At 46.9% G+C, this 71,318-nt stretch overlaps 3 protein-coding genes across 4 annotated transcripts; 1 reads left to right on the plus strand and 2 right to left on the minus strand.

Annotated features, from left to right (window-relative positions):
* Positions 1–14,995: 14,995 nt before the first annotated feature.
* On the minus strand, positions 14,996–39,310 carry GATC (glutamyl-tRNA amidotransferase subunit C). The gene is made up of 6 exons (XM_038762751.1): positions 39,263–39,310; positions 38,665–38,790; positions 38,217–38,530; positions 31,438–31,541; positions 27,508–27,636; positions 14,996–15,035 (listed from the first exon to the last, which is right to left on the minus strand). Exons 1-5 carry the CDS (start codon positions 39,308–39,310, stop codon positions 27,611–27,613), a joined length of 618 nt encoding a protein of 205 aa, XP_038618679.1. The 3' UTR covers positions 14,996–15,035; positions 27,508–27,610.
* Positions 39,311–41,788: 2,478 nt separating this feature from the next.
* On the plus strand, positions 41,789–49,557 carry TRIAP1 (TP53 regulated inhibitor of apoptosis 1). Of its 2 annotated transcripts, XR_005455350.1 has the most exons (3): positions 41,789–41,970; positions 45,773–45,935; positions 49,200–49,557. XR_005455350.1 is itself a non-coding variant. In XM_038762999.1 (2 exons), exons 1-2 carry the CDS (start codon positions 41,824–41,826, stop codon positions 45,860–45,862), a joined length of 237 nt encoding a protein of 78 aa, XP_038618927.1. In that variant the 5' UTR covers positions 41,789–41,823; the 3' UTR covers positions 45,863–49,557. The 2 variants fall into 2 exon arrangements, 1 of the variants encoding a protein (XP_038618927.1); XM_038762999.1 differs by having other exon boundaries at positions 45,773–49,557.
* A 2,221-nt stretch (positions 49,558–51,778) lies between these two features.
* On the minus strand, positions 51,779–58,356 carry LOC119942584 (cytochrome c oxidase subunit 6A1, mitochondrial). Its single transcript, XM_038763428.1, has 3 exons — positions 58,239–58,356; positions 54,987–55,129; positions 51,779–52,011 (listed from the first exon to the last, which is right to left on the minus strand). The coding sequence occupies exons 1-3, from the start codon at positions 58,339–58,341 to the stop codon at positions 51,928–51,930; spliced, it is 330 nt and encodes a 109-aa protein (XP_038619356.1). The 5' UTR covers positions 58,342–58,356; the 3' UTR covers positions 51,779–51,927.
* Positions 58,357–71,318: the final 12,962 nt, after the last annotated feature.

The raw sequence follows: 71,318 nt of genomic DNA on the forward strand, positions 1-71,318 counted from the left end.
CCCACTGCTACCCGCTCTGCTTCCAAAGGACCCATGGTCTCCCTCAGGAGGAGGACTGGACTGGCCTCTTAATAATAATGATGGCATTTATTAAGCGCTTACTATGTGCAAAGCACTGTTCTAAGCGCTGGGGAGGTTACAAGGTGATCAGGTTGTCCCACGGGGGGCTCACAGTCTTCATCCCCATTTAACAGATGAGGTCACTGAGGGCCAGAGAATAATAATAATAATAATAATAATAATAATAATAATAATAATAATGATAATAATAATAATGGCACTTATTAAGCGCTTACTATGTGCCAAGCACTGTTCTAAGCACCGGGGAGGTTACAAGGTGATCAGGTTGTCCCATGGGGGGCTCACAGTCTTCATCCCCATTTTACAGATGAGGTCACTGGGGGCCAGAGAACAACAACAATAATAATAATAATAATAATAATAATAATAATAATAATAATAATAATAATGGCATTTATTAAGCACTTACTATGTGCAAAGCACTGTTCTAAGCACTGGGGAGGCTACAAGGTGATCAGGTTGTCCCATGGGGGCTCACAGTCTTCACCCCCATTTTACAGTTGAGGTCACTGAGGGCCAGAGAATAATAATAATAATAATAATGATGGCATTTATTAAGCGCTTACTATGTGCAAAGCACTGTTCTAAGCGCTGAGGAGGTTACAAGGTGATCAGGTTGTCCCACGGGGGGCTCACAGTCTTCATCCGTATTTTACAGATGAGGTCACTGAGGGCCAGAGAATAATAATAATAATAATGATGGCATTTATTAAGCACTTACTATGTGCAAAGCACTGTTCTAAGCGCTGGGGAGGTTACAAGGTGATCAGGTTGTCCCACGGGGGGCTCACAGTCTTCATCCCCATTTTACAGATGAGGTCACTGAGGGCCAGAGAATAATAATAATAATAATAATGATGGCATTTATTAAGCGCTTACTACGTGCAAAGCGCTGTTCTAAGTGCTGGGGAGGTGACAAGGTGATCAGGTTTTCCCACGGGGGGCTCACAGTCTTCATCCCCATTTTACAGATGAGGTCACTGAGGGCCAGAGAATAATAATAATAATAATAATAATAATAATAATAATAATAATAATAATAATAATAATAATATTTATTAAGTGCTTACTATGTGCAAAGCACTGTTCTAAGCGCTAGGGAGGTTACAAGGTGATCAGGTTGTCCCATGGGGGGGCTCACAATCTTCATCCCCATTTTACAGATGAGGCCACTGAGGGCCAGAGAATAATAATAATAATGATGATGGCATTTACTAAGCGCTTACTATGTGCAAAGCACTGTTCTAAGCGCTGGGGAGGTTACAAGGTGATCAGGTTGTCCCATGGGGGGCTCACAGTCTTCATCCCCATTTTACAGATGAGGGAACTGAGGCACAGAGAAGTGAAGTGACTTTCCCAAAGTCACACAGCTGACAATTGGCGGAGCCGGGATTTGAACCCATGACCTCGGACTCTAAATCTCGCGCTCTTTCCATGGAGCCACACTGCTTCTCAATGTTGTTCTTGAGAAAACATTTCAGCTGAGCCCCCAGAGGAAACTGATGTCACAGGGAAAGTGAGAGAGCCAGAAAAGCTGGTCCGTCGGCTGTTATTCCCCTGGCTTGAATAATTTTATTTTTATTGGATCCGATCCTCTCCGGGAATCAGGAGGAAACGGGATCCCTTTGGCCAGGGATTAATCAATTCCAGCGGGCTTATCGATGGGTGGAATTTATTGAGCGCTTACTGTGTGCAGAGCACTGTGCTGAGCTCTTGGGAGAGGACAATACAGTCGAGTTGGTAAGCAGGATCCTGGTCCTCAAGAAGCTTCCAATCGACACTGTGGGATCCAGTTAATAATAATAATAATAATAATGATGGCATTTATTAAGCGCTTACTATGTGCAAAGCACTGTTCTAAGCGCCGGGGAGGTGACGAGGTGATCAGGTTGTCCCACGGGGGGCTCACAGTCTTCATCCCCATTTTCCAGATGAGGGAACTGAGGCCCAGAGAAGTGAAGTGACTTGCCCGACGTCACCCAGCTGACCATTGGAGGAGCCAGGATTTGAACCCATGACCTCTGACTCCAAAGCCTGGGCTCTTTCCACTGAGCCACGCTGATCCTCTCCAGGAATCAGGAGGAAATAGGCTCTCTTTTGCCAGGGATGAATCAATTCCGGCAGGCTTATCGATCGGTGGAATTTATTGAGCGCTTACTGTGTGCAGAGCACTGTGCTGAGCTCTTGGGAGAGGACAATACAGTAGAGTTGGTAAGCAGGATCCTGGTCCTCAAGAAGCTTCCAATCGTCACTGAGGGGTTCAGTTAATAATAATAATAATGGCATTTATTAAGCGCTTACTATGTGCAAAGCACTGTTCTAAGCGCTGGGCGGGGGATACAAGGTGATCAGATTGTCCCACATGGGGCTCCCAGTCTTCATCCCCATTTTATAGATGAGGGAACTGAGGCCCAGAGAAGTGAAGTGACTTGCCCAAAGTCATTCATTCATTCATTCATTCAATCGTATTTATTGAGCGCTGACTGTGTGCAGAGCACTGGACTAAGCGCTTGGGAAGTCCAAGTTGGCAACATAGAGAGACGGTCCCTACCCAACAGTGGGCTCAAGTCACACAAGTGACAGTTGGCGGAGCAGGGATTTGAACCCATGACCTCTGAGTCCCAAGCCCGGGCTCTTGCCACTAAGTCATGCTGCTTCTCTAATAATAATATTAATTATTAATAGTATAATAATATTAATTATTAACAGTATAATAATTATTATATCATAACAATGGTGCTAACAACAACAATAATAACCACTACAGTACGGTGTTTAGCCCATTGTTGGGTAGGGATTGTCTCTGTTGCTGAATTGTACTTTGCAAGCGCTTAGTACAGCACTCTGCACGCAGTAAGCACCCAATAAATACGATTGAATGAATGAATGAATAGTACAGTGCTCTGCACACAGCGCTCAATAAATACGAGTGAATGAATCATTTGTATTTAAAATGGTGCTTCTGATGCCTCTTTGCTTGTTTTCCTGTCTCCCCGCCTTCTAGACCGTGAGCCCATTGTGGGCAGGGATGATCTCTCTCTCTTGCCTAATTATACTTTCCAAGCGCTTAGTACAGTGCTCTGCACACAGTAAGCGCTCAATAAATAGGATCGAATGAATCATTTGTATTTAAAATGGTGCTTCTGATGCCTGTTGGCTTGTTTTCCTGTCTGTCTCCCCCTCTTCTAGACCGTGAGCCCGTCGTGGGCAGGGATGGTCTCTCTCTCTTGCCGAATTGTACTTTCCAAGCGCTTAGTACAGTGCTCTGCACACAGTAAGTGCTCAATAAATAGGATCGAATGAGTAGTGCTTGGCACGTAATAAGCGTTCAACAAATACCATCATCATTATTATTATTATTGCACTATAGCAGAGCTGGTAGACTTGTTCCTGCCCATAATGAGCGTACTGTCTAGAGCCTATAAAATCTACCTGACATAATAATAATAATGGCATTTATTAAGCGCTTACTATGTGCAAAGCACTGTTCTAAGCGCTGGGGAGGTTACAAGGTGATCAAGTTGCCCCACGGAGAGCTCACGGTCTTAATCCCCATTTTCCAGATGAGGTCACTGAGGCCCAGAGAAGTGAAGTGACTTGGCCAAAGTCACACAGCTGACAACTGGCAGAGCCGGGATTTGAACCCATGACCTCTGACACCAAAGCCCGGGCTCTTTCCACTAAGCCTAGAACAGTGCTCCAGCGCTTAGAACAGTGCTTTGCACATAGTAAGCGCTTAACAAATACCATTATTATTATTATTATTATTATTATAAGCCACGCTGCTTCTCCCTATAGAAAAACTCCCTATATATCCATGAAGCTATTGTGATTGAAAAGACTATTTACCACCAACTGTCCTTTTCACACTGGGCATCCATAAAGATTACTCCTTCCTTCCTCTCCCCCTTGTCCCCCTCTCCATCCCCCCCATCTTACCTCCTTCCCTTCCCCACAGCACCTGTATATGTTTGTACATATTTATTACTCTATTGATTTATTTATTTTATTTGTACATATCTATTCTATTTATTTTATTTTGTTAGTATGTTTGGTTCTGTTCTCTGTCTCCCCCTTCTAGACTGTGAGCCCACTGTTGGGTAGGGACCGTCTCTATATGTTGCCAACTTGGACTTCCAAGCGCTTAGTCCAGTGCTCTGCACACAGTAAGCACTCAATAAATACGATTGATTGATTACTCTGTACTGGACCATTTGGGATCCCTGCTGCTGTCCTCAAAATCTCCTGATTTCTGCGCTTCTAACACCTTGAACTGGTAGGGTGCTCTCATTTTGTCCAAAGTGCTTTGACATCAATCATCGCATTTTAATCCTCCCAAGGTAAGGAGAGGCGGGTATTATCATCCCCATTTTACCGATGAAGAAATTGAATCACAGAAAGGTTAAGTGACTTGCCTGAGGTCACCCAGCAGGTCAGGGAGGGGCAGAAGGGGTACTTAGGATGGCCAGTCATCAGGTTTTAAACCGGACAGGCTGGTTTTCATCCAGTCCATCCCTGTCTGGATCTGGCGTAATACCAGAAATATTGCTCTCCAGTTTTATTTCTTTTAATTTTCAGCCCTGAGCCTCCCTCTGCCACAGATTTTGCCACAGTGTCGTCACCCGGAAGACGTGCCGACCTCACACCGACGTGGGAGGGGGGCATAAAAGCTCTGGAGCAAGTCGGGGCTCAGGGGTTCCCCTTCGAGAAACGCTGTAGGATCACGCAAAATCAGCAGAGTTGGATAAAATGGCAGCTTTCAATCAATCAATCAATCAATCAATCAATCAATCAATTGTATTTATTGAGCGCTTACTGTGTGCAGAGCACTGGACTAAGCGCTTGGGAAATACAAGTTGGCAACATATAGAGACAGTCCCTACCCAACACAGTCTAAAAGGGGGAGGCAAAGAACCAAACCAAACATACTAACAAAATAAAATAAACAGGATAGATATGTACAAGTAAAATAAATAGAGTAATAAATATGTGCAAACATATATACATATATATATATACATTTCATGTCATTACATGGCTTTCATGTCCTGTATATATGTATATATGTTTGTACAGATTTATTACTCTATTTATTTATTTAGTTTACTTGTACATCTCTATTCTGTTTATTTTATTTTGTTAGTATGTTTGGTTTTGTTCTCTGTCTCCCCCTTTTAGACTGTGAGCCCACTGTTGGGTAGGGACCGTCTCTAGATGTTGCCAACTTGGACTTCCCAAGCGCTTAGTACAGTGCTCTGCACACAGTAAGCGCTCAATAAATACGATTGATGATGATGATATCTATTCTATTTTGTTAATATAATCATAATTGGCATTTGTTAAGCGCTTACTATGTGCAAAGCACTGTTCTAAGCGCTGGGGAGGATACAGGGTGATCAGGTTGTCCCATGTGGGGCTCACAGTCTTCATCCCCATTTTACAGATGAGGTCACTGAAGCCCAGAGAAGTTAAGTGACTTACCCAAGATCACACAGCAGACATGTGGTGGAGTTGGCATTCGAACCCATGACCTCTGACTCTAAAGCCCGGGCTCTTTCCACCGAGCCACGCTGCTTCTCAATATGTTTGGTTTTGTCCTCTGTCTCCCCCTTCTAGACTGTGAGCCCACTGTTGGGTAGGGACTGTCTCTAGATGTTGCCAACTTGGACTTCCCAAGCGCTTAGTCCAGTGCTCTGCACACAGGAAGCGCTCAATAAATACGATTGATTGATTGATTGATTGATTACACGGTACCGCCTGTCCGGAGTAATACATAATAACGATGGCATTTATTGCTCTTACTTTGTGCAAAGCACACTGGGGAGGCTACAAGGTGATCAGGTTGTCCCACAGGGGGCTCACAGTCTTCATCCCCATTTTACAGATGAGGGAACTGAGGCCCAGAGAAGTTAAGTGACTTGCCCAAAGTCACCCACCTGACAATTGGCGGAGCCGTGATTTGAACCCATGACCTCTGACTCCAAAGCCCAGTCTCTTTCCACTAAGCCACATAATAATAATAATAATAATACTGGCATTTATTAAGTGCTTACTATGTGCAAAGCACTGTTCTAAGCTCTGGGGAGGTTACAAGGTGATCAGCTTGTCCCACGGGCGGCTCACAGTCTTCATCCCCATTTTACAGATGAGGTCACTGAGGCCCGGAGAAGTGAAGTGACTTGCCCAAAGTCACCCAGCTGACAATTGGCGGAGCTGGGATTTGAACCCATGACCTCTGACTCCAAAGCCCAGTCTCTTTCCACTGAGCCACATAATAATAGTAATAATAATAATGGCATTTAATAAGCACTTACTATGTGCAAAGCACTGTTCTAAGCGCTGGGGAGGTTACAAGGTGATCAGCTTGTCCCACAGGCAGCTCACAGTCTTCATCCCCATTTTACAGATGAGGTCACTGAGGCCCGGAGAAGTGAAGTGACTTGCCCAAAGTCACCCAGCTGACAATTGGCGGAGCTGGGATTTGAACCCATGACCTCTGACTCCAAAGCCCAGTCTCTTTCCACTGAGCCACATAATAATAGTAATAATAATGATGGCATTTATTAAGCGCTTACTATGTGCAAAGCACTGTTCTAAGCGCTGGGGAGGTTACAAGGTGATCAGCTTGTCCCACGGGGGGCTCACAGTCTTCATCCCCATGTAGCAGATGAGGGAACTGAGGCCCAGAGAAGTGAAGTGACCTGCCCGAAGTCACACAGCTGACAATTGGCGGAGCCGGGATTTGAACCCATGACCTCTGATTCCATGGCCTGGGCTCTTTCCATTCATTCATTCATTCATTCATTCAATCGTATTTATTGAGCGCTTACTGTGTGCAGAGCACTGGACTAAGCGCTTGGGGAGTCCAAGTTGGCAACAGATAGAGACGGTCCCTACCCGACAGCGGGCTCACAGTCCACTGAGTCACATGCGACATCACACGTCTGGACGGTATTCGAGAGGGCCGTCAGGTGCCATCTTAGCAGGAATAGAACCCAGGACCCTCGACTATCAGGCCAGACCTGAACTAGACACCCCCAGGGGTGACTGCTTCTGCGATTTCCAAGAAGTCCACTGCCAGGTCACATGAGAAGCAGCGTGGCTCAGTGGAAAAAAGCCCGGGCTTTGGAGTCAGAGGTCATGGGTTCAAATCCCGGCTCCGCCACTTGTCAGCTGTGAGACTTTGGGCAAGTCACTTCACTTCTCTGGGCCTCAGTTCCCTCATCTGTAAAATGGGGATGAAGACTGGGAGCCCCACGTGGGACAACCTCATCACCTTGTATCCCCCCAGTGCTTAGAACAGTGCTTTGCACATAGTAAGCGCTTAATAAATGCCATTATTATTATTATTATTATTATTTGAAGGGGGCCCACACTGAGCCCCCTTTTTCCTCTCCTCCTCCCCATCCCCCCGGCCCTACCTCCTTCCCCTCCCCACAGCACCTGTATAGATGTTTGTACAGATTTACTACTCTATTTATTTTACTTGTACACATTTACTATTCTATTAATTTTGTTAATGATGTGCATCTAGCTTTATTTCTATTTATTCTGATGACTTGACACCTGTCCACACGTTTTGTTTTGTTGTCCGTCTCCCCCTTCTAGACTGTGAGCCCGCTGTTGGGTAGGGACCGTCTCTAGATGTTGCCGACTTGGACTTCCCAAGCGCTTAGTACAGTGCTCTGCACACAGTAAGTGCTCAATAAATACGATTGAATGAATGAATCTAGCTTTACTTCTATTTGTTCTGACGACTTTGACACCTGTCCACATGTTTTGTTTTGTTGTCCGTCTCCCCCTTCTAGACTGTGAGCCTGTTGTTGGGTAGGGACCGTCTCTAGATGTTGCCGACTTGGACTTCCCAAGCGCTTAGTATAGTGCTCTGCACACAGTAAGTGCTCAATAAATACGATTGAATGAATGAATGAATCTAGCTTTACTTCTATTTGTTCTGACGACTTTGACACCTGTCCACATGTTTTGTTTTGTTGTCCGTCTCCCCCTTCTAGACCGTGAGCCCATTGTTGGGTAGGGACTGTCTCTAGATGTTGCCGACTTGGACTTCCCAAGCGCTTAGTATAGTGCTCTGCACACAGTAAGTGCTCAATAAATACGATTGAATGAATGAACGAATTTGAACTCATGGTTCCCCGTATCTTTAACTCTCTCACAGCTCCATGAAGTCAGCTGGGTAGTGAATGAGGTAGTAAATCGCGGGATAAAAATCAAACTCAAATACAACTGGTGACATTTTGAGGGGCACAAATACGGAAGAAAAAGATCTGAAGATCAGAGTTGAGCAGAGGCTGAATTTGAGTCAGCTATGCAGTGGTGTTATTAAATAAAAAAAAAACCCCGTCATGACACTAGACAAATTAACAGGAGTAAAACAGACAAGAAATTGGAAGTACTCTTTCCACTATATTTGACAATGGTCAAACTCTTATTAGGGCTCAATAAATACGACTGAATGAACGAATTTGAACTCACAGTTCCCCGTGTCTTTAACTCTCTCACAGCTCCATGAAGTCAGGTGGGTAGTGAATGGAGTAGTAAATCACGGGATAAAAGTCAAACTCAAATACAACTGGTGACATTTTGAGGGGCACAAATACGGCAGAAAAAGATCTGAAGATCAGAGTTGAGCAGAGGCTGAATTTGAGTCAGCTATGCAATGGTGTTATTGAATTTAAAAAAAAAAACCATCATGACACTAGACAAATCAACAGGAGTAAAACAGACAAGAAATTGGAAGTAATCTTTCCACTATATTTGACAACGGTCAAACTCCTATTAGGGTACTAGGTTTATTTCTAGATTGTGAGCCCGTTGTTGGGTCGGGACCGTCTCTCTATCTGTTGCCGACTTGTACTTCCCAAGCGCTTAGTACAGCGCTCTGCACACAGTCAGCGCTCAATAAATACGACTGAATGAACGAATTTGAACTCGCGGTTCCCCGTGTCTTTAACTCTCTCACAGCTCCATGAAGTCAGCTGGGTAGTGAATGGAGTAGTAAATCGCGGGATAAAAGTCAAACTCAAATACAACTGGTGACATTTTGAGGGGCACAAATACGGCAGAAAAAGATCTGAAGATCAGAGTTGAGCAGAGGCTGAATTTGAGTCAGCTGTGCAGTGGTGTTATCGAATTAAAAAAAAACCCCATCATGACACTAGACAAATCAACAAGAGTATAACAGACAAGAAATTGGAAGTAATCTTTCCACTATATTTGACAACGGTCAAACTCTTATTAGGGCTCAATAAATACGATTGAATGAACGAACTTGAACTCACAGTTCCCCGTGTCTTTAACTCTCTCACATCTCCATGAAATCAGCTGGGTAGTGAATGAAGTAGTAAATCGCGGGATAAAAGTCAAACTCAAATACAACTGGTGACATTTTGAGGGGCACAAATACGGCAGAAAAAGATCTGAAGATCGGAGTTGACCAGAGGCTGAATTTGAGTCAGCTATGCAGTGGTGTTATTGAATTAAAAAAAAAAAACCATCATGACACTAGACAAATCAACAGGAGTAAAACAGACAAGAAATTGGAAGTAATCTTTCCACTTTATTTGACAACGGTCAAACTCTTATTAGGGTACTAGGTTTATTTCTAGATTGTGAGCCCGTTGTTGGGTCGGGACCGTCTCTATCTGTTGCCGACTTGTACTTCCCAAGCGCTTAGTACAGCGCTCTGCACACAGTCAGCGCTCAATAAATACGACTGAATGAACGAATTTGAACTCGCGGTTCCCCGTGTCTTTAACTCTCTCACAGCTCCATGAAGTCAGCTGGGTAGTGAATGGAGTAGTAAATCGCGGGATAAAAGTCAAACTCAAATACAACTGGTGACATTTTGAGGGGCACAAATACGGCAGAAAAAGATCTGAAGATCAGAGTTGAGCAGAGGCTGAATTTGAGTCAGCTGTGCAGTGGTGTTATCGAATTAAAAAAAAAACCCATCATGACACTAGACAAATCAACAGGAGTAAAACAGACAAGAAATTGGAAGTAATCTTTCCACTATATTTGACAATGGTCAAACTCTTATTAGGGCTCAATAAATACGACTGAATGAACGAATTTGAACTCACGGTTCCCCGTGTCTTTAACTCTCTCACAGCTCCATGAAGTCAGCTGGGTAGTGAATGAGGTAGTAAATCGCGGGATAAAAATCAAACTCAAATACAACTGGTGACATTTTGAGGGGCACAAATACGGAAGAAAAAGATCTGAAGATCAGAGTTGAGCAGAGGCTGAATTTGAGTCAGCTATGCAGTGGTGTTATTAAATAAAAAAAAAACCCCGTCATGACACTAGACAAATTAACAGGAGTAAAACAGACAAGAAATTGGAAGTAATCTTTCCACTATATTTGACAATGGTCAAACTCTTATTAGGGCTCAATAAATACGACTGAATGAACGAATTTGAACTCACAGTTCCCCGTGTCTTTAACTCTCTCACAGCTCCATGAAGTCAGCTGGGTAGTGAATGGAGTAGTAAATCACGGGATAAAAGTCAAACTCAAATACAACTGGTGACATTTTGAGGGGCACAAATACGGCAGAAAAAGATCTGAAGATCAGAGTTGAGCAGAGGCTGAATTTGAGTCAGCTATGCAATGGTGTTATTGAATTTAAAAAAAAAAACCATCATGACACTAGACAAATCAACAGGAGTAAAACAGACAAGAAATTGGAAGTAATCTTTCCACTATATTTGACAACGGTCAAACTCTTATTAGGGTACTAGGTTTATTTCTAGATTGTGAGCCCGTTGTTGGGTCGGGACCGTCTCTCTATCTGTTGCCGACTTGTACTTCCCAAGCGCTTAGTACAGCGCTCTGCACACAGTCAGCGCTCAATAAATACGACTGAATGAACGAATTTGAACTCGCGGTTCCCCGTGTCTTTAACTCTCTCACAGCTCCATGAAGTCAGCTGGGTAGTGAATGGAGTAGTAAATCGCGGGATAAAAGTCAAACTCAAATACAACTGGTGACATTTTGAGGGGCACAAATACGGCAGAAAAAGATCTGAAGATCAGAGTTGAGCAGAGGCTGAATTTGAGTCAGCTGTGCAGTGGTGTTATCGAATTAAAAAAAAAACCCCATCATGACACTAGACAAATCAACAAGAGTATAACAGACAAGAAATTGGAAGTAATCTTTCCACTATATTTGACAACGGTCAAACTCTTATTAGGGCTCAATAAATACGATTGAATGAACGAACTTGAACTCACAGTTCCCCGTGTCTTTAACTCTCTCACATCTCCATGAAATCAGCTGGGTAGTGAATGAAGTAGTAAATCGCGGGATAAAAGTCAAACTCAAATACAACTGGTGACATTTTGAGGGGCACAAATACGGCAGAAAAAGATCTGAAGATCAGAGTTGAGCAGAGGCTGAATTTGAGTCAGCTATGCAGTGGTGTTATTGAATTAAAAAAAAAACCCATCATGACACTAGACAAATCAACAGGAGTAAAACAGACAAGAAATTGGAAGTAATCTTTCCACTTTATTTGACAACGGTCAAACTCTTATTAGGGTACTAGGTTTATTTCTAGATTGTGAGCCCGTTGTTGGGTTGGGATCGTCTCTATCTGTTGCCGACTTGTACTTCCCAAGCGCTTAGTACAGCGCTCTGCACACAGTCAGCGCTCAATAAATACGACTGAATGAACGAATTTGAACTCGCGGTTCCCCGTGTCTTTAACTCTCTCACAGCTCCATGAAGTCAGCTGGGTAGTGAATGAGGTAATAAATCGCGGGATAAAAGTCAAACTCCAATACAACTGGTGACATTTTGAGGGGCATAAATACGGCAGAAAAAGATCTGAAGATCAGAGTTGAGCAGAGGCTGAATTTGAGTCAGCTGTGCAGTGGTGTTATCGAATTAAAAAAAAAACCCATCATGACACTAGACAAATCAACAGGAGTAAAACAGACAAGAAATTGGAAGTAATCTTTCCACTATATTTGACAATGGTCAAACTCTTATTAGGGCTCAATAAATACGACTGAATGAACGAATTTGAACTCACGGTTCCCCGTGTCTTTAACTCTCTCACAGCTCCATGAAGTCAGCTCGGTAGTGAATGGAGTAGTAAATCACGGGATAAAAGTCAAACTCAAATACAACTGGTGACATTTTGAGGGGCACAAATACGGCAGAAAAAGATCTGAAGATCAGAGTTGAGCAGAGGCTGAATTTGAGTCAGCTGTGCAGTGGTGTTATTGAATTAAAAAAAAAAAACCCATCATGACACTAGACAAATCAACAGGAGTAAAACAGACAAGAAATTGGAAGTAATCTTTCCACTATATTTGACAACGGTCAAACTCTTATTAGGGTACTAGGTTTATTTCTAGATTGTGAGCCCGTTGTTGGGTCGGGACCGTCTCTATCTGTTGCCGACTTGTACTTCCCAAGCGCTTAGTACAGCGCTCTGCACACAGTCAGCGCTCAATAAATACGACTGAATGAACGAATTTGAACTCGCGGTTCCCCGTGTCTTTAACTCTCTCACAGCTCCATGAAGTCAGCTGGGTAGTGAATGGAGTAGTAAATCGCGGGATAAAAGTCAAACTCAAATACAACTGGTGACATTTTGAGGGGCACAAATACGGCAGAAAAAGATCTGAAGATCAGAGTTGAGCAGAGGCTGAATTTGAGTCAGCTGTGCAGTGGTGTTATCGAATTAAAAAAAAAACCCATCATGACACTAGACAAATCAACAGGAGTAAAACAGACAAGAAATTGGAAGTAATCTTTCCACTATATTTGACAATGGTCAAACTCTTATTAGGGCTCAATAAATACGACTGAATGAACGAATTTGAACTCACGGTTCCCCGTGTCTTTAACTCTCTCACAGCTCCATGAAGTCAGCTGGGTAGTGAATGAGGTAGTAAATCGCGGGATAAAAGTCAAACTCAAATACAACTGGTGACATTTTGAGGGGCACAAATACGGCAGAAAAAGATCTGAAGATCGGAGTTGAGCAGAGGCTGAATTTGAGTCAGCTAGGCAGTGGTGTTATTGAATTTAAAAAAAACCCCATCATGACACTAGACAAATCAACAGGAGTAAAACAGACAAGAAATTGGAAGTAATCTTTCCACTATATTTGACAATGGTCAAACTCTTATTAGGGCTCAATAAATACGACTGAATGAACGAATTTGAACTCACGGTTCCCCGTGTCTTTAACTCTCTCACAGCTCCATGAAGTCAGCTGGGTAGTGAATGGAGTAGTAAATCACGGGATAAAAGTCAAACTCAAATACAACTGGTGACATTTTGAGGGGCACAAATACGGCAGAAAAAGATCTGAAGATCAGAGTTGAGCAGAGGCTGAATTTGAGTCAGCTGTGCAGTGGTGTTATTGAATTAAAAAAAAAACCCATCATGACGCTAGACAAATCAACAGGAGTAAAACAGACAAGAAATTGGAAGTAATCTTTCCACTATATTTGACAACGGTCAAACTCTTATTAGGGTACTAGGTTTATTTCTAGACTGTGAGCTCGTAGTTCGGTAGGGACCGTCTCCGTCTGTTGCCGACTTGTACTCCCCAAGCGCTTAGTACAGCGCTCTGCACACAGTCAGCGCTCAATAAATACGATTGAATGAATGAACGAATTTGAACTCACGGTTCCCCGTGTCTTTAACTCTCTCACAGCTCCATGAAGTCAGCTGGGTAGTGAATGAGGTAGTAAATCGCGGGATAAAAGTCAAACTCAAATACAACTGGCGACATTTTGAGGGGCGCAAATACGGCAGAAAAAGATCTGAAGATCAGAGTTGAGCAGAGGCTGAATTTGAGTCAGCTGTGCAGTGGTGTTATCGAATTAAAAAAAAACCCCATCATGACACTAGACAAATCAACAAGAGTATAACAGACAAGAAATTGGAAGTAATCTTTCCACTATATTTGACAACGGTCAAACTCTTATTAGGGCTCAATAAATACGATTGAATGAACGAACTTGAACTCACAGTTCCCCGTGTCTTTAACTCTCTCACAGCTCCATGAAATCAGCTGGGTAGTGAATGAAGTAGTAAATCGCGGGATAAAAGTCAAACTCAAATACAACTGGTGACATTTTGAGGGGCACAAATACGGCAGAAAAAGATCTGAAGATCGGAGTTGACCAGAGGCTGAATTTGAGTCAGCTATGCAGTGGTGTTATTGAATTAAAAAAAAAAAACCATCATGACACTAGACAAATCAACAGGAGTAAAACAGACAAGAAATTGGAAGTAATCTTTCCACTTTATTTGACAACGGTCAAACTCTTATTAGGGTACTAGGTTTATTTCTAGATTGTGAGCCCGTTGTTGGGTTGGGATCGTCTCTATCTGTTGCCGACTTGTACTTCCCAAGCGCTTAGTACAGCGCTCTGCACACAGTCAGCGCTCAATCAATACGACTGAATGGATGATTGAATGGATTTTGTCTTTCCCTACCTCTTCCCAGCCCTGGAGGCATTGCCGAATTGGAGCTAACAAATACACGTCTGATACGCTTTGCTTGTCCTCCCGACGGGAGAGCATGAGGGTGTGGACGAGTGGAGGCTTGGCGTTGGTTTTGGGGACGCACGGGCACGCAAGAGAAGGAGAGTTTAGAGCTGAGGGTGTGTGAGCAGGTTTGTAATGCTCCTTTCTACTGTGAGATCCTCAAGGCAGATTACGGTAATAAAAATCAGAATATTTATGGACCACTCTTACGCTCAGGTCAGTGAACAAGACTTTTGGGAGCTCTTTATTATGATATCCGTCTCGGTGTCCCGCACACTTGGGCGTTCAATGGTGGAGTGGAAAGATCCCGGGCCTTGGAGTTAGAAGGTCATGCGTCCCCATCCCGGCTCCGCCACTTCTTTGCTGTGTGACATTGGGCAAGCCACTTTACTTCTCCGTGCCTCAGTTCCCCAATCTGTAAAATGGGGATTGAGACCCTGAGCCCCACGTGGGACAGGGACTGTGTCCGAGCCGATTTGCTTGTATCTACCCCAGCGCTTAGTAAGTGCTTAACAAAGGCCGCAATTATTGTTATTATAATTATTATAAGAAGATGCATTTGATGACAGTCATGACCGCCATGGTGAGAGGGCCTGTAGGTAGGAACAGGAGGTCACTGACTGTCACTGCCCAGATAATAACAATAATAATAATAATGGTATTTGTTAAGCGCTTACTATGTGCAAAGCACTGTAATAATAATAATAGCATTTATTAAGTACTTACTATGTGCCAAGCACTGTTCTAAGCACTGGGGAGGTTACAAGGAGATCAGGTTGTCCCATGTGGGGCTCACAGTCTTAATCCCCATTTTACAGATGAGGGAACTAAGGCCCAGAGAAGTGAAGTGACTTGGCCAAAGTCACACAGCTGATAAGTGGCGGAGCCGGGATTTGAACCCACCTGGCCTGCCACTTCCCAAGACCACTCAAACCAGGTGGGTCTTCGATTAGCACAACGAGCAGAGGAGGATTTCCCCAGACCTCTCCTGAGGGGATGAAGCAGCGTGGCTCAGTGGAAAGAGCCCGGGCTTGGGAGTCAGAGGTCATGGGTTCGAATCCTGGCTCCGCCACTTCTCAGCTGGGTGACTTTGGGCAAGTCGCTTCACTTCTCTGGGCCTCAGTTCCCTCATCTGTCAAATGGGGATTAAGATTGTGAGCCCCACGTGGGACAACCTTGATTACCTTGTATCTCCCCAGTGCTTAGAACAGTGCTGGGCACATAGTAGGCTTTGCACGTAGTAGGTGCTTAATAAATGTCATTATTATTATTATTATTATTAATTGTTATTCTAAGGGCGGCCTTCCGCCCGCAGCCACAAGGGGGCGCTCGGGGGGCGGGGGGGAGAGAGACAGAGAGAATAAAACAGAGACAAAGAGAGAAAACAGAGAGAGAGAGAGAGAGAGCGAGGAAGAGAGGAAAGAAGAGAGAAAATAGTGATAAAAAGAGAGGGAGAGAGAAAAAGAGATTGGAAGAGGGAGAATAAAAGAGACAGGGAGAAAAGAGAGAGAGAGTGAGGAAGAGAGGAAAAAAGAGAGAAAATAGTGATAAAAAGAGAGGGAGAGAGAAAAAGAGATTGGAAAAGGGAGAATAAAAGAGATGGAGAAAAGAGGGAGAGTGAGGAAGAGAGGAAAAAAGAGAGAGAAAATAGTGATAAAAAGAGAGGGAGAGAAAAAAGAGATTGGAAGAGGGAGAATAAAAGAGACAGGGAGAAAAGAGAGAGTGAGGAAGAGAGGAAAAAAGAGAAAATAGTGATAAAAAGAGAGGGAGAGAGAAAAAGAGATTGGAAGAGGGAGAATAAAAGAGATAGGGAGAAAAGAGAGAGAGTGAGGAAGAGAGGAAAAAGAGAAAATAGTGATAAAAAGAGAGGGAGAGAGAAAAAGAGATTGAAAGAGGGAGAATAAAAGAGACAGGGAGAAAAGAGAGAGAGAGAGAGCAAGGAAGAGAGGAAAAAAGAGAGAAAATAGTGATAAAAAGAGAGGGAGAGAGAAAAAGAGATTGGAAGAGGAAGAATAAAAGAGACAGGGAGAAAAGAGAGAGAGCGTGAGAAAGAGAGGAAAAAAGAGAGAGAAAATAGTGATAAAAGAGGGAGAGAGAAAAAGAGATTGGAAAAGGGAGAATAGAAGAGACAGGGAGAAAAGAGAGAGAGAGTGAGGAAGAGAGGAAAAAAGAGAGAGAAAATAGTGATAAGAGGGAGAGAGAAAGAGAAAGATTGGAAGACAGAGATCAAAGAGACAGAAAAGGGAGAGAGTGAGGAAGAGGAAAAAGGAGAGAGAGAAAATAGTGATTAAAAAGAGAGGGAGAGAGAAAAAGAGAGAGAGATTGGAAGAGATACAGAATAGAGACAGAGAGAAAACAGAGAGTGACAAAGAGAGGAAAAAAGAGAGACAAAATAGTAATAGAGAGGGAGAGAGAAAAAGAAAGAGAAAAGATCCAGTGCTTAGAACTGTGTTTCGCACATAGTAAGCGCTTAACAAATGCCATCATTATTATTGGAAGAGAGAATAAAAGAGAGAGACAAAGAGAGAAAACAGAGTGAGGAAGAGAGGAAAAGAGAGACAAAATAGTGAAAAAAGAGAGGGAGAGAGAAAAAGAGAGGGAGAGAGAAAGAGAGAGATTGGAAGAGAGAATAAAAGAGAGTGAGAAAAGGAAAAGAGAGTGAGAAAGAGAAAAAATAGAGAAAAAGAGAGGGAGAGAGAAAAAGAGAGGGAAAAAGAGGAAGAGAGAGAGAAAGAAAAAAGAGAAAACAGAGAAAAAGAGAGGGAGAGAAAAGAGAGAAAAAAGAGAGGGGAGAGAAAAAGAGAGGGAAAAAGAGGAAGAGAGAGAGGAAAATAGAGAAAAAGAGGGAGAGAAAAAGAGAAAAGAGAAAAAAGAGAGGAAGAGAGAGTGAGAAAGGAAAAGAGAGGGAGAGGGAGAGAGAAAAAAAAGAGAGAAAATAGAGAGGAAAAGAGGGAGATAAAAAGAGAGAAAAGAGAGGGAAAGAGGAAAAAAGAAAGAAAATAGAGAGGAAAAGAGGGAGAGAGAAAAAGGGAGAAAAGAGAAAGAGAGGGAGAAAGAGGAAAAAAGAGAAAGAGAGAGAAATAGAGGAAAAGAGAGGGAGAGAGAAAAATAGAAAAAAGAGAAAGGAAGACGGGGAGAGAGGAAAAGAGATGGAGAGAGAAAGAGAAAAGAGAGAGGGAGAGAGGAAAAAAGAGAGAGAAAATAGAGAGGAAAAGAGAGGGAGAGAGAAAAAGAAAGAGAAAAAAGAGAAAGGAAGAGAAAAAAGAAAAAGGAAGAGAGAAAAAGAGAAAACAGAGAGAAAAAGAGGGAGAGAGAAAGAGAAAATAGAGAGAAAAAGAGAGAAAAGAGAAAGAGAGAAGAGAGGGACAGAGGAAAAAAGAGAGGGAAAATAGAGAGGAAAAGAGAGGGAGAGAGAAAAAGAAAGAAAAGAGAGGGGTAGAGGGAGAGGGAAAAAGAGAAAGAGAAAATAGGGAGGAAAAGAGGGAGAGAAAAAGAGAAGAGGGAGGGAGGAAAAAAGAGAAAGAGAGAAAATAGTGAGGAAAAGAGAGGGAGAGAAAAAGAAAGAGAAAAAAGAGAAAGGAAGAGAGAGAGAGAAAATAGAGAGGAAAAGAGGGAGAGAAAAAGAGAGAAAAGAGAAAGAAAGAGAGGGAGAGAGGAAAAAAGAGGGAAAATAGAGAGGAAAAGACAGGGAGAGAGAAAAAGAAAGAAAAGAGATGGGGGAGAGAGAGGAAAAAAGAGAAAGGAAATAGAGGAAAAGAGAGGGAGGGAGAAAAAGAGAAAAAAGAAAGAGAGAGGGGAGAGAGAGGGAAAGGTGCACAGGCGCAGTTGGGTGGGGCGGGCGGCTCCGGGACCCCCGCTGACCTCTGACCCGCTGACCTCTGACCCCCGGGGCCCACTCAGGGCCTGCAGACTGAGCGCTGCGCTGAGCGCTTGGGGGAGGACGGACACTGGTGACCGATGGCGGCCTCCGCCCCCCACGACGACCTGTCTGACCATCTTCTGCTTTTGTTGTCTGTCTTCCCCCTACCAGACTGTGAGCCCATTGTTGGTTACGGACCGTCTCTAGATGTTGCCGACTTGGACTTCCCAAGCGCTTAGTCCAGTGCTCTGCACACAGTCGGCGCTCAATAAATAGGATGGAATGAATGAGTGAATTCTCCCCCTTCTAGGCTGTGGGCCCGTTGTTGGGTAGGGACCGTCTCTGTCTGTCACCGACTTGTCCTTCCCAAGCGCTTAGTCCAGTGCTCTGCACACAGTCAGCGCTCAATAAATACGATGGAATGAATGGAGGGAAACAGCGCGGCTCAGTGGAAAGAGCCCGGGCTTGGGAGTCAGAGGTCGTGGGTTCAAATGCCGACTCCGCCAACTGTCAGCTGTGTGACTTTGGGCAAGCAGCGTGGCTCAGTGGAAAGAGTCCGGGTTTTGGAGTCGGAGGTCATGGGTTCAAATCCCGGCTCTGCCACTTGTCAGCTGTGTGACTTTGGGCAAGTCACTTCACTTCTCCGGGCCCCAGTTACCTCATCTGTAAAATGGGGATGAAGACTGTGAGCCCCCCTTGGGACAGGCTTATAACCTTGTAACCTCCCCAGTGCTTAGAACAGTGCTTTGCACATAGTAAGCGCTTAATAAATGCCATCATTATTATTATTATTATTGCTTCACTTCTCTGGGCCTCAGTGACCTCATCTGGAAAACGGGGATGAAGATTGTGAGCCCCCCGTGGGACAACCTGATCACTTTGTGTCCCCCCCCGCCGCAGCGCTTAGAACAGTGCTTGGCACATAGTAAGCGCTTTAACAAATGCCATCATTATTATTAGAGGGAAGACCCCTCTGCCCTACCTCCTTCCCCTCCCCACAGCACTTGTGTATGTTTGTACGGATTTATTACTCTATTTCTTTTACTTGTCCATATTTACTATTCTATTTATTTTGTTAATGACGTGCATAGAGCTATAATTCTATTTATTCTGACGGTTTTGACACCTGTCTACATATTTTGTTGTCTGTCTCCCCGCTCCTAGACTGTAGGGACCATAAATACGATTGAATGAATGAATCCAACTTGTACTTCCCAAGCGCTTAGTACAGTGCTCTGCACACAGTAAGTGCTCAATAAATACGACTGAATGAATAAATACGAGTGAATGAATAAATACGATTGAATGAATAAATACGACTGAATGAATAAATACGATTGACTGACTGACTGAATGAATGAATCCCCGGAGGACCCCGCCTCCTTAAATTTGCTCCATCCCCCTGCCTTGTGCATCCTTAGCGAATAATAATAATAATGGTATTTGTTAATCATCATCATCATCAATCGTATTTATTGAGCGCTTACTGTGTGCAGAGCACTGGACTAAGCGCTTGGGAAGTACAAGTCGGCAACATATAGAGACGGTCCCTACGCAACAGTGGGCTCACAGTCTAAAAGGGGGAGACAGAGAACAAAACCAAACATACTAACAAAATAAAATAAATAGAATAGATATGTACAGTAAAATAAATAAATAGAGTAATAAATATGTACAAACATATATAAGCACTGGGATATATTCAGGGTCACCAGGTTGTCCCATGTGGGGCTCACACTTTAATCCCCATTTTACAGATAAGGTAACTGAGGCACGGAGAAATACCTTCCTTCAAAGCCCTACTGAGAGCTCACCTCCTCCAGGAGGCCTTCCCAGACTGAGCCCCCTCCTTCCTCTCCTCCTCCCCATCCCCCCACCCTACCTCCTTCCCCTCCCCACAGCACCTGTCTAGATGTTTGTACAGATTTATTACTCTATTTATTTTACTTGGATGTATTTACTATTTTATTTATTTTATTTAGTTAATATGCTTTGTTTTGTTGTCCATCTCCCCCTTCTAGACTGTGAGCCCGCTGTTGGGTAGGGACCGTCTCTAGATGTTGCCAACTTGTACTTCCCAAGCGCTTAGTGCAGTGCTCTGCACACAGGGAGCGCTCAATAAATACGACTGAATGAATGAAAGTGACTTGCCTAAGGTCACACAGCAGACGAGTGGCTGAGCCGGGATTAGAACCCACATCCTTTGGCTCCCAAGCCCAGGCTCTTTCCACTGAGCCACGCTGCTGCTCTGAATCCATACATATTTATTTTTGTACATATTTATTCCACTTATTTTATTTTGTTAATTTGTTTTGTTCTCTGTCTCCCCCTTCTAGACTGTGAGCCCGCTGTTGGGTAGGGACCGTCTCTCTATGTTGCCAACTTGGACTTCCCAAGCGCTTAGTACAGTGCTCTGCACACAGTAAGCGCTCAATAAATACGATTGAGTGAACGAATGAATGACCGACAGATGTGAAAACAGCTCAAGCAAGGGCTGATGAACTGAGGTGCTTTCGACTCATCTGGCTGTCTCTTGCTTATTAAAAGACAGGCGCCTTGATAAAACCGGGTCAAGTGACTGTCTTTATTATTATTATTATTATTATTATTATTATTATTATTATTATTATTATTATTATTATCCCACAACTTGAGATTCCACAGATTGACCTGATCACCTTGTAACCTCCTCAGCGCTTAGAACAGTGCTTTGCACATAGTAAGCGCTTAATAAATGCCATCATCATCATCATTATTATTATTATTATTATTGTAACCTTCTTCTAAGAAGTGATTTCCCCCAGCGGGCATCCATACAATAGGCAAGGCATGGGACTCTCAGGGGCAGCAGCGTGGCTCAGTGGAAAGAGCCCGGGCTTGGGAGTCAGAGGTCATGGGTTCGAATCCCAGCTCCGCCACTTGTCAGCTGGGTGACTTTGGGCAAGTCACTTCACTTCTCTGGGCCTCAGTGACCTCATCTGGAAAATGGGGATTAGGTCTGTGAGCCCCACGTGGGACAACCTGATCACCTTGTAACCTCCCCAGCGCTTAGAACAGTGCTTTGCACATAGTAAGTGCTTAATAAATGCCATAATCATTATTATTATTATTATTCTCTGTGCCTCAGTGACTTCATCTGGAAAATGGGGATTAAGTCTGTGAGCCCCACGTGGGACAACTTGATTACCTTGTATCTACGCCAGTGCTTAGAACAGTGCTTTGCACATAATAAGCGCTTAATAAATGCCATTATTATTATCTACCCCAGTGCTTAGAACAGTGCTTTGCACATAAGCACTTAATAAATGCCATTATTATTATTATCTACCCCAGTGCTTAGAACAGTGCTTTGCACATAATAAGCACTTAATAAATGCCATTATTATTATTATCTACCCCAGTGCTTAGAACGGTGCTTGACGCATAGTAGGCGCTTAACAAATGCCATCATTATTATTCATTCATCCAATTGGAATTTATTAAGTGTTTACCGCATGCAGAGCTAGACGCTTGGAAAAGTACAATACAACAATCAATCAATCGTATTTATTGAGCGCTTACTGTGTGCAGAGCACTGTACTAAGCGCTTGGGAAGTACAAGAAGTACAACAATGAACGGCAACATTCCCTGTCACAGTCAACACCTGATTGGAATTTCCCGGGGAGGGGAAATCGCTCGGGTTTTTGAACGTGCCCTTTTGGAATGAGGTATTAGGGCGATAACTCTATGTTCCCGATAATTATGGAAGATTCCCTCTCCAGGAATCCAGTGGGACTCCGAGAGTATGGGAAGAGGCCTGGGGAAAAGGAATGTGTCTGTGGGATTCATTCAATCATATTTCAGCGTAGAGAAGCAGCGTGGCTCAGTGGAAAGAGCCCGGGCTTTGGAGTCAGAGGTCATGGGTTCAAATCCCGGCTCCACCACTTATCAGCTGTGTGACTTCGGGCAAGTCACTTCACTTCTCTGTGCCTCAGTTACCTCATCTGTAAAATGGGGATGAAGACTGTGAGCCCCCCGTGGGACAACCTGATCACCCTGTTAACCGCCCCAGCGCTTAGAACAGTGCTTTGCACATAGTAAGCGCTTAATAAATGCTATCATTATTATTATTATTATTATTATTTCAGCGCTTACTGTGTGCAGAGCACTGTACTAAGCGCTTGGGAAGTACAAGTTGGCAACATATAGAGACGGTCCCGACTCACCAAAGAGCAGAGGCAGGGTTTGATGTGTGGAACTGGGCAAGAAAAAAACCAAAATAACTAGGGAGTGGGAAGGTTTTGTTCCCGAAAATCTCGCCATTCCAGAGAGCTAGGCCCTAGATCGGTGATGGTCACCAAGCTGATTTCAGTCATCCGGGACTTCTAGGAAAGACAATCGTGCAGCTTCCCATTGATGACCTTTTTGACTTTTATTACCGGAGAAAAAGAAGCCGCCTTACGTCCACAGGCTACCCTACTCCTATCAATCAATCAATCGTATTTATTGAGCGCTTACTGTGTGCAGAGCACTGGACTAAGCGCTTGGGAAGTTCAAGTCGGCAACACATAGAGACAGTCCCTACCCAACAGTGGGCTCACAGTCTAGAAGGGGGAGACAGAGAACAAAACCAAACATACTAACAAAATAAAATAAATAGAATAGATAGGTACAAGTAAGATAAATAAATACCCCTGTAGAGAAGCAGCGTGGCTCAGTGGAAAGAGCCCGGGCTTTGGAGTCGGAGGTCGTGGGTTCAAATCCCGGCTCCACCAATTGTCAGCTGTGTGACTTTGGGCAAGTCACTCGACTTCTCTGGGCCTCAGTTCCCTCATCTGGAAAATGGGGATTAAGACTGTGAGCCCCTTGTGGGACAACCTGATCAGCTTGTAACCTCTCCAGTGCTTAGAACAGTACTTTGCACAGTAAGCGCTTAATAAATGCCATTTATTATTATTATTATTACTCCCGCTCATTGGCTGCCCATACTTGCACAATTCCCTGTTACTCTGAACTCTGCACGTGAAAGTAGTTTTTTGTGAGGATTTCTTGAAGAGCCCTTCTTCCCATTTCAGAGGCCAAGGCGAACCCCCTGCCCGCCCTCTAAGGCTGGGCCTATAGCTCCACTTGGTTCATTCATTCATTCAGTCGTATTTATTGAGCACTTACTGTGTGCAGAGCACTGGACTAAGCGCTTGGGAAGTCCAACATATAGAGACGGTCCCTACCCGAGAACGGGTGAGGTGAGCTGAAGTGAGCGGCGGCAGAGGAGCGGAGGGTGCGGGCTGGGATGGAGAAGGAGAGAAGGGACCGGAGGGAGGAGGGGGAGAGGGGATGGACGGCCTGGAAGCCGAGAGGGAAGAGTTTTTGCTTGATGCGTAGGTTGACAGGCAGCCACTGGAGATTTTTGAGGAGGGGAGTGACATGCCCAGAGCGTTTCTGCACAAAGATGATCCGGGCAGCAGCGTGAAGTATAGACTGAAGTGGGGAGAGACACGAGGATGGGAGATCAGAGAGGAGGCCGATGCAGTCATCCAGCCTGGTTGGGATGAGAGATTGAACCAGCAAGGGAGCGGTTTGGATGGAGAGGAGAGGGCGGATCTTGGCAATGTTGCGGAGCTGAGACCGGCAGGGTTTGGTGACGGCTTGGATGCGAGGGGCGAACGACAGAGCGGAGTCGAGGATGACACCAAGGTTGCGGGCTTGTGAGACGGGAAAGACGGTAGTGCCGTCTACGGTGAGGGAGAGAACAGGGTTCGGGTGGGAAAATAAGGAGCTCAATCTTGGACGTGTTATTTCTTTTACCGCAGCAGCAGCTAGGGTTTAGGTGCCTCTCCCGAGTTGCAGGCTCAGATTCCACCCCTCTTCCGTCGCTCCTCGGCTTTTGCATGGAAATGGGGCTCAACCCGGTGGGTTTTTAATGACTCTGCTCCTAGGGATGGAAAGATGTTGCCAACTGGTACTTCCCAAGCGCTTAGTACAGTGCTCTGCACACAGTAAGCACTCGATAAATACGATTGATTGATGGATTGATTGAAAGAAATGACCCAGGCTCCTTCCCAGCTGCCTGCCTTTGGAGCAGACGCCGTACTGACTAATGTTTCCTACAGAGTTCTGGCTCGAGGCGCAGTTAATACCGGAGTGGAAGGCGTTAATTGTGATGAGGAAAGAAATCAGTAAATTGCACGTCCCTGGACAGCCACAGCTTACGAGACAAAGTGTCTGAAGATCTTTGTCAGTGGTATTTATTGAGTGTTGACTGTGTGCAGAGCACTGTACTAAGCGCTTAGGAGAGTACAATGTAATATTTGCTAAGTGCTAAGCACTGGGTTGGATACAACCTAACTCGGTTGGACCCAATCCCTGTCCCACGTGGGGCTCACAATCTTAATCATCATCATCATCATCAATCGTATTTATTGAGCGCTTACTATGTGCAGAGCACTGGACTAAGCGCTTGGGAAGTACAAATTGGCAACATATAGAGACAGTCCCTACCCAACAGTGGGCTCACAGTCTACAAGGGGGCCCCGTTTTACAGATAACTGAGGCCCAGAGAAGTGAAGTGACTTTTCCGAGGTCACGCAGCAGGCAAGGGACAGAGTCGGGATTAGAACCCGTGACCTTCCGCTCCCAGGCCCGGGCTCTAGCCACTACTCCACGCTGCTTCCCTCCTACGCCGTGCTGCTTCTATAATGGAGTCGGTAGATCTTTCTCGTGTCTCTTACTTTTGACTGTCCTGGCTGATGGCAGCTCCCCCTTTCACTCTATCAGCCTCAGTTAATCAGAATAATAATGACGGTATTTGTTAAGCGCTTACTATAATAATAATAATAATAATGTCGGCATTTGTTAAGCGCTTACTATGTGCAAAGCACTGTTCTAAGCGCGGGGGAGGATACAAAGTGATCAGGTTGTCCCCTGTGGGGCTCACCGTCCTAATCGCCATTTTACAGATGAGGTAACTGAGGCTCAGAGAAGTTAAGTGACTTGCCCAAGGTCACACAGCAGACATGTGGCAGAGCCAGAATTCGAACCCATGCCCGCTGACTCCAAAGCCTGTGCTCTTTCCACTGAGCCACGCTGCTTACTATGTGCCAAGCACTAAGTGCTGGGGGTGGGAGGGTGCAAGGCTATCAAGGTTGTCTCCTGAGGGGCTCACGGTCTTAATCCCCATTTTACAGATGAAGTAACTGAGGCACAGAGAAGTGACTTGCCCAAGGTGACACAGCAGGCAAGTGGCGGAGCCAGGATTAGAACCCACGTCCCAAGGCCGGGCTCTTTCCACTAAGCCACGTTACTTCTCTATGGGGACCCAATGCTGAACCACTTTGGGGTCATTTTGTATTTCCAGTTGCAAAGCACGTCTTTGGGTTTCTTCATGGTATTTAGCACTTAATAATAATAATAATAATAATAATAATAATAATAATAATAACAATAATAATAATGATGATGATGGCATTTGTTAAGCGCTTACTATGTGCAGGGCACTGTTCTAAGCGCTGACTACTACGAGTCAGGCGCTGTAGAAGTACAGAGTACTATGTACTCTGCACATAGTAAGCGCTCAATAAATACGATTGATTGATTGATTGATTGATTGATTGAAGTAAGCTAATCAGGTTGGACACAGTGTCCCACATCGGGCTCAGGGTACTATGTCCCCATTTTACGGATGGGGGAACTGAGGCAGAGAGAAGTGACTTGCCCAAGGCCACACAGCAGACAAGTGGCAGAGCCGGGACTCGAACCCAGGTCCCTTGACTCGCAGGCCTGTGCTCTTTCCACTAGGCCACCCTGCTTCCTGAGATTAATAACAGTTATGGTCCTTGTTAAGCAGCGCGGCTCAGTGGAAAGAGCCCGGGGCTTTGGAGTCAGAGGTCATGGGTTCAAATCCCGGCTTCGCCACTTGTCAGCTGGGTGACTTTGGGCAAGTCACTTCACTTCTCCAGGCCTCAGTTCCCTCACCTGGAAAATGGGGATGAAGACTGGGAGCCCCACGTGGGACAACCTGATCACTCATAACCTCCCCAGCGCTTAGAACGGTGCTTTGCATTCATTCATTCATTCAATCATATTTATTGAGCGCTTACTGTGTGCAGAGCACTGTACTAAGCGCTTGGGAAGTACAAGTTGGCACATAGTAAGCGCTTAATAAATGCCATTATTATTCTTATTATTGTTATTGACAATATTTATTAACAATACGTATTTACTGAGCGCTTACTGTGTGCAGAGCACTGTACTAAGTGCTTGGGAAGTACAAGTTGGCACACTGTAAGCGCTTAATAAAATGCCATTATTATCATTATTAAGCGCTTACTATGTGCCCAGCAAGCACTGTTCTAAGCGCTGGGGGGGACGCAAGGTAATTAGGTAGTCCCACCTGGGGCTCCCAGTCTTAATCCCAGTCTTAATATTTTACTGGTACCTATCTATTCCATTTATTTTATTTTGTTAATATGTTTGGTTTTGTTCTCTGTCTCCCCCTTTAAGACTGTGAGCCCACTGTTGGGTAGCGACTGTCTCTAGATGTTGCCAATTTGTTCTTCCCAAGCGCTTAGTACAGTGCTCTGCACATAGTAAGCGCTCAATAAATACGATTGATGATGATGATGATGATGATGATCCGACGAGGGAGGGGACCCGAGCTTGTGAGACCTTCCAGAGCTGGGGTCATCAAGATGAACGCGATACCACAAACTCGGAATGGGGGGGTCAATACAGGGACATCGGGAGGGCTGTCGTGACTCGGGGAGGTAAACCGAGGCCGCCTGTCCCCCCGACCCAGGGGGCCTCTCTCCCAATCAATCAATCAATCGTATTTATCACTACGTATCACTGGATTTCTCCCACCCACCCACCCCACGGCCTCCTTCAGCCTCATCTCCCCTCCCGCACTGGGGGCCGAGCGTGTGTTTCCTGGGAAGCAGACAGCCCCATCCCACCTAACCGGGAGCGGCGAATGCGGACCGGTTGACCCTTCCTCGCTATTTTCCGCGGTGGCAGGGCTTCCGCGACACCGCTCTTCAAAACCACAAATACCCTTTAATGGCACAGTTGGGTTGGGAAGGGGCAGCATCCGTGGGCCTCCGCGCCTCCATTACAGTCCCCTCCGACGTGTCCGCGCTACGTCTGGACCAGGGCCTCATTCATCTTCCATAGGGATGTTACCTGTGTGTGTGTGAGGAAACAAAAAAAAAAAGAATATCGCTTGCCCACTCATTCGTTCGTGTACTTTGGTTTTCAGAAGCTAATCGCGTCTCACGAGAACTAACGACAACCTTTCTGGTCTTTGGGTGGAAAAAAATCACGCAGCGGTTTCCGCCTTGGTGAACCAGGAGATCGTCTGAAATGGACACCCTCCTGTCATCATCATCATCAATCGTATTTATTGAGCGCTTACTATGTGCAGAGCACTGTACTGAGCGCTTGGGAAGTAAAAATTGGCAACATATAGAGACAGTCCCTACCCAACAGTGGGCTCACAGTCTAAAAGGGGGAGAGACAACATCAAAGTCTTTTGTTGCTTAGGAACGTACCCTCTATCACCCCGCCCTCAGCCCCGTTGCACTTAGGTTCACATATATGTAATTTACCGGGTTGTCTTCTTCCTCCCTTCCTCCCTGCTGAGAGCTCACCTCCTCCAGGAGGCCTTCCCAGACTGAGCCCCTTCTTTCCTCTCCCCCTCGTCCCCCTCTCCATCCCCCCGTCTTACCTCCTTCCCTTCCCCACAGCACCTGTATATATGTATATATGGTTGTACATATTTATTACTCTATTTATTTATTTATTTATTTATTTTACTTGTACATTTCTATCCTACTTATTTTATTTTGTTGGTATGTTTGGTTCTGTTCTCTGTCTCCCCCTTTTAGACTGTGAACCCACTGTTGGGTAGGGACTGTCTCTATGTGATGCCAATTTGTACTTCCCAAGCGCTTAGTACAGTGCTCTGCACATAGTAAGCGCTCAATAAATACGATTGATTGATTGATTGATTGATTGATTCCCCTCTGGACCGTACGCGCCTTGTGGGCAGGGAACACGTTAGACAGCTCTGCTATAACGTTCCCTCCCAGGCACTTAGTACAGAGTCCCGCACCCGGTGAGCGCTCGATAAGTACCGCTGATTGCTATCTGTACGAAGGGTGCCCTCTTTTCTGGGCATTGTGGCCGAATGCATCAGGAGAGGATTCCCTTCCCCACATCATCATCATCAATCGTATTTATTGAGCGCTTACTATGTGCAGAGCACTGTTCTAAGCGCTTGGGAAGGACAAATTGGCAACATATAGAGACAGTCCCTACCCAACAGTGGGCTCACAGTCTAAAAGGGGGAGACCGAGAACAAAACCAAACATACTAACAAAATAAAATGAATAGGATAGATATGTACAAGCAAAATAAATAGAGTAATAAATATGTACAACCATATATACATATATACAGCTGCTGTGGAGAAGGGAAGCAGGTAAGACGGGGGGATGGGGAGGGGGACAAGGGGGAGAGGAAGGAAGGGGCTCAGTCTGGGAAGGCCTCCTGGAGGAGGTGAGCTCTCAGCAGGGCCTTGAAGGGAGCACAGTACCTGTATATATGTTTGTACATATTTATTACTCTATTTATGTATTTATTTTACTTGTAAATATCTATTCTATTTATTTGATTTTGTTAGTATGTTTGGTTCTGTTCTCTGTCTCCCCCTTCTAGACTGTGAGCCCGCTGTTGGGTAGGGACTGTCTCTATATGTTGCCAGCTTGTACTTCCCAAGCGCTTAGTACAGTGCTCTGCACACAGTAAGCGCTCAATAAATGCGATTGATTGATTGATTGAGAGACATTTCAGAATGGGAAGTTACCATTTTTCAGGGTTCCTGCAATTTCACAGCCCTTGTCGGCCCGGCGGTTTTATGCCGTCCATCTCACTGGATTTCTCCTAGGACGTAGGGAGTGGCGAGTACTGTCCTCATTTGACAGGTGGGGAAACTGAGGGCGGGAGGTCCGGTGACGAGAACCCTAGGACTCCCCACCCTCAGGCTTGTGAGCTTCCTCCCAGGCCACGTTGCCAGCTCATTTGCGTTCCTGCCTCCGTGTCAACCGGGGTTTACAGACTAGCTCGAGATGGCGGTGAGACTCTGCGACTCAATCAATCAATTGTATTTATTGAGCGCTTACTGTGTGCAGAGCACTGCACTAAGCGCTTGGGAAGTACAAGTCGGCAACACATAGAGACAGTCCCTACCCAACAGCGGGCTCACAGTCTAGAAGGGGGAGACAGACAACAGAACCAAACATACTAACAAAATAAAATAAATAGAATAGATATGTACAAGATAAATCAATCAATCAATCATCATCATCATCATCAATCGTATTTATTGAGTGCTTACTGTGTGCAGAGCACTGTACTAAGCGCTTGGGAAGTACAAGTCGGCAACACATAGAGACAGTCCCTACCCAAAAGCGGGCTCACAGTCTAGAAGGGGGAGACAGACAACAGAACCAAACATACTAACAAAATAAAATAAATAGAATAGATATGTACAAGATAAATAAATAAATCATCATCATCAGTCGTATTTACTGAGCGCTTACTGTGTGCAGAGCACTGTACTAAGCGCTTGGGAAGTACAAGTCGGCAACACATAGAGACAGTCCCTACCCAACAGCGGGCTCACAGTCTAGAAGGGGGAGACAGAGAACAGCACCAAACATACTAACAAAATAAAATAAATAGAATAGAAATGTACAAGATAAATAAATAATCATCACCATCAATCGTATTTACTGAGCGCTTACTGTGTGCAGAGCACTGTACTAAGCGCTTGGGAAGTACAAGTCGGCAACATATAGAGACAGTCCCTACCCAACAACGGGCTCACAGTCATGAAGGGGGAGACAGAGAACAGAACCAAACATACTGACAAAATAAAATAAATAGAATAGATATGTACAAGATAAATAAATAAATCAATCATCATCATCAATCGTATTTATTGAGCGCTTACTGTGTGCAGAGCACTGTACTAAGCGCTTGGGAAGTACAAGTTGGCACACACAGAGACCATCCCTACCCAACAGCGGGCTCACAGTCTAGAAGGGGGAGACAGAGAACAGAACCAAACATACTAACAAAATAAAATAAATAGAATAGATATGTACAAGATAAATAGAGCAATAAATATGTACAAACATATATACAGGTGCTGTGGGGAAGGGAAGGAGGTAAGGAGGGGGAACTTTACTCGTTTTTTTCCGTGTACTGGAACGATCGGACGATTTAAAAGCAGAACACGGCCGCCTCCGGATTTCATCATCATCATCATCAATTGTATTTATTGAGCGCTTACTGTGTGCAGAGCACTGTACTAAGCGCTTGGGAAGTACAAGTTGGCAACATATAGAGACAGTCCCTACCCAACAGTGGGCTCACAGTCTAAAAGGGGGAGACAGAGAACAAAACCAAACATACTAACAAAATAAAATAAATAGAATAGATATCATCATCATCATCATCAATCGTATTCATTGAGCGCTTACTATGTGCAGAGCACTGTACTAAGCGCTTGGGAAATACAAATTGGCAACACATAGAGACAGCTCCTACCCAACAGTGGGCTCACAGTCTAAAAGGGGGAGACAGAGAACAAAACCAAACATACTAACAAAATAAAATAAATAGAATAGATATCATCATCATCATCATCAATCGTATTCATTGAGCGCTTACTATGTGCAGAGCACTGTACTAAGCGCTTGGGAAATACAAATTGGCAACACATAGAGACAGTTCCTACCCAACAGTGGGCTCACAGTATAAAAGGGATATGTACAAGTAAAATAAATAGAGTAACAAATATGTACAAACATATATACATATATACAGGTATACATATATATACAGGTAGACATGGATGTGGGGAGGGAGGGCATTCCAGGCCAGGGGGAGGATTTCCCGCACGGCGCGGATTTATACCTGGCGGGGCCACGAAATATTCTTCGACGGTCCGGCGGGCGTTTCGCAGCAGCTCTTCGGCACAGTTGCCTTCGGCCACTTCGTCGGCCCTCAGGTACAGGCACCTGCAGGGAACGGGAACTTCAGTCGCCGGCGTCAGAGAGGAGAACAGAAGGCAGAGGGAAGAGGGTCACGAACGAGGCGGGACGGAGACGATGAAGAAATCGGTGCCTCCCCCGGTTAAGGACGGTTGCTGAAAGACCCCCAAAGGCCGCGTTAGGGGGAAGGTCAAGTGTGACAGGTCCAGGAAAACTCTCCCTCTCTCAATAAACGTCCTCGCTATCTCGTTCTTCGCTTTCCTCCTGCCCCGCTCGGGCTTTCGAGCCCAAAGCGGAGCCGGAGACCTGGCTCCCGCGATGCCCCAGATGAGTCCAGGTTTCTGGCTGCGGGGCCGAGAGTTTCCTAAGAAACGCATCCATCCACAGAATTCGTTGAGCAGTGACCCCGTGCAGAGCATGCTGCTCAGTGCTTGGGAGACTACGATAGACTCCGTGGACGGTCCTTGCCCTCGAAGAGTTTATTATTTAGCGGCGGTGGCCGGCTGACACGTCAAGTACCAGGAGGGGAAAGCGGCAGCATTTCAAGCCGTGGACGTAACTTGGACATGTTCAATCGTAAATACGATTGAATGAACGAATGAATAACTGGCCTGGTGGGGATCAAGAAGTGCTCAAATGGCTGGGTGGGGAGGGGAGATGGGGAGACGAAGGTGGGGAGACGAGGGAGATCAGGCGGGAAAGGCCTCCTGGAGATGTGGTTTCGGAAGGGTTTTGAAGACGCGGAGAGGAGAGGTCTGCCAGATGGGATGGGGAAGGGAGTTGCGGGGAGGAGGGAGGGCACATGGATGAGAAAGAGACTGGCAGGGAGAGAGGAACAAAACGGGTGAGATGCGCTGTAATGGGAGGGTGAGAAAAAGCGAGGGGAAGACAGCTGATTGCTGAGTGACTGCCTTAAAGTCGGCTACAGCCTGGCCCTGGGAATCGGAAGGACCTGAGCCCGCTGTCGGGTAGGGACCATCTCTATATGTTGCCAAGCGCTTAGTCCAGTGCTCTGCACACAGTAAGCGCTCAATAAACGCGACTGAATGAATGAATGAATGACCTGGGTTCTCCTCCCAGCTCCGCCGCTAGTCTGCTGTGCGACCTTGGGCCAGTCACTTCACTCTTCCGGGCCTCGGTTACCTCACCTGTCAAATGGGGACGAAGACTGGGAACCCATGTGAAGTCAGAGGACCTGCGTTCTAATCCTCCCCGTGCCATATGTCTGCTCTTTGACCTTGGGCAAGTCACTTGACTTCTGTAGACCTCAGGTACCTCATCTATAAAATGGGGACCGAGACTTTGAGCCCCATGTGGGACAGAGACCACGTCCATCATCATCATCATCAATCGTATTTATTGAGCACTTACTATGTGCAGAGCACTGTACTAAGCGCTTGGGAAGTACAAATTGTCCAACCTGATCAGGTTGTATCTACCCCAGCTCTTAGTACGGTGCCTGGCACAAAGTAAGCGCTTAATATACCCAGACTGAGCCCCTCCTCCCCCTCCCCATCCCCCCTGCCCTACCTCCTTCCCCTCCCCACAGCACCTGTATAGATGTTTGTACAGATTTATTACTCTATGGACATATTTGCTATTCTATTTATTTTATTTTGTTAATATGTTTTGTTTTGTTGTCTGTCTCCGCCTTCTAGACCGTGAGCCCGCTGTTGCGTAGGGACCGTCTCTATATGTTGCCAACTTGGACTTCCCAAGCGCTTAGTACAGTGCTCTGCACACAGTAAGCACTCAATAAATACGATTGAATGAATGTGGGCCGGGGACTGTGTCCAGCCTGTTTAACTTGTATCGACCCCAGTACTTGGAACGATGCCCGGCGCGGAGTAAACGCTCAACGGATCCCGCAATCGTTATTATTATGTGTAGAGGAAACGGATAACCACCGGCAGTTTGGGAGCAGTGGGGAGAGGTGTGCAAAATGATGTCTTAATAATAATAATGACATTTATTAAGCGCTTACTATGTGCAAAGCACTGTTCTAAGCACTGGTGAGGTTACAAGGTGATCAGGCTGTCCCACGGGGGGCTCACAGTCTTAATCCCCATTTTACAGAGGAGGTAACTGAGGCCCAGAGAAGTTAAATGACTTGCCCAAAGTCACACAGCTGACAATTGGTGGAGCCGGGATTTGAACCCATAACGTCTGACTCCAAAGCCCGGGCTCTTTCCACTGAGCCACGCTGCTTCTCCATGTCTTGGAGAAATGGTTTGGGCGGGAGAGTGGAAATAGAGAGGGGAGAGACTGGAGGCTGACGCGGCAGGCCTTCACTTAAGTCACGGAGGACTTGACTGTATGCCAGTTTATCTTATTAATGCTATTGCCTGGGAGAGGTGAGGAGATATGGGAAGCAGTGTGGCTCCTTCATTCATTCAATTGCACTTATTGAGCACTTACTGTACTGTACTAAGCGCTTGGAACGTGCAATTCAGCAACACAGAGAGACGGTCCCTACCCAACAACGGGCTCACAGTCTAGAAGGGTCCTTGTTGACGGCTGCTGTTTCCGTTCCGATGGGCTCCTCTCTTGGGAAACAGCAGGCTCCGGGGTTCGGATTCCAGTTCTTCTAGCCCGTGAGCCCGCTGTTGGGTAGGGACCGTCGCTATATGTTGCCAACTTGGACTTCCCAAGCGCTTAGTACAGTGCTCTGCACACAGGAAGCGCTCAATAAATACGGTTGAATGAATGAGTTCCCCTACATCTCAGGAAAGCTGAAACTCCTGGCTCCTTTCCCGCACTGCTGTCCCCCTCCACCTTATCTCCTTCCCTTCCCCACAGCACCTGTATATATGTATAGATGTTTGTTCGTATTTATTACTCTATTTATTTATTCTACTTGTATATATCTATTCTATTTATTTTATTAATATGTTTGGTTTTGTTCTCTGTCTCCCCCTTCTAGACTGTGAGCCCGCTGTTGGGTAGGGACTGCCTCTACATGTTGCCAACTTGGACTTCCCAAGCGCTTAGTACAGTGCTTACTGTACAGTAAGCGCTCAATAAATACGACTGATTGATTGATTGACCGTCTCTATATGTTGCCAACTTGTACTTCCCAAGCGCTTAGTACAGTGCTTACTGTACAGTAAGCGCTCAACAAATACAACTGATTGATTGTCTATGTTGCCAACTTGTACTTCCCAAGCGCTTAGTACAGTGCTTACTGTACAGTAAGTGCTCAATAAATACGACTGATGATTGATTGATTGACCGTCTCTATATGTTGCCAACTTGGACTTCCCAAGCGCTTAGTCCAGCGCTCTGCACACAGTAAGCGCTCAATAAATACGACTGATTGATTGATTGACCGTCTCTATATGTTGCCAACTTGGACTTCCCAAGTGCTTAGTCCAGCGCTCTGCCCACAGTAAGCGCTCAATAAATACGATTGATTGATTGATTGATTGATTGATTGACATTCTCAGAAGTGACCTGAGGCTCTGCCCAGAAGGGCAACCAGAACAACTCAGGCAGAGGATCTCCACCTCCCTCAAGACCTGGTGGAGCCTCTCTCAGGCACAAATGATTTTTGCTTTATTCTTTTAAATGGTAGCAATAATGATAAAATAATAATGATCACTGCATTTGTTAATCAATTAATCAATCGTATCTATTGAGCGCTTACTGTGTGCAGAGCACTGTACTAAGCGCTTGGGAAGTACAAGTCGGCAACACATAGAGACAGTCCCTACCCAACAGTGGGCTCACAGTCTAGAAGGGGGAGACAGGGAACAGAACCAAACATACTAACAAAATAAAATAAATAGAATAGATACGTACAAGATAAATAAATAAATAAATCGTCATCATCAATCGTATTTACTGAGCGCTTACTGTGTGCAGAACACTGTACTAAGCGCTTGGGAAGTCCAAGTCGGCAACACACAGAGACAGTCCCTACCCAACAGCGGGCTCACGGTCTAGAAGGGGGAGACGGAGAACAGAACCAAACATACTAACAAAATAAAATAAATAGAATAGCTATGTACAAGATAAATAGAGTAATAAATACGTACAAACACATATACATATATACAGGTGCTGTGGGGAAGGGAAGGAGGTAAGGAGGGGGACAGTGCTTTGCACATAGTAAGCGCTTAATCAATCAATCAATCGTATTTCTTGAGCGCTTACTGTGTGCAGAGCACTTTGCCTCAGGAATGGAACCAAACACTGGAGTGGATACAGGCAAATGGGGTCGGAACGCCCTCGCTCTCAACCGTCATTTTAAAGGTGAGGTAGCTGAGGCCCAAAGAACTGAATCCAAATAAAGTGGATCTAAAATTTGTGGAGGGAAAGAAAAGCAGCGCGGCCAAAGAGCCCAGGGCTGAGAATTAGAGGACCTGGATTCTAATCCCGCCTTTGCCAGTCTTTTAGAGACTGTGACCCCACTGTTGGGTAGGGACTATCTCTCTATGTTGCCAACTTGGACTTCCCAAGCTCTTAGTCCAGTGCTCTGCACACGGTAAGCGCTCAATAAATACGATTGATTGATTGATTGATTTGCCTCTTGCCTTCTGGGTGACCTTGGATTCGCTTCTTCGGGCCACAGTTCCCTCATCTGTAAAATGGGGATTGAGACTGGGAGCCCCTTCCCTCCTCTCCCCCTCGTCCCCCTCTCCATCCCCCCATCTTACCTCCTTCCCTTCCCCACAGCACCTGTATATATGTATATATGGTTGTACATATTTATTACTCTGTTTATTTATTTATTTATTTATTTTACTTGTACATTTCTATCCTATTTATTTTATTTTGTTGGTATGTTTGGTTCTGTTCTCTGTCTCCCCCTTTTAGACTGTGAGCCCACTGTTGGGTAGGGACTGTCTCTCTATGTTGCCAACTTGGACTTTCCAAGCGCTTAGTCCAGTGCTCTGCACACGGTAAGCGCTCAATAAATATGATTGATTGATTGATTGGTTTGCCTCTTGTATTCTGGGTGACCTTGGATTCGCTTCTTTGGGCCACAGTTCCCTCATCTGTAAAATGGGGATTGAGACTGGGAGCCCCGTGTGGGGCAGGGACTGATTATCTTGAATCTTCCCCGGTGCTTAGAACAATGATTCACACATACTAAGCGCTTAAAAAATGACGATGATGGCATTTATCTATATATGTATATATGTTTGTGCATATTTATTACTCTATTTATTTATTTTACTTGTACCTATCTATTCTGTTTATTTTATTTTGTTAGTATGTTTGGTTTTGTTCTCTGTCTCCCCCTTCTAGACCGTGAGCCCACTGTTGGGTAGGGACTGTCTCTATATGTTGCCAGCTTGGACTACCCAAGCGCTTAGTCCAGTGCTCTGCACACAGTAAGCGCTCAATAAATACTATTGATTGATTGATTGGTTTGCCGCTTGCCTTCTGGGTGACCTTGGATTCGCTTCTTTGGGCCACAGTTCCCTCATCTGTAAAATGGGGATTGAGACTGGGAGCCCCATGTGGGGCAGGGACTGATTATCTTGAATCTTCCCCAGTGCTTAGAACAATGATTCACACATACTAAGCGCTTAACAAATGATGATGATGGCATTTATCTATATATGTATATATGTTTGTGCATATTTATTACTCTATTTATTTTACTTGTACCTATCTATTCTATTTATTTTATTTTGTTAGTATGTTTGGTTTTGTTCTCTGTCTCCCCCTTCTAGACCGTGAGCCCACTGTTGGGTAGGGACTATCTCTATATGTTGCCAACTTGGACTTCCCAAGCGCTTAGTCCAGTGCTCTGCACACAGTAAGCGCTCAATAAATACGATTGAATGAATGCAGTCATTTCACTTTTTTCTTTAATGGCATTTATTGAGCGCTTACTATGTGCAAAGCACTGTTCTAAGCGCTGGGGAGGTTACAAGGCACACAGTAAGTGCTCAATAAATACGACTGAATGAATGAAGTCATTTCACTTATTTTAAATGGCATTTATTAAGCGCTTACTATGTGCAAAGCACTGTCCTAAGCGCTGGGGAGGTTACAAGGCACACAGTAAGCGCTCAATAAATACGATTAAATGACTGAAGTCATTTCACTTTTTTCTTTAATGGCATTTATTGATGGGTTACTGTGTGCAAAGCACTGTTCTAAGCACTGGGGAAGTTATAAGGCACACGGTAAGCGCTCCATAAATACGATTGAATGAATGAAGTCATTTCACTTTTTTCTTTAATGGCATTTATTGAGCGCTTACTATGTGCAAAGCACTGTTCTAAGCGCTGGGGAGGTTACAAGGCACACAGTAACCGCTCAATAAATACGATTAAATGAATGCAGTCATTTCCCTTTTTTCTTTAATGGCATTTATTAAGCGCTTACTATGTGCAAAGCACTGTTCTAAGCGCTGGGGAGGTTACAAGGCACACAGTAAGTGCTCCATAAACACGACTGAATGAATGAAGTCATTTCCCTTTTTTTAATGACATTTATTAAGCGCTTACTATGTGCAAAGCACTGCCCTAAGCGCTGGGGAGGTTACGAGGCACACGGTAGGCGCTCAATAAATACGACTGAGTGAATGAATGAACGTAGGGCCTACTTCCGGTGCGTGCGTGCGTGCGTGCGTGCGTGCGTGCGTGCGTGCGTGCGTGCGTGCGTGCGTGCGTGCGTGCGTGCGTGCGTGCGTGCGTGCGTGCGTGCGTGCGTGCGTCCCCCGTCGGCGGCGTCGGCGGTTACCTGTCCTCGAGCACGGAGTCCATGGGCGGGACCCCGTCGGTGTTGAGGTCCCGGAGGCGCTGTGCGTGGCGGACGGCCCGCTCCAGGCGCGACAGCCCCGACGCGTCGCCCGAATCCACCAGCGCCAGCCGCTCCAGGTGCCCCAGCAGCTCCGCCGGGATGGGGACGGGGACGGGGCCGGGGCCCGGGGCCCGCTCCGAGGCCCGGGCCGACCCGGAGGACAAGCCGCGGGCCCGGACTCCGGACGCCGCCGGCAGCCCCGACACCCAAAGCCTCCCCGCCAACGCCCACATCGCCAGCGCCGCCGGCACCCTCTACGTCATCGGCCCGCGACACCATAAGCCACAGCCTCCGCCACTCGTGACGTCACAATCCGGAGCATCCCGGCGCCAGCACGTCATCGGCCCGCGACATCATAGCCCGTAGCAGTCCAGTGCCTCCACGTCACCGGCACGCGAAACCATAAACCAGAGCCACCGACACCCTCTACGTCATCATCCCGCGACACCATAATCCAGGCATCCCGGCGCTTCACGTCATCGGCCCGCGACGCCATAAATAAAGCACAAACACCCTATACGTCATCATCCCGGGACACCACAACCCACAGCACCCTGGCGCCGGCACCTCATCGGCCCGCGACACCATGAAACAATTAATCAATCGTATTGATTGAGCGCTTACTGCGTGCAGAGCACTGTGCTAAGCGCTTGGGAAGTCCAAGTCGGCAGCATATAGAGACGGTCCCTATCCAACAGTGGGCTCACAGTCTAGAAAGGGGAGACAGAGAACAAAACATATTAACATGATAAAATAGACTAGACATGTACAAGTAAAATAAATGAATGGAGCAATAAATACGTACAAACATATATACATATAACCAGAGCCACCGGTACCCGCTACCTCATCATCCCGCGACATCACAACCCAGGGCCCCCGGCGCCGAAACGTCACCGGCCCGCGACGCCGTAAACCAGAGCCACCGGCTCCCTGTACGTCATCACTCCGCGACATCAATCCAGAGCCGCTCCCTGCCCCTCTACGTCATCGTCGCACGACATCGCAACCCGACTCCGACACGTCGACGTCATCGGGCCGCGCCGCTGGCCAGCGCCTACCCGCCGGCCCCAGATGCCGGTAACGTCATCAATCCGCGCCACTGCCCACTTCACTTCTCTGTGCCTCAGTTCCCAAATCTGTGAAATGGACATGAAGACTGTGAGCATCCCCTCCGTGGGACAACCTGATCACCTTGCAACCTCCCCAGCGTTTAGAACAGCAATTTACATGTAACAGGCAATTAATAAGTCCCAGCATTTTTAGAATTTATACGTAGAAGGCAATTAATAAGTTCCAGCATTTTTAGAAGCAGCGTGGCTCAGTGGAAAGAGCCCGGCCTTTGGAGTCAGAGGTCATGGGTTCAAATCCCGGCTCTGCCACTTGTCAGCTGTGTGTCACTTCACTTCCCTGGGCCTCAGTGCCCTCATCTGTAAAATGGGGATGAAGACTGTGAGCCCCCCGTAGGACAACCTGATCACCTTGTATCCCCCCAGCGCTTAGCACTGTGCTTTGATGATGATGATGATGGTATTTGTTAAGTGCTTACTATGTGCAAAGCACTCCTCTAAGCGCTGGGGGGGATACAAGGTGATCAGGTTGTCCCACAGGGGGCTCAGAGTTTTAATGTCCATTTTGCAGATGAGGGAATTGAGGCCCAGAGAAGTGAAGTGACTTGCCCAAAGTCACACAGCTGACAATTGGTGGATTTGCCTAAATTGGTCTAGCTGGGATTTGAACTCTTGACCTCTGACTCCCAAGCCCGGGTTCTTTCCACTGAGACACAATGCTTCTCCTTATAAAGGTATTTTTATAGCATTTATTAAGTGCTTACTATGTGCAAAGCACTGTTCTAATCGCTGGGGAGGTTACGAGGTGATCAGGTTGGGGCTCACAGTGTTAATCCCTATTTAACAGATGAGGTCACTGAGGCCAACAGAAGTGTAATGATTTGCCCACACAGCTGACAAGTGGGGGAGTTGGGAGTTGAACCCATGACCTTTCCGCTTGCAGCGTCGTCGTCGTCATCATCATCATCATCATCAATCGTATTTATTGAGCGCTTACTATGTGCAGAGCACTGTACTAAGCGCTTGGGAAGTACAAATTGGCAACATATAGAGACAGTCCCTACCCAACAGTGGGCTCACAGTCTAAAAGGGGGAGACAGAGAACAAAACCAAACATACTAACAAAATAAATAAATAAATAAATAAATAAATCATATTTATTGAGCGCTTACTACGTGCAGGGCACTGTACTAAGCGCTTGGGAAGTACAAATTGGCAACATGTAGAGACAGTCCCTACCCAACAGTGGGCTCACAGTCTAAAAGGGGGAGACAGAGAACAAAACCAAACATCCTAACAAAATAAAATAAATAGAATACATATGTACAAATAAAATAGAGTAATAAATATGTACAAACATATATCCATATATACAGGTGCTGTGGGGAAGGGAAGGAGGTAAGATGGGATGGAGAGGGGGACGAGGGGGAGAGGAAGGAAGGGGCTCAGTGTGGGAAGGCCTCCTGGAGGAGGTGAGCTCTCAGCAGGGCCTTGAAGGGAGGTCATCGTGGCGCGCTGTGCACTCCCCCTCCTCTGGCGTCATCACGGCATCCCTAACGCTTCCCCTCGCGACGTCATCGTGGCGCGCCGACAGGCTTCCCCTCCGCTGTCATTACGGCGCACCTCGCATCCCCCTGCGACGTCATCGTGGCGCGCCTAGTGCTCCCTTTCTTTCTAGACTGTGAGCCCACTGTTGGGTAGAGACCGCCTCTGTACTGTGAGGGATGGAACCCAGTGAAGTTCCCTCGTGAGACCCCGGGAGGGAAGGCAGAAGCTATCTCCCCGGGCCAGGCTGGGTTACACCTGCTACAATCATCATCATCATCAATCGTATTTATTGAGCGCTTACTGTGTGCAGAGCACTGTACTAAGTGCTTGGGAAGTACAATTTGTCAACACATAGAGACAGTCCCTACCCAGCAGTGGGCTCACAATCTAATGTAGGCTCACATCACCATGCCGCGCCACGAGATCCCTTTGCGACGCCACCACGGCACGCACCACGCCCCAGTGACGTCATCGCGGCGCGCCTCGAGTCCCCCCTGAAACGTCATCGCGGCGCGCCTTGAGCCCCTGCGGCGTCATCGCGGCGCGCCTCGAATCCCCTGAAACGTCATCGTGGCGCGGCTCGAGCCCTGCAACGTCATCGCGGCGCGCCGCGAGTTCCCTCTGAAGCGTCATCGCGGCGCGCCGCGAGCCCCTGAAACGTCATCGCGGCGCGCCTCGAGTCCCCCCTGAAACGTCATCGCGGCGCGCCTCGATCCCCTGCGGCGTCATCGCGGCGCGCCTCGAGTCCCCCCTGAAACGTCTTCGCCGCGCGCCTCGATCCCCTGAAACGTCATCGCGGCGCGCCTCGAGAACCCCTGCGGCGTCATCGCGGCGCGCCTCGAGAACCCCTGCGGCGTCATCGCGGCGCGCCTCGAGCCCCCCGCGACGTCATCGCCGCGCGCCGCCGCCGCCCTCCCGGCCCGTCCGCCATGAACAGCGTGGGTGAGGCGTGCACGGAGCTGAAGCGGGACTACGACCACTGCTTCAACCGCTGGTTCGCCGACAAGTTCCTCAAGGGCGAAGCCTCCGGGGACCCCTGCGGCCGCCTCTTCAAGCGATACCAGCAGTGCGTCCAGGTGACAGAGACACACGCCGTAATCATCACACAGAATCACAAACAATAATGATAATAAACATGGCACCCGGTAAGTGTTTAGTAGGTGCCCAGCACTGTGCTAAGCGCTGGGGAGTTTCCAAGGTGATCATGTTGTCCCATGGGGGAGGGGCTCACGGTCTTCAGCCCCATATTAATAATAATAATGACATTTATTAAGCGCTTACTATGTGCCCAGCACTGTTCTAAGCGCTGGGGAGTTTCCAAGGGGATCAGGTTGTCCCTCGGGGGGCTCACGGTCTTCATCCCCATTTGACAGATGAGGGAACTGAGGCCCAGAGAATAATAATAATAGTAGTAATGGTGTTTGTTAAGCGCTTACTATGTGCAAAGCACTAAATAATAATGATAATGATGCATTTATTAAGCGCTTACTATGTGCAAAGCACTAAATAATGATGATAATAATGGCATTAAGCGCTTGCTATGTGCAAGGCACTAAGTAATAATAGTAATAATAATGGCATTTATTAAGCGCTTACTATGTACAAAGCACTAAATATTAACAGTAATAGTAATGGCATTTATTAAGCGCTTACTATGTGCAAAGCCTAAATAATAATAATAATAATAGTAATGATAGTGGCATTAAGCGCTTACTATGTGCAAAGCACTAAATAATAATAGTAATGATAATGGCATTTATTAAGCGCTTACTATGTGCAAAGCACTAAATGATAATGATAATGGCATTTATTAAGCGCTTACTATGTGCCAAGCACTAAATAATAATAGTAATAATAATGGCCTTTATTAAGCGCTTACTATGTGCCAAGCACTAAATAATAATAGTAATAATAATGGCATTTATTAGGCGCTTACTATGTGCAAAGCACTAAATAATAATAGTAATGATAATGGCATTGATTAAGCGCTTACTATGTGCAAAGCACTAAATAATAATAGTAATGATAATGGCATTTATTAAGCGCTTACTATGTGCAAAGCACTAAATGATAATGATAATGGCATTTATTAAGCGCTTACTATGTGCCAAGCACTAAATAATAATAGTAATAATAATGGCCTTTATTAAGCGCTTACTATGTGCCAAGCACTAAATAATAATAGTAATAATAATGGCATTTATTAGGTGCTTACTATGTGCAAAGCACTAAATAATAATAGTAATGATAATGGCATTTATTAAGCGCTTACTATGTGCAAAGCACCAAATAATAGTAGTAATAATAATGGCATTTATTAAGCGCTTACTATGTGCAGTGCAATAAATGATAATGGCATTTATTAAGCGCTTACTATGTGCAAAGCACTAAATAATAATAGTAATGATAGTGGCATTAAGCGCTTACTATGTGCAAAGCACTAAATAATAATAGTAATGATAATGGCATTTATTAAGCGCTTACTATGTGCAAAGCACTAAATGGTAATGATAATGGCATTTATTAAGCGCTTACTATGTGCCAAGCACTAAATAATAATAGTAAGAATAATGGCATTTATTAAGCGCTTACTATGTGCCAAGCACTAAATAGTAATAATAATGGCATTTATTAAGCGCTTACTATGTGCAAAGCACTAAATAATAATAGTAAGAATAATGGCATTTATTAGGCGCTTACTATGTGCAAAGCACTAAATAATAATAGTAATAATAATGGCATTTATTAAGCGCTTACTATGTGCAGTGCAATAAATGATAATAATAATGGCATTTATTAAGCGCTTACTATGTGCCCAGCACTGTTCTAAGCGCTGGGGAGTTTCCAAGGTGATCAGGTTGTCCCTCGGGGGGCCTCACAGTCTTCATCCCCATATTAATAATGGCATTTATTAAGCACTTACTATGTGCCAAGCACTGCTGTAAGCGCTGGGGAGTTTCCAAGGTGATCATGTTGTCCCTCGGGGGGGCTCACGGTCTTCATCCCCATTTGACAGATGAGGTCGCTGAGGCCCAGAGAATGATAATAACAATAATAGTAGTGATGGTATTTGTTAAGCGCTTACTATGTGCAAAGCACTAAATAATAATAATAGTAATAATAATAGTGCATTTATTAAGCGCCTACTATGGGCAAAGCACTAAATAATGATAATGATAATGGCATTAAGCGCTTGCTATGTGCAAAGCACTAAATAATAATAATAATAATGGCATTTATTAAGCGCTTACTATGTGCAAAGCACTAAATAATAATAATAATTATGACATGTCTTAAGCGCTTATTATGTGCCAAGCACTGTTCTAAGCCCTGGGGAGGTTACAAGGTGATCAGGTTGTCCCACGGGGGGCTCACAGTCTTCATCCCCATGTTACAGATGAGGGAACTGAGGCCCAGAGAATAATAATAATGATGGTATTCATTAAGTGCTTACTACGTGCCAAACCCTGTTCTAAGCTCTGGGGAGGTTACAGGGTGATCAGGTTGTCCCATGGGACCTCACAGTCTTCATCCCCATCTTGCAGATAAGGGAACTGAGGCCCAGAGAATAATAATAATAATAATGGTATTCATTAACCTCCAACTCCCAAGCCCGGGCTCTTTCCACTGAGCCACGAGGCTTCTCTGCCCCACGTACAGTACAGCAGAATTGGTAGACACATTCCCTGCCCACAACGAGCTTACAGTTTAGAGGAGGAGAAGGACATTAATAGATCGTATTTATTGAGCGCTGCTGTGTGCGGAGCACTGTACTGAGCTCTTGGGAGAATACAGTAAAACAATGTAACAGTCACATTCCCTGCCCACAACGAGCTTACAGTTTAGAGGAGGAGACGGACATTAATAGATCATATTTATTGAGCGTTGTATGCAGAGCACTGTACTGAGCTCTTGGGAGAATACAGTAAAACAGTATAACAGTCACATTCCCTGCCCACAACGAGCTTACAGTTTAGAGGAAGAGAAGGACATTAATAGATCGTATTTATTGAGCACTGCTGTGTGCGGAGCACTGTACTGAGCTCTTGGGAGAATACAGTAAAACAATGTAACAGTCACATTCCTTGCCCACAACGAGCTTACAGCCTAGAGGGCGAGGCAGACATTTGTATATATAATTTATTTGCTTAAATAATTTATATATTTTTGTATATAAATTATTTATATATATGTGCATATATTTATATATAAATATACATCATACATTACAATACACATAATATATAATAATACACATATAACAACACACAATAATGTATAATAATATAGTAATAATAACATATTAATAATATATAACAATAATATATGTAATAATGATATATCTAATAATAATAATATATACTATATATTTATATATATAAATATATATTTGTATATATATAAATTATTTAAGTAAATAAATAAATAAATAAATAAATTTTGGCTATGTGCTTAGGTGCTACGGGGCTGGGAGGGGGGTGAATTTTAAAATGTGGAATCAAGGGTTTATTTGGAAACGTGGTTTGGACAATGCTGTCGCGTCGTCACAGGGAGAAGCAGCGTGGCTCAGTGGAAAGAGCCCGGGCTTGGGAGTCAGGTCATGGGTTCAAATCCCGGCCCTGCCACTTGTCAGCTGTGGGACTTTGGGCAAGTCACTTCGCTTCTCTGGGCCTCAGTTCCCTCATCTGTCAAATGGGGATGAAGCCTGCGAGCCCCCCACCGTGGGACAACCCGATCACCTCGTAACCTCCCCAGCGCTTAGAACGGTGCTTTGCACATAGTAAGCGCTTAATAAACGCCATCATCATCATTATTATTATTGAGGACGGGGTTTCGACATCATGCCTCTCGGTTGAAATGTATTTCCTCCTCCCTCAGAAAGCAATAAAGGAGAAGGAGATTCCCATTGAAGGCCTGGAGTTCATGGGGCACAGTAAGGAGAAATCGGAGAGCTCCTCTTTCCCTTGACGAGAATCTCCACGCTAACATCCCTGGGACTTCGAAATCAGGACGCCGGTTTCTACTGATGAGAATGACGAAGGTGACCAGTGATCTGACGTGACTTCTTAGTTCCACCTCCCTGCCGTTTTCCTCTTCCCGGGCTACAAGGTCGTGGGGAATTTTAGCATCTATTTTCATACGGCACCTCTGGGGAGCTTGGCATCTTCTCAGAAAGCTTAGGCACTAAATGAAATATTTAGATTGTGCACTTCAAAAGTCATGGGGCACTTTAGCGTCTATTTTCATACAGCACCTCTGGGGAGCTTGGCATCGTATCAAAAAGCTTAGGCACTAAATGAAATATTTAGATTGTGCACTTCAAAAGTCATGGGGCACTTTAGCGTCTATTTTCATACAGCACCTCTGGGGAGCTTGGCGTCTTATCAAAAAGTTTAGGCACTAAATGAAATATTTAGATTGTGCACCTCAAAAGTCATGGGGCATTTTAGCGTCTATTTTCATACGGCACCTCTGGTTAGCTTGGCATCTTCTCAAAAAGCATAGGCACTAAATGAAATTTAGATTGTGCACCTCAAAAGTCATGGGGCACTTTAGCGTCTATTTTCATACGGCACCTCTGGGTAGCCTGGCATCGTATAAAAAAGCTTAGGCACTAAACGAACGTTAGATTGTGCACCTCAGAAGTCATGGGGCATTTTAGCGTCTGTTTTCATACGGCACCTCTGGGTAGCCTGGCATCGTATAAAAAAGCTTAGGCACTAAACGAACGTTAGATTGTGCACCCCAAAAGTCATGGGGCACTTTAGCGTCTATTTTCATACAGCGCCTCTGGGTATCCTGGCATCGTATCAAAAAGCTTAGGCGCTAAACGAACGTTAGATTGTGCACCTCAAAAGTCATGGGGCACTTTAGCGTCTATTTTCATACGGCACCTCTGGGGAGCTTGGCATCTTCTCAAAAAGCTTAGGTGCTAAACGAACGTTAGATTGTGCACCTCAAAAGTCATGGGGCACTTTAGCGTCTGTTTTCATACGGCACCTCTGGGGAGCTTGGCATCTTCTCAAAAAGTTTAGGCACTAAATGAAATATTTAGGTTGTGCACCTCAAAAGTCATGGGGCACTTTAGCGTCTATTTTCATACGGCACCTCTGGGTAGCTTGGCATCATATCAAAAAGCTTAGGTGCTAAACGAATGTTAGATTGTGCACCTCAAAAGTCATGGGGCATTTTAGCGTCTATTTTCATACGGCACCTCTGGGGAGCTTGGCATCATCTCAAAAAAATTAGGTGCTAAACGAACGTTAGATTATGCACCTCAAAAGTCGTGGGGCATTTTAGCGTCTATTTTCATACGGCACCTCTGGGTAGCCTGGCATCGTATCAAAAAGCTTAGGCGCTAAATGAACGTTAGATTGTACACCTCAAAAGTCATGGGGCATTTTAGCGTCTATTTTCATACGGCACCTCTGGGTAGCTTGGCATCTTCTCAAAAAGCGTAGGCACTAAATGAAATTTAGATTGTGCACCTCAAAAGTCATGGGGCACTTTAGCATCTATTTTCATACGGCACCTCTGGGGAGCTTGGCATTTTCTCAAAAAGCTTAGGCACTAAACGAACGTTAGATTGTGCACGTCAAAAGTCATGGGGCGTTTTAGCGTCTATTTTCATAAGGCACCTCTGGGGAGTTTGGCATCTTATCAAAAAGCTTAGGCGCTAAATGAACATTAGATGATTGTGCACCTCAGAGATCATGGGGCATTTTAGCGTCTATTTTCATACAGCACCGCTGGGTAGCTTGGCATCGTATCAAAAAGCTTAGGCGCTAAATGAACGTTAGATTGTGCACCTCAAAAGTCATGGGGCACTTTAGCGTCTATTTTCATACGGCACCTCTGGGGAGCTTGGCATCGTATCAAAGAGCTTAGGCGCTAAACGAACGTTAGATTGTGCACCTCAAAAGTCATGGGGCAGTTTAGCGTCTATTTTTATACAGCACCTCTGGGTTGCCTGGCATCGTCTCAAAAAAATTAGGTGCTAAACGAACGTTAGATTATGCACCTCAAAAGTCATGGGGCACTTTAGTGTCTATTTTCATGCGGCACCTCTGGGTAGCTTGGCATCTTCTCAAAAAGCTTAGGCGCTAAACGAACGTTAGATTGTGCACCTCAAAAGTCATGGGGCACTTTAGCGTCTATTTTCATGCGGCACCTCTGGGTAGCCTGGCATCGTATCAAAAAGCTTAGGCGCTAAATGAATGTTAGATTGTGCACCTCAAAAGTCATAGGGCACTTTAGCGTCTATTTTCATACAGCACCTCTGGGGAGTTTGTCATCTTATCAAAAAGCTTAGGCGCTAAACGAACGTTAGATTGTGCACCTCAAAAGTCATGGGGCATTTTAGTGTCTATGTTCATGCAGCACCTCTGGGTTGCCTGGCATCGTATCGAAAAGCTTAGGCGCTAAACGAACGTTAGATTGGGCACCTCAAAAGTCATGGGGCACTTTAGCGTCTATTTTCATACGGCACCTCTGGGGACCTTGGCATCTTCTCAAAAAACTTAGGCTCTAAACAAACGTTATATTGTGCACCTCAAAAGTCATGGGGCACTTTAGCGTCTATTTTCATACGGCACCTCTGGGTAGCTTGGCATCTTCTCAAAAAGCTTAGGCGCTAAATGAACGTTAGATTGTACACCTCAAAAGTCATGGGGCATTTTAGCGTCTGTTTTCATACGGCACCTCTGGTTAGCTTGGCATCTTCTCAAAAAGCATAGGCACTAAATGAAATTTAGATTGTGCACCTCAAAAGTCATGGGGCACTATAGCATCTATTTTCATACGGCACCTCTGGGGAGCTTGGCATCTTCTCAAAAAGCTTAGGCACTAGACGAACGTTATATTGTGCACCTCAAAAGTCATGGGGCACTTTAGCGTCTATTTTCATACGGCGCCTCTGGGTAGCTTGGCAACTTCTCAAAAAGCTTAGGCGCTAAACGAACGTTAGATTGTGCACCTCAAAAGTCATGGGGCATTTTAGTGTCTATTTTCATGCGGCACCTCTGGGTAGCCTGGCATCATATCAAAAAGCGTAGGCGCTAAACGAACGTTAGATCGTGCACCTCAGATGCCTCCGGGGATCCGGTCCACGATCGGTTTCTAAAGCGGTTAATTTATAAACGATGATGACGATACTTGGAGTCCCTAGTACCGGGTTTCAGGGGAGGCTCACTGGGGCCATTTTTCTGGGCCGCAACCGCCGCCCTGATAGTAGGCCTTAGGTGGACAGTCCAGGGTCAGCCCTCGCGTGCCGGAGGTTTTATTTTAACGCAGCGATCGATCCTAGCGCCATTGGTTGCCGCTCGAAGACCCACCTCGGTCCCCGCCTTGGAGGAAGCGAGCCGCCCGGCTCTTCGGGAACCGTCCACGGATGCGGAGCGGGAAGGACCGGGAGCTGTCCGAGAAAATCTCAGCAGTCACCGACCACCTCAAGTCGACACCTTCTCCAGGGACTGGAATGAAGACGCCTTTTCCGCCCCTCCGAAACCCGGCCACGGTCGGTCGAGGAGGAAGGATTTAGATTTGAATCCCTTCCCCGTCGCGGGGCGGGTGCCGTGGCGCCGTATTAGAGAGAAGAAGTGGGCTGGTTGCCCTACTGCTTCTATGATCCTATAATCGTAGAGATGGAATAAATCGTGATACTATTTGGTTTCCCGTTGGTGACTTTTCGGAGGGTCTCAAAGCGCCCGGCGGACGAGGAGTGCTTTGCGCATAGTAAGCGCTTAACAAATGCCATCATTATTATTATTATTACCGTGTCCTTGAGCGATACGTAGGAAGCAGTATTGTTGCCCCTCTAATAGTTAAAGATGAAAGAACCGGTCCGAGAGCAGTAGTAGAGCTGGGATTAGCATGCAGAGATGTATTTATTTCCACGGCAGGGCTTCCCAACTGGCTCCCCGCTCTCTCCCGTAGCAGCAGCGTGGCTTGGTGGAAAGAGCCCGGGCTTTGGAGTCGGAGGTCATGGGTTCAAATTCCGGCTCTGCCACTTACCAGCTGTGTGACTTTGGGCAAGTCATTTCACTTCTCTGGGCCTCAGTGACCTCATCTGTAAAATGGGGATTAAGACTGTGAGCCTCCCCCGTGGGACACCCTGATCACCTTGTAACCTCCCCAGTGCTTAGAACAGTGCTTTGCACAGAGTAAGCACTTAATAAATGCCATCATCATAATTATTATTATTATAGAAGTCGTGGGTTCGAATCCTGGCTCTGCCACTTACCAGCTGCGTGACCTTGGGCAAGTCACTTCACTTCTCTGGGCCTCAGTTCCCTCATCTGTAAAATGGGGATTAAGACTGTGAGCCCCCCGTGGGACAACCTGATCACCTTGTAACCTCCCTAGTGCTTAGAACAGTGTTTTGCACATAGTAAGCGCTTAATAAATGCCATTATTACTATTATAGAAGTCATGGGTTCGAATCCCAGCTCTGCCACTTACCAGCTGAGTGACTTTGGGCAAGTCACTTCTTCTCTGGGCCTCAGTTCCCTCATCTGTAAAATGGGGATTAAGACTGAGAGTCCCCCTGTGGGACAACCTGATCACCTTGTAACCCTCCCAGTGTTTAGAACAGTGCTTTGCACATAGTAAGCGCTTAGTAAATGCCATCATTATTATTATTATTATTATAGAGGTCATGGGTTTGAATCCCAGCTCTTCCACTTATCAGCTGTGTGACTTTGGGCAAGTCACTTCACTTCTCGAGGCTTCGGTTCCCTCATCTGTAAAATGGAGATGAAGATTGAGAGCCCCACATGGGACAACCTGATCATCTAGAAATCTCCCCAGCACTTAGAACAGTGCTTGGCACATAGTAAGCGCTTACTAAATGCCATTATTATTATTATTATTACAATGGGGATTAAGACTGTGAGCCCCCCGTGGGACAACCTGATCACCTTGTAACCTTAGAACAGTGCTTTGCACATAGTAAGCACTTAGCAAATACCAAAATTATTACTATTACAATGGGGATTAGGACTGTGAGCCCCCCGTGGGACAACCTGATCACCTTGTAACCTTAGAACAGTGCTTTGCACATAGTAAGTGCTTAACAAATACCAAAATTATTACTATTACAATGGGGATTAGGACTGTGAGCCCCCCGTGGGACAACCTGATCACCTTGTAACCTTAGAACAGTGCTTTGCACATAGTAAGTGCTTAACAAATACCAAAATCATTATTATTACAGTGGGGATTAAGACTGTGAGCCCCCCGTGGGACAACCTGATCACCTTGTAACCTTAGAACAGTGCTTTGCACATAGTAAGCACTTAGCAAATACCAAAATTATTACTATTACAATGGGGATTAGGGCTGTGAGCCCCCCGTGGGGCAACCTGATCACCTTGTGACCTTAGAACAGTGCTTTGCACATAGTAAGCGCTTAGCAAATACCAAAATTATTACTATTACAATGGGGATTAGGACTGTGAGCCCCCCGTGGGACAACCTGATCACCTTGTAACCTTAGAACAGTGCTTTGCACATAGTAAGTGCTTAACAAATACCAAAATTATTATTATTACAGTGGGGATTAAGACTGTGAGCCCCCCGTGGGACAACCTGATCACCCTGTAACCTCAGAACAGTGCTTTGCACATAGTAAGCATAGTAATGATGGCATTTATTAAGCACTTACTATGTGCAAATCAATCAATCAATCGTATTTATTGAGCGCTTACTATGTGCAGAGCACTGTACTAAGCGCTTGGGAAGTACAAATTGGCAACATATAGAGACAGTCCCTACCCAACAGTGGGCTCACGGTCTAAAAGGGGGACTCTACTTCAGCGCCTGGACTTAATAAGCACCCTAAAACCAAAAGGGCTTCCCAAATTCCCAACACGCCGTACCACACACCACGGTGAGGGTTATTTATTTAGGCCATCTCGGCCACACACACGGAGAATAGCATCCGTCGTCATTTCAGGTCCAAGTGATGGTCCCGTACGGTTTTCTGGTCCAGAGCGTTGGTCCGAAACACCACTGTGGTCCCCGGGGCGAAGTTTTTATTCCTCCTCGTAGCCGGTTGGGAGAGGATTAATGTGAGGGTTGTGGAAGAGGGTATGGTTGCCGTCTCCCCACGGGAAGGGCTGCGGAGGGAAGACACAGACGCGCTCGGCTCAGTCTGGAACCTCGACTTCCGAAAGATCTCCTAGACTGCGAGCCCACCGTTGGGTAGGGACCGTCTCTATATTCATTCATATTCAATCGTATTTATTGAGCGCTTACGGTGTGCAGAGCACTGTCCTAAGCGCTTGGGAAGTCCAGGTTGGCAACATCTAGGGACGGTCCCTACCCAACAGCGGGCTCACGGTCTAGAAGGGGGAGACATTCGTTCATTTGATCGTATTTATTGAGCGCTTACGGTGTGCAGAGCACTGGGCTAAGCGCTTGGGAAGTCCAAGTTGGCAACATCTAGAGACGGTCCCTACCCGACAGCGGGCTCACAGGCTAGAAGGGGGAGACAGACAACAAAACCAAACATATTAACAAAATAAAATAAGTAGAATAAATATGTACAAGTAAAATAAAGAAAAATAAAATAGAGAAGCAGCGTGGCTCAGTGGAAAGAGCCCGGGCTTTGGAGTCAGAGGTCGTGGGTTCAAATCCCGGCTCCGCCAACTGTCAGCTGTGGGACTTTGGGCGAGTCACTTTACTTCTCTGGGCCTCAGTTCCCTCATCTGGAAAACGGGGATGAAGACTGGGAGCCCCCTGTGGGACAACCTGATCACCTTGGAACCCCCCCAGCGCTTAGAACAGGGCTTTGCACATAGTAAGCGCTTAATAAATGCCATTATTATTATTATAAAGAGTAATAAATACGTACAAACATATATACAGGTGCTGTGGGGAGGGGAAGGAGGTAAGGCCGGGGGGAGGAGGGGGAGAGGAAGGAGGAGGCTCAGTCTGGGAAGGCCTTGTCTCTGCTCCTCTTCTAGACTGTAAGCCCACTGTTGGGTAGGGACTATCTCCACACGTTACCAACCTGTACTTCCCAAGCGCTTAGTACAGTGCTCTGCACACAGTAAGCCCTCAATAAATACGATTGATTGATTGATTGAAAGATGGGGACAAAGTCACTCGGGCCTGGCAGATTCTGATTTGGGCAAGGACCCTTCCGTGATGACTACAGTAGAGTGCTCTGCACACAGTGAGCGCTCAATAAATACGATTGAATGACTGAATGTCTCCCCCTTCTCGACTGTGAGCCCGCTGTTGGGTAGGGACCGCCCCTATATGTTGCCAATTTGTACTTCCCAAGCGCTTAGTACAGTGCTCTGCACATAGTAAGCGCTCAATAAATACGATTGATGATGACTGAATGAATGAATGAATGAGTCCCTCACGACTCGCTAGGAACTAGGTTAACCCATACGAAGGAGCACCTTCCTAAGCCAAGAAAATTTTGGCTTTTCTCCCCGGTGTGTACGACAAAAGTCTTTGCGCTATGGACAAATCCATTTCATTTTCAAGTAGACGGGCCACATAATCCCGGGGGTCTCCTGCTAACCCACCATCCGCTACTGTAAATTCCTGCCACCGCCAGGCAGACGCGTTGGGAATTCTGCTATCGCGGGAATTTAGTAGGGAGACGGCCAATGCCCCCGTTAACGGCAATTTTATTCATCAGTTTAGGTGCGGCCGCGTATCCCGGGGTTAGGAGAGCGTTTCTCGGTTCCCGAGTGGGCTAGAGTCCGGGCCTAGGGGTCAGAAGGAGCTGGGTTCTAATCCCCCCGACCCCTTTTTTTTAAATGGCATTTATTCATTCATTTAATCGTATTTATTGAGCGCTTACTGTGTGCAGAGCACTGTACTAAGTGCTTGGGAAGTACAAGTTTGCAACATATATTTATTAAGCGCTTACTATGTGCAAAGCACTGTTCTAAGCGCTGGGGAGGTTACAAGGTGATCGGGTCGCCCCCCGGGGGGCTCACGGTCTTCACCCCCATTTTCCAGATGAGGTCACTGAGGCCCAGAGAAGTGACGTGACTTGCCCAAAGTCACACAGCTGACAAGTGGCAGAGCCAGGATTTGAACCCACGACCTCGGGCTCCTTCCAGGCAGCCGCGCCCCTTTTCCTGCTGTGTGACCTTGGGCAAGTCGCTTCGCTTCTCCGCACCTCAGTCTCCTCACTTGTAAAATGGGGATGAGGACCGCGAGCCCTACGTGGGACAGGGGCTGCGCCCAACTTAATCGCCTTGCATCGAGAGAAGCAGCGTGGCTCAGTGGAAAGAGCCCGGGCTTTGGAGTCAGAGGTCATGGGTTCAAATCCTGGCTCCGCCAACTGTCAGCTGGGTGACTTTGGGCAAGTCACTTCACTTCTCTGGGCCTCAGTGACCTCAACTGTCAAATGGGGATGAAGACTGTGAGCCCCCCATGGGACAACCTGATCACCTTGCATCCTCCCCAGCGCTTAGAACAGGGCTTTGCACATAGTGAGTGCTTAATAAATGCCATTATTATTATTATTATTATTATTATGATCTACCCCGGCGCTTAGAACAGTGCTCGGCCCGTAGTAAGCGCTCACAGCAAACACCACGATATTAACGGGCGCCGGGCAGATTCCAAATTGCCCTTGGGCCAATTCCGCCTCCTCTCTTGGCTGCGCCAACTTTGAAGCTGTTGGGGTAATCAATCGATCAATCAATCGTATTTATTGAGCGCTTACTGTGTGCGGAGCCCTGTACTAAGCGCTTGGGAAGTCCAAGTCGGCAACATCTAGAGCCCATTGTTGGGTAGGGACCGTCTCTATACGTTGCCAACTTGTACTTCCCAAGCGCTTAGTACGGTGCTCTGCACACAGTAAGCGCTCAACAAATACGATTGATGATGCTGATGATGCCCTTGGGCCAATTCCGCCTCCTCTCTTGGCCGCGCCAGCTTTGACGCTGTTGGGGTAATCAATCAATCGATCAATCAATCGTATTTATTGAGCGCTTACTGTGTGCAGAGCCCTGTACTAAGCGCTTGGGAAGTCCAAGTCGGCAACATCTAGAGACGGTCCCTACCCGGCAGCGGGCTCACGGTCTAGACTAGTCTAGTCCCAGTGAGGGCTCCTCACCTTGGACCTGATGCGGAGATGGGGGTAGGCGATGAACTCGGGCCTCTCGTGACCGCCGTGCTGCTGCTTCAGGTAGGCGTTCAGCATACTGACCCCCACCCCGGGGAGGGCCACGAAGTAGGTCAGCAGCTTCCAGGTGCGAGCTGCAAGGAAGAGGCGGAGGATGAGGCGGGGTGGGGACAAGGAGGGGCCTCCTCCCGGGACTCGGGGACAAAGAAGGGGAGAGGCCACCCACAGCCCCGGATTCGCCTCCCCATCATCATCAATCATATTTATTGAGCGCTTACTATGTGCAGAGCACTGTACTAAGCGCTTGGGAAGCACAAATGGGCAACATATATATATCCCCAGGGTTGAGTGGGGGGCAGAGAGGGACACCGGCCCACCAGGAGGGTCCCAGCGTGGCTCAGTGGAAAGAGCCCGGGCTTTGGAGTCAGGGGTCGTGGGTTCCCATCCCGGCTCCGCCGCTTGTCAGCTGGGTGACTCTGGGCGAGTCGCTTCTCTGAGCCTCAGTTCCCTCATCTGGAAAAGGGGGATGAAGACTGGGAGCCCCCCGTGGGACCGCCTGATCGTCTTGTAACCTCCCCGGCGCTTAGAACAGTGCTTGGCACATAGTAAGCGCTTAATAAATGCCATTATATTATCCTCTCGTCCTCAGTTCCCTCATCTGTAAAATGGGGATGAAGACTGTGAGCCCCCCGTGGGACCACCTGATCGTCCTGTAACCTCCCCGGCGCTTAGAACAGTGCTTTGCACATAGTAAGCGCTTAATAAATCTCATTATTACTATTATTCTCTAGGCCTTAGTGACCTCATCTGTAAAATGGGGATGAAGACTGAAAGCCCCCCGTGGGACAACCTGATCGTCTTGTAACCTCCCCGGCGCTTAGAACAGTGCTTTGCACATAGTAAGTGCTTAATACATCTCGCTGTTATTATTATTCCCTAGGCCTTAGTGACCTCATCTGTCAAATGGGGATGAAGACTGTGGACCACCTGATCGCCTTGTAACCTCCCCAGTGCTTAGAAAAGTGCTTTGCACACAGTAAGCGCTTAATAAATCCCATTATTATTATTATTCTCTAGGCCTCAGTGACTTCATCTGTCACATGGGGATGAAGACTGTGGACCACCTGATCGCCTTGTAACCTCCCCAGCGCTTAGAACAGTGCTTTGCACATAGTAAGCGCTTAATAAATGCCATTACTATTATTACTCTCTGGGCCTCAGTGACCTCATCTGTCACATGAGGGATGAAGACTGTGGACCACCTGATCGCCTTGTAACCTCCCCAGCGCTTAGAACAGTGCTTTGCACAAAGTAAGCGCTTAGTAAATGCCATTACTATTATTATTATTATTATTATTCTCTGGGCCTCAGTGACCTCATCTGTCACATGGGGGACGAAGACTGTGGACCACCTGATCGCCTTGTAACCTCCCCAGCGCTTAGCACATAGTAAGCGCTTAATAAAAGCCATTACTATTATTATTATTATTATTCTCTGGGCCTCAGTGACCTCATCTGTCACATGGGGTCACTGAGACATAGTAAGCACTTAATAAATGCCATTATCATCATTATTATCACCTTGTAACCTCCCCAGCGCTTAGAACAGTGCTTGGCACATAGTAAGCGCTTAATAAATGCCATTACTATTATTATTCTCTGGGCCTCAGTGACCTCATCTGTCACATGGGGTCACTGAGACATAGTAAGCGCTTAATAAATGCCATTATCATCATTATTATCACATGTAACCTCCCCAGCGCTCAGAACAGTGCTTTGCACATAGTAAGTGCTTAATAAACGCCATTACTATTATTATTATTCTCTGGGCCTCAGTGACCTCATCTGTCAAATGGGGTCACGGAAACATAGTAAGCGCTTAATAAATGCCATTACTATTATTATTATTATTCTCTGGGCCTCAGTGACCTCATCTGTCAAATGGGGTCACTGAGACATAGCACGCACTTAATAAATGCCATTATTATCATTATTACTATCAATCACCTTGTAAGCTCCCCAGCGCTTAAAACAGTGCTTGGCACATAGTAAGCGCTTAATAAACGCCATTACTATTATTATTATTCTCTGGGCCTCAGTGACCTCATCTGTCAAATGGGGTCACTGAGACATAGCAAGCGCTTAATCAATGCCATTATTATCATTATTACTATCAATCACCTTGTAAGCTCCCCAGCGCTTAGAACAGTGCTTGGCACATAGTAAGCGCTTAATAAACGCCATTACTACTATTATTATTCTCTGGGCCTCAGTGACCTCATCTGTCACATGGGGTCACTGAGACATAGCAAGCGCTTAATCAATGCCATTATTAACATTATTACTATCAATCACCTTGTAACCTCCCCAGTGCTTAGAACAGTGCTTGGCACATAGTAAGCGCTTAATAAACGCCATTACTACTATTATTATTCTCTGGGCCTCAGTGACCTCATCTGTCAAATGGGGTCACTGAGACATAGTAAGCGCTTAATAAATGCCATTACTATTATTATTATTATTATTATTATTCTCTGGGCCTCAGTGACCTCATCTGTCAAATGGGGTCACTGAGACATAGTAAGTGCTTAATCAATGCCATTATTATCATTGTTACTATCAATCACCTTGTAACCTCCCCAGCGCTTAGAACAGTGCTTGGCACATAGTAAGCGCTTAATAAACACCATCACTACTATTATTATTCTCTGGGCCTCAGTGACCTCATCTGTCACATGGGGTCACTGAGACATAGTAAGCGCTTAATCAATGCCATTATTATCATTGTTACTATCAATCACCTTGTAACCTCCCCAGCGCTTAGAACAGTGCTTGGCACATAGTGAGCGCTTAATAAACGCCATTACTATTATTATTATTATTCTCTGGGCCTCAGTGACCTCATCTGTCACATGGGGTCACTGAGACATAGTAAGCGCTTAATAAATGCCATTACTATTATTATTATTATTATTCTCTGGGCCTCAGTGACCTCATCTGTCAAATGGGGTCACTGAGACATAGCAAGCGCTTAATCAATGCCATTATTATCACTGTTACTGTCAATCACCTTGTAACCTCCCCAGCGCTTAGAACAGTGCTTTGCACGTAGTAAGACGAGCTTCCTCAACGGGCTCATTCTATTTTTATGATTTCTCTGGGCGTGTCCCCGTCCCCCGTCCCCCCCAAGGTGAGCGATTGAGTGTCCATAGTCCTGCGGTTGTTGTTCGGCTCCCCCGGTACCTGAGCCGTCGTCCCCGTGGGCCCCGCGGGCCCCGGTCGCCATGGCGCGCCTCAGCGGGCCCGTCGCCCCTCGCAGCCGCCCGCCCATCGCCGCCGCCGCCATCTTGGCTTCCTGCTCAGAACGCGCAACCGGAACCGGAAGCGCCTCCCAGCGACGCTTGCGATTGGACGACCTTCCTCTTTAGACGCATGCGCGGTGGCCTGAGTGAGCAGACGACCTTGCTCTTCCGGAGCATGCGCAGTGGCCTGGGGGGGGGGGCGACGACCCTGTTGTTCTGGCGCATGCGCAGTGGGCTGGGGGCCGACGACCCCGTTGTTCCAGCGCATGCGCAGTGGCCTGGGGGGGGGGGCCCGACGACCTTGCTCTTCCGGCGCATGCGCAGTGGCCTGGGGGCCCGACGACCTTGCTCATCCGGTGCATGCGCATTGGCCGGGGAGGGCCCGACGACCTTATTGTTTCGGCGCATGCGCAGTGGTATGGGGCCCCGACGACCTTGCTCTTTCGGCGCATGCGCATTGGCCTGGGAGCCGACGACCCTGTTGTTCTGGCGCATGCGCAGTGGACTGGGGACGACGACCCTGTTGTTCTGGCGCATGCGCAGTGGGCTGGGGGCCGACGACCCCGCTGTTCCAGCGCATGCGCAGTGACCTGGGGAACCGACGACCTTGCTCTTCCGGCGCATGCGCATTGGTTGGGCGGGGCCGACCGCTTTACTATTCCGGCGCATGCGCAGTGGCCTGGTCCCCGACCACTTTACTATTCCGGCGCATGCGCAGTGGCCTAGGGGCCGACGATCGTCATCATCAATCGTATTTATTGAGCGCTTACTATGTGCAGAGCACCGTACTAAGCGCTTGGGAAGTGCAAATTAGCGCTTGGGAAGTACAGATTACTTCCCAAGATCGTGTTGTTCTAGCGCATGCGCAGTGGCCGGGGGGGGGGGGGGGGCCCGACAACCCGGTTGATCCGGCGCATGCTTAGTGGCATGGGGGCCCCGACGACCTTGCTCTTCCGGCGCATGCGCATTGGCCGGGGGGGGGCCCGACGGCCTTGCTCTTCCGTCGCATGCGCAGTGGCCTGGGCCCCGACCACCTTGCCATTCCGGCGCACGCGCAGTGCCCGGGGGCCCGACGACCTTGCTGTTGCGGTGTAGGCGCTGTGGCCTGGGGAACCGACGACCTTGCTCTTGCGGCACATGCGCAGTGGCCTGGGGAGCGCGACGACTTTGTTGTTCCGGCGCATGCGCAGTGGCCTGTGGCCCGACGACTTTGCTGTTGCAGCGCATGCGCTACAGCTTGGGGCCGACGACCTTGCTCTTTCGGCGCATGCGCAATGGCCGGGGCACCGACGACCCTGCTCATTCGGCGCATGCGCAGTGGACTAGGTCAGACGACTTTGCTGTTGCGGCGCATGCGCAATGGCCTGGGGCCCGACGACCTTGCTCTTTCGACGCATGCGTTGTGGCCTGGGGGCCGACGACCCGGCTGTTGAGGCAATGCGCCGGATCGTCCCCCTGCTGCTCACGTGAGGGGCAGGTTCTAGGCCTCCATTCATTCATTCATTCATATATCAATCAATCAATCAATCGTATTTATTGAGCGCTTACTATGTGCAGAGCACTGTACTAAGCGCTTGGGAAGTACAAATTGGCAACACATAGAGACAGTCCCTACCCAACAGTGGGCTCACAGTCTAAAAGGGGGAGACAGAGAACAGAACCAAACATACCAACTAAAATAAAATAAATAGGATAGATATGTACAAGTAAAATAAATAAATAAATAGAGTAATAAACATGTACAACCATATATACATATATACAGGTGCTGTGGGGAAGGGAAGGAGGTAAGATGGGGGGATGGAGAGGGGGACGAGGGGGAGAGGAAGGAGGGGGCTCAGTCTGGGAAGGCCTCCTGGAGGAGGTGAGCTCTCAGCAGGACCTTGAAGGGAGGAAGAGAGCGAGCTTGGCGGATGGGCAGAGGGATTGGGGGCATTCCAGGCCCGGGGGAGGACGTGGGCCGGGGGTCGACGGCGGGACAGGCGAGAACGAGGTACAGTGAGGAGATTAGCGGTGGAGGAGCGGAGGGTGCGGGCTGGGCTGGAGAAGGAGAGAAGGGAGGTGAGGGAGGAGGGGGCCAGGGGATGGATGGACAGCCTGGAAGCCCAGGGGGAGGAGTTTCTGCCTGATGCGCAGATTGATTGGTAGCCACTGGAGATTTTTGAGGAGGGGAGTGATATGCCCAGAGCGTTTCTGGACAAAGATAATCCGGGCAGCAGCATGAAGTATGGATTGAAGTGGAGAGAGACACGAGGATGGGAGATCAGAGAGAAGGCCGGTGCAGTAGTCCAGACGGGATAGGATGAGAGCTTGAATGAGCAGGGTAGCGGTTGGGATGGAGAGGAAAGGGCAGATCTTGGCAATGTTGCGGAGCTGAGACCGGCAGGTTTTGGTGACGGCTTGGATGTGAGGGGGGAATGAGAGAGCGGAGTCGATGACACCAAGGTTGCGGGCTTGTGAGACGGGAAGGATGGTAGTGCCGTCAACAGAGATGGGAAAGTCAGGGAGAGGACAAGGTTTGGGAGGGAAGACAAGGAGCTCAGTCTTCGACATGTTGAGCTTTAGGTGGCGGGCGGACATCCAGATGGAGGTGTCCTGAAGGCAGGAGGAGATGCGAGCCTGGAGGGAGGGGGAGAGAGCAGGGGCAGAGATGGAGATCTGGGTGTCATCAGCGTTAGAGATGATAGTTGAAGCCGTGGGAGCGAATGAGGTCACCAAGGGAGTGAGTGTAGATTGAGAACAGAAGGGGACCAAGCACTGAATCTTGGGGAACCCCCACAGTAAGAGGATGGGAGGGGGAGGAGGAGCCTGCAAAAGAGACTGAGAAAGAACGACCAAAAATATATATTTTTGGAGCGCTTAATTCATTCATTCCTTCATTCCTTCATTCAATCGTATTTATTGAGCGCTTACTGTGTGCAGAGCACTGTACTAAGTGCTTGGGAAGTACAAGTTGGCAACATATAGAGACAGTCCCTACCCAACAGTGGGCTCACAGTCTAAAAGCACACAGTCCCAAGTGCTCAGTACAGTGCTCTGCACACAGTAAGTGCTCAATAAATACGATTGATTGATTGAATGAATGAATGAAAGTGCTGTGGGGAGGGAAAGGGGGCAGGGCTGGGGATGTGGAGAGGAAAAGGGGGGCTCAGTGTGGGAAGGCCTCCTGGAGGAGGTGAGCTCTCAGTAGGGCTTTGATATGTTTGTACATATTTATTACTCTATTTATTTGTTTATTTTACTTGTACATATCTATTCTATTTATTTTATTTTGTTAATATGTTTGGTTTTGTTTTCTGTCTCCCCCCTTCTAGACTGTGAGCCCACTGTTGGGTAGGGACCGTCTCTAGATGTTGCCAACTTGGACTTCCCAAGTGCTTAGTGCAGTGCTCTGCACACAGTAAGCGCTTAATACGACAATGAATGAATGAGTGAATAAGAACAATAATGATGGCATTTGTTAAGTGCTTACTATTCATTCATTCATTCAGTCAGTCAGTCAGTCACTTAACTTCTCTGAGAAGTAGCGTGGCTCAGTGGAAAGAGCCTGGGCTTTGGAGTCAGAGGTCATGGGTTCAAATCCCTGCTCTGCCAATTGTCAGCTGTGTGACTTTGGGCAAGTCACTTCACTTCTCTGTGCCTCAGTTACCTCATCTGTAAATGACTGTGAGCCCCCTGAGGGACAACCTGATCACCTTGTAACTTCCCCAGCGCTTAGAACAGTGCTTTGTACATAGTAAGCACTTAATAAATGCCATCATTATTAACTTCTCTGAGCCTCAGTTACCTCATCTGTAAAATGGGGACGAAGACTGTGAGCCCCCCGTGGGTCAACCTGATCACCTTGTACCCCCCAGCGCTTAGAATGGTGCTTTGCACATAGTAAGCGCTTAACAATGAGTGAATGAATGATAATAATAATGATGGCATTTGTTAAGCGCTTACTATTCATTCAGTCAGTCGTATTTATTGAGCGCTTACTGTGTGCAGAGCACTGTACTAAGAGCTTGGGAAGTCCAAGTTGGCAACATATAGAGACGGTCCCTGCCCAACAGTGGGTTCACAGTCTAGAAGGGGGAGACCGAGCACTGTTACAGTGCTCGGCACATAGTAAGCGCTTAACAAATGCCATTGTTATCATTATTATTATTGATTGGCCGATCGCCATTAGGCCGATGGAACTTGGGGCAAACAGCCTTGCTGGAGGCCAACGTCCTTGGGCCGCGCTGCCCGTCCTGTTCATCATCATCATCAATTGTATTTATTGAGCGCTTACTGTGTGCAGAGCACTGTACTAAGTGCTTGGGAAGTACAAGTTGGTAACATATAGATACAGTCCCTACCCAGCAGTGGGCTGACAGTCTAAAAGGGGGAGACAGAGAACAAAACCAAACATACTAACTAAAGAAAATAAATAGAATAGATATGTACTAGTAAAATAAATAAATAGAGTAATAAATATGTACAAACATATATCCATATATACAGGTGCTGTGGGGAAGGGAAGGAGGTAAGAGGTCCTGTTCCCTGAGGAGTCATTCTCGGGAAGGCCTTGGTTCCCTCCCGGCCTGCTGACCTCCCGGGCAATCTGAGGGCAGCGAGTCGGCCGCCCTTCCCGGTTCCCGGGGATTCTCGGACCTCATTCTGGGCTGGGAGGCCTCGGTGACCCCAACCGAGTCTAGATAATAATAATAATAATCAAAATAATGGCATTTATTAAGTGCTTACTATGTGCAGAGCACTGTTCTAAGCTCTGGGGAGGTTACAAGGCGATCAGATTGTCCCACAGGGGGGCTCACAGTCTTAACCCCCATTTTACAGATGAGGTCACTGAGGCCCAGAGAAGTGAAGTGACTTGCCCAAAGTCACACAGCTGACATGAGGCGGATTCGCATCCCAAGCCCGGGATCTAGAGAAGCAGCGTGGCTCAGTGGAAAGAGCCCGGGCTTTGGAGTCCGAGGTCATGGGTTCGAGTCCCAGCTCCACCACGTGTCTGCTGTGTGACCTTGGGCAAGTCACTTAACTTCTCTGAGCCTCAGTTACCTTGTCTGTAAAATGGGGATGAAGACTGTGAATCCCATGTGGGACAACTTGATCACCTTGTATCCCCCCAGTGCTTACAGCAGTGCTTGGCACATAGTAAGCACTTAACAAATGCCATAATTATTATTATTATTATTATTATTATTATTATTATTATTTCCACTGAGCCACGCTGGGAAGCATCAGGGTGTAATGGAGAGAGCACAGGCCTGGGAGCCTGAAGGTTGTGGGTTCTAATCCCGGCTCCACCACTTGCCTGCTGTGTGGCCTTGGGCAAGTCGCTTCACTTCTCTGGGCCTCAGCTCCCTCATCTATAAAATTCGGGTCGACTGTGAGCACCACGTGGGATAGGAACTGCGTCCAACCTGATTTGCTTGTATTCATTCATTCATTCATTCATTCAATTGTATTCATTGAGCGCTTACTGTGTGCAAAGCACTGGACTAAGCGCTTGGGAAGTGCAAGTCGGCAACAGATAGAGACGGTCCCTACCCAACGGCGGGCTCACAGTCTAGAGGGGGAAGACAGACAACAAAACAAAACACATAGACAGGTGTCAAAACCATCAGAATAAATAGAATTATACACAGCAGGTGCTCAATAAATACGATTGAATGAATGAACAAATGAATATCTACCCCAGCACTTAGTACAGTGCTCGGCACATAGTCCGCGCATAGCAAGTACCATAGAGAAGCAGCGTGGCTCAGTGGAAAGAGCACGGGCTTGGGAGTCAGAGGTTACGGGTTCAAATCCTGGCCCACCAATTGTCAGCTGTGTGACTTTGGGCAAGTCACTTCACTTCTCTGGGCCTCAGCGACCTCATCTGGAAAATGGGGATGAAGACTGAGAGCTCACCTCCTCCAGGAGGCCTTCCCAGACTGAGCCCCTTCCTTCCTCTCCCCCTTGCCCCCCTCTCCATCCCCCCATCTTACCTCCTTCCCTTCCCCACAGCACCTGGATATATGGATATATGTTTGTACATATTTATTACTCTATTTATTTATTTATTTATTTAACCTGTACGTATCTATTCTATTTATTTTCTTTTGTTAGTATGTTTGGTTTTGTTCTCCGTCTCCCCCTTTTAGACTGTGAGCCCGCTGTTGGGTAGGGACTGTCTCTATATGTTGCCAACTTGGACTTCCCAAGCGCTCAGTCCAGTGCTCTGCACACAGTAAGCGCTCAATAAATACGATCGATCGATTGATTGATTGATTCTCTGTCTCCCCCTTTTAGACTGTGAGCCCACTGTTGGGTAGGGACTGTCTCTATATGTTGCCAACTTGGACTTCCCAAGCGCTTAGTCCAGTGCTCTGCACACAGTAAGCGCTCAATAAATACGATCGATCGATTGATTGATTGATTCTCTGTCTCCCCCTTTTAGACTGTGAGCCCACTGTTGGGTAGAGACTGTCTCTATATGTTGCCAACTTGGACTTCCCAGGCGCTTAGTCCAGTGCTCTGCACACAGTAAGTGCTCGATAAATACGATTGATTGATTGATGGATTGACTGGGAGCCCCCCGGGGGACCACCTGGTCACCTTGTAACCTTCCTAGTGCTTAGAACAGTGCTTGGCACATCGTAAGTGCTTAATAAATGGCATTATTATTATTATTATTGTTATTATTACACCCCCAAATGAAGCGTGTGTGTCAGAGGGCGGCCTAAGCCAGGGGGCCGAGTTAGGCCCGGGCGGCGGTGCCCACCAGCGCCAGCCTAGTCCAGTGGGTGGCGCCCCCGGCCTGCCCTTGGGCCCTGGCCCATCTTGGCCCTGGGCCTGGGGGTCTGGGGGTCTGGGGGTCTGGGGTCTGGGGGACTGGGGTCTGCGGGTGGCCAGCGGGCCTGGACTCCCACACACTGGGGCACGGGACTTCTCCTGGGTCAAGGATGCCCACCAGCCCGGCTGGACACGGAAGAAATGGAGGACCGGAGGGCGGGAAGACGTGCTTCTTGTCGAGGCCTCCTCTCCGTCTCGCCCTTCTTCTCTCTCTCTCTCTCTCTCTCTCTCTCTCCCTCTGTCTCTCCCTCTGCCCCTTTCTGTCCTCTAACTCTCCCTCTCCCCTTCTAAATCTCCCTCTCTCCCTCCGTCTCTCCCCCTCAATCTCCATCTCTTCCCCCAAGTTTCCCTCTCTCTGCCTCTTTCTGTCTCTCTATCTCTCCCTCTGCCCCTTTCTGTCCTCTAACTCTCCCTCTCCCCTTCTAAATCTTCCTCTCTCCCTCCATCTCTCCCCGTCAATCTCCATCTCTTCCCCCAAGTTTCCCTCTCTCTGCCTTTCTCTCTGTCTCTCCCTCTGCCCCTTTCTGTCCTCTAACTCTCCCTCTCCCCTTCTAAATCTCCCTCTCTCTCCCTCAATCTCCCTGTCTTCCCCCAAGTTTCCCTCTCTCTGCCTCTTTCTGTCTCTCTGTCCCTCCCTCTATCTCTCCCTCTGCTGCTTTCTGTCCTCTAACTCTCCCTCCCCCTTCTAAATCTCCCTCTCTCCCTCCGTCTCTCCCCCTCAGTCTCCATCTCTTCCCCCAAGTTTCCCTCTCTCTGCCTCTTTCTGTCTCTGTCTCTCCCTCTATCTCTCCCTCTGCCCCTTTCTGTCCTCTGACTCTCCTTCTCCCCTTCTACATCTCCCTCTCTCCCTCCGTCTCTCCCCCTCAATCTCCATCTCTTCCCCCAAGTTTTCCTCTCTGCCTCTTTCTGTCTCTCTTTGTGTCTCTCCCTCTATCTCTCCCTCTGCCCCTTTCTGTCCTCTAACTCTCCCTCTCCCCTTCTAAACCTCCCTCTCTCCCTCCGTCTCTCCCCCTCAATCTCCATCTCTTCCCCCAAGTTTCCCTCTCTCTGCCTCTTTCTGTCTCTCTCTGTCTCTCCCTCTGCCCTTTTCTGTCCTCTAACTCTCCCTCTTCCCTTCTAAATCTCCCTCTCTCCCTCCGTCTCTCCCCCTCAATCTCCACCTCTTCCCCCAAGTTTCCCTCTCTCTGCCTTTTTCTGTCTCTGTCTCTCCCTCTATCTCTCCCTCTGCCCCTTTCTGTCCTCTAACTCTCCCTCTCCCCTTCTAAATCTCCCTCTCTCCCTCCTCCCCGTCAGTCTCCATCTCTTCCCCCAAGTTTCCCTCTCTCTGCCTCTTTCTGTCTCTCTCTGTCTATCCCTCTGCCCCTTTCTGTCCTCTAACTCTCCCTCTCCCCTTCTAAATCTCCCTCTCTCCCTCCTCCCCCTCAGTCTCCATCTCTTCCCCCAAGTTTCCCTCTCTTTGTCTCTTCCTGTCTCTCTGTCTCTCCCTCTGCCCCTTTCTGTCCTCTAACTCTCCCTCTCCCCTTCTAAATCTCCCTCTCTCCCTCAACCCCTTCAGCCTCCATCTCTTCCCCCAAATTTCCCTCTCTTTGTCTCTTCCTGTCTCTCTGTCTCTCCCTCTGTTTCTTTCTGTCCTCTAACTCTCCTCCCCTTCTACATCTCCCTCTCTCCCCCTCAATCTCCACCTCTTCCCCCAAGTTTCCCTCTCTCTGCCTCTTTCTGTCTCTGTCTCTCCCTCTATCTCTCCCTCTGCCCCTTTCTGTCCTCTGACTCTCCTTCTCCCCTTCTAAATCTCCCTCTCTCCCTCCGTCTCTCCCCCTCAATCTCCATCTCTTCCCCCAAAGTTTCCCTCTCTCTGCCTCTTTCTGTCTCTCTCCCTCCCTCTTTCAATTCATTCATTGTCGTATTAACTGAGCGCTTACTGTGTGCAAAGCACTGTACTAAGAGCTTGGGAGAGGACAATGCAACAACAAACGGACACAGTTCCTTCCCATAAGGAGCTCACAGTCACTCTGTCTCTGTCTCTCTCCCTGTTTTTCTCTCTCTGCCTCTCTGTCCCCTCCTCTCAATCAATCACAGTCAATCAATCAATCTCAATCACAGTCCTCTGGACTGTGAGCCCGTTGTTGGGTAGGGACCGTCTCTATATGTTGCCAACTTGTACTTCCCAAGCGCTTAGTACGGTGCTCTGCACACAGTAAGCGCTCAATAAATACAATTGAATGAATGAATCAATCTCCATCTCTTCCCCCAAGTTTCCCTCTCTCTGCCTCTTTCTGTCTCTCTCTCTCCTAATGGCATTTATTAAGCACTTACTATATGCAAAGCACTGTTCTAAGCGTTGTATTGTCCTCTCCCAAGTGCTTAGAACAGTGCTCTGCACGCAGTAAATGCTCAATACGATTGAATGAATGGATATTTATTGAGTGCTTATTTTGTGTCTCCCTTTTTGTCTCCCTCTTTCTCCCCAACTTTCTATCTCTCCCCATTTCTCTCTCCCTCTCATCTCTGTCTCATTGCCTGTTTCTCTCTGTGTCTCCTTGTTTCTCTCTCTCTCTCTCTCTGTCTTCCTGCCTCTCCCTCCAATCTTTCTGTCGCTCCTTGTTTCTCTCTATCTCTGTCTCTCTGCCTCTCCTTTGGTCTCTCTATCTCTCCTTTGGTCTCTCTGCCTCTCCTTTGGTCTCTCTATCTCTCCTTTGGTCTCTCTGTCTCTCCTTGTTTCCCGCTATCTCTGTCTCTCTGCCTCTCCTTTGGTCTCTCTATCTCTCCTTATTTCTCTCTATCTCTGTCTCTCCCCCAATCTCTCTCTCTGTCTCTCTGCCTGTCCTTTGGTCTCTCTGTCTCTCCCCGTTTCTCTCTATCTCTGTCTCTCTGTCTCTCCTTTGGTCTCTCTGTCTCTCTGTCTCTCCCCCGGTCTCTCTATCGCTCCCTGTTTCTCTCTCTGTGACTCTCTCTCTCTGTCTCTCTCTCTCTGTCTCTCTGCCTCTCCTTTGGTCTCTCTGTCTCTCCTTATTTCTCTATATCTCTGTCTCTGTCTCTCCCCCAATCTCCATCACTCCCTGTTTCTCTCTCTGTCTCTCTGCCTCTCCTTTGGTCTCTCTATCTCTCCTTATTTCTCTCTATCTCTGTCTCTCTGTCTCTCCCCCAATCTCTATCACTACCTGTTTCTCTCTCTCTCTCTCTGTCTCTCTGCCTCTCCTTTGGTCTTTCTATCTCTCCTTATTTCTCTCTATCTCTGTCTCTCCCCAACCTCCATCACTACCTGTTTCTCTCTCTCTCTCTCTCTGCCTCTCCTTTGGTCTCTCTATCTCTCCTTATTTCTCTCTATCTCTGTCTCCCTGCCTCTCCCCAATCTCTATCACTCCCTGTTTCTCTGTCTGTCTCTCTGCCTGTCCTTTGGTCTCTCTATCTCTCCTTGTTTCCCTCTATCTCTTTCATTCATTCATTCAATTGTATTTATTGAGCACTTACTGTGTGCAGAGCACTGTACTAAGCACTTGGGAAGTAAAAGTTTGCAACATATAGAGACTATCTCTGTCTCTCTGTCTCTCCCCAATCTCTATTGCTCCCTGTTTCTCTCTCTCTCTGTCTCTCTGCCTCTCCTTTGGTCTCTCTATCTCTCTTTATTTCTCTCCATCTCTGTCTTTGTCTCTCCCCCAATCTCTATCACTCCTTGTTTCCCGCTATCTCTGTCTCTCTGCCTCTCCTTTGGTCTCTCTATCTCTCCTTATTTCTCTCTATCTCTGTCTCTCCCCCAATCTCGATCACTCCCTGTTTCTCTCTCTCTCTCTCTCTCTCTCTCTCTCTCTGCCACTCCTTTGGTCTCTCTATCTCTCCTTGTTTCCCTCTGTCTCTGTCTCTCCATCTCTCCCCAATCTCTATCACTCCCTGTTTCTCTCTCTCTGCCTCTCCTTTGGTCTCTCTGTCTCTCCTTGTTTCCCCTCTATCTCTGTCTCTCTACCGCTCCCTGTTTCTCTCTCTGTCTCTGTCTCTCTGCCTCTCCTTTGGTCTCTCTATCTCTCCTTGTTTCCCTCTATCTCTGTCTCTCTGTCTCTCCCCAATCTCTATCACTCCCTGTTTCTCTCTCTCTCTCTGTTTCTCTGCCTCTCCTTTGGTCTCTCTATCTCTCCTTGTTTCGCTGTGTCTCTCAGTCTCTCCCCAATCTCTACCGCTCCCTGTTTCTCTCTCTCTGTCTCTCTGCCTGTCCTTTGGTCTCTCTATCTCTCCTTGTTACCCTCTATCTCTGTCTCCCTGCCTCTCCCCCCCGTCTCTCTATCACTCCCTGTTTCTCTCTGTCTCTCTGTCTCTCTGCCTCTCCTTTGGTCTCTATATCACTCCCGGTTTTTCTCTCTGTCTCTCTGTCTCTCTGCCTCTCCTTTGGTCTCTCTGTCTCTCCTTATTTCTCTCTATTTCTGTCTCTCTGTCTCTCCTCCAATCTCTATCACTCCCGGTTTCTCTCTCTCTCTCTCTCTTTCTCTCTCTCTGTCTCTCTGCCTCTTCTTTGGTCTCTCTCCCTCCTTGTTTCCCTCTATCTCTCTCTGTTTCCCTCTATCTCTGTCTCCCTGCCTCTCCCCCCAGTCTCTCTATCTCTCCCTGTTTCTCTCTCTCTCTATCTCTGTCTCTCTGCCTCTCCTTTGGTCTCTTTCTCTCTATCTCTGTCTCTCCCCCAATCTCTATCAGTCCCTGCTTCTCTCTCTCTCTCTCTGTCTCTCTGCCTCTTCTTTGGTCTCTCTCCCTCCTTGTTTCCCTCTATCTCTCTCTGTTTCCCTCTATCTCTGTCTCCCTGCCTCTCCCCCCAGTCTCTCTATCTCTCCCTGTTTCTCTCTCTCTCTATCTCTGTCTCTCTGCCTCTCCTTTGGTCTCTTTCTCTCTATCTCTGTCTCTCCCCCAATCTCTATCAGTCCCTGCTTCTCTCTCTCTCTCTCTGTCTCTCTGCCTCTCCTTTGGTCTCTCTATCTCTCCTCATTTCTTTCTATCTCTGTCTCTCCCCAATCTCTATCACTCCCTGTTTATCTCTGCGTCAATCTCCCCCTTTTAGACTGTGAGCCCACTGTTGGGTAGGGACTGTCTCTAGATGTTGCCAACTTGGACTTCCCAAGCGCTTAGTGCAGTGCTCTGCACACAGTAAGCGCTCAATAAATACGATTGATTGATTGATTGATCAGGTTGTCCCACCGGGGGCTCCCAGTCTTCATCTCCATTTTCCAGATGAGGGAACTGAGGCACAGAGAAGTGAAGCGACTTGCCCAAAGTCACCCAGCTGACAAGTGGCGGAGCCGGGATTCGAACCCATGACCTCTGACTCCAAAGCCCGGGCTCTTTCCACTGAGCCACGCTGCTTGAGACATAGGAAGCACTCAATAAATTCCACAATTTTGATTGAGCTGCGTTTTTTGCCTCCTAAGCAGCGTGGTGAAGTGGGTTTCTAGACTGTGAGCCCGTCGTTGGGTAGGGACCGTCTCGACAGAGAAGCAGCGTGGCTCGGTGGAAAGAGCCCGGGCTTGGGAGTCAGAGGTCATGGGTTCTAATCCCGCTCTGCCACTTGTCAGCTGTGTGACCTTGGGCACATCACTTAACTTCTCTGGGCCTCAGTGACCTCACCTGGAAAATGGGGATGAAGACTGGGAGCCCCCCGTGGGACAACCTGATTACCTTGTAACCTCCCCAGCGCTTAGAACAGTGCTTGGCACATAGTAAGTGCTTAACGAATGCCAACATTATTATTATTATTATATGTTGCCGATTTGTACTCCCCAAGCGCTTAGTACAGTTCTGTGCACACAGTAAGTGCTCAATGAATACAATGGAATGAATGAAGAGCACAGACTTGGGAGTCAGAGGTCATGGGTTCAAATCCTGCTCCGCCGTGTGTCTGCTGTGTGACTTTGGGCAAGTCACTATACTTCTCTGTGCCTCAGTTACCTCATCCGTAAAATGGGGATTAAGACTGTGAGCCCCACGTGGGACAACCTGATCACTTTGTATCCTCCCCAGTGCTTAGAACAGTGCTTTGCACATAGTAAGCACTTAACAAATGCCATCATCATTATTATTATTATGATGATGATGATTTGAACCCCTGACCTCTGACTCCAAAGCCCGGGCTCTTAACTAAATACCATCTCTAAAATATTATTATTATTATTATTATTATTATTATTATTATTATTATTATTATTATTATTATGATGAATGGAAC

This window comes from Tachyglossus aculeatus, chromosome 21 (genome assembly GCF_015852505.1).
Source record: "Tachyglossus aculeatus isolate mTacAcu1 chromosome 21, mTacAcu1.pri, whole genome shotgun sequence".
Lineage (NCBI taxonomy): Eukaryota > Metazoa > Chordata > Mammalia > Monotremata > Tachyglossidae > Tachyglossus > Tachyglossus aculeatus.

Coding starts and splice junctions, on each gene's coding strand:
- GATC (XM_038762751.1), bottom strand. CDS start 39,310: ATGACGTCGACGTGTCGGAGTCGGGTTGCGATGTCGTGCGACGATGAC. Junction 38,791..39,262: donor CGATGTCGTGCGACGATGAC/GTAGAGGGGCAG, acceptor GATGACGTATAG/GGTGTTTGTGCTTTATTTAT. Junction 27,637..31,437: donor ATATTTCGTGGCCCCGCCAG/GTATAAATCCGC, acceptor ACACACACACAG/GTAACATCCCTATGGAAGAT.
- TRIAP1 (XM_038762999.1), top strand. CDS start 41,824: ATGAACAGCGTGGGTGAGGCGTGCACGGAGCTGAAGCGGGACTACGAC. Junction 41,971..45,772: donor GATACCAGCAGTGCGTCCAG/GTGACAGAGACA, acceptor CTCCTCCCTCAG/AAAGCAATAAAGGAGAAGGA.
- LOC119942584 (XM_038763428.1), bottom strand. CDS start 58,341: ATGGCGGCGGCGGCGATGGGCGGGCGGCTGCGAGGGGCGACGGGCCCG. Junction 55,130..58,238: donor CCACGGGGACGACGGCTCAG/GTACCGGGGGAG, acceptor TCTTCCTTGCAG/CTCGCACCTGGAAGCTGCTG. Junction 52,012..54,986: donor ATCTCCGCATCAGGTCCAAG/GTGAGGAGCCCT, acceptor TTCCCTCCGCAG/CCCTTCCCGTGGGGAGACGG.